The following is a 72,089-nucleotide window of genomic DNA, read 5'->3' as shown; positions in this document are numbered from 1 at the left end:
CATCAGTAACACACTACGCCGCCAGGGACTCAAATCCTGCAGTGCCAGACGTGTCCCCCTGCTTAAGCCAGTACATGTCCAGGCCCGTCTGAAGTTTGCTAGAGTGCATTTGGATGATCCAGAAGAGGATTGGGAGAATGTCATATGGTCAGATGAAACCAAAATAGAACTTTTTGGTAAAAACTCAACTCGTCGTGTTTGGAGGACAAAGAATGCTGAGTTGCATCCAAAGAACACCATACCTACTGTGAAGCATGGGGGTGGAAACATCATGCTTTGGGGCTGTTTTTCTGCAAAGGGACCAGGACGACTGATCCGTGTAAAGGAAAGAATGAATGGGGCCATGTATCGTGAGATTTTGAGTGAAAACCTCCTTCCATCAGCAAGGGCATTGAAGATGAAACGTGGCTGGGTCTTTCAGCATGACAATGATCCCAAACACACCGCCCGGGCAACGAAGGAGTGGCTTCGTAAGAAGCATTTCAAGGTCCTGGAGTGGCCTAGCCAGTCTCCAGATCTCAACCCCATAGAAAATCTTTGGAGGGAGTTGAAAGTCTGTGTTGCCCAGCGACAGCCCCAAAACATCACTGCTCTAGAGGAGATCTGCATGGAGGAATGGGCCAAAATACCAGCAACAGTGTGTGAAAACCTTGTGAAGACTTACAGAATTTTTTTTTTTCTCATTTTGTCTGTCATAGTTGACGTGTACCTATGATGAAAATTACAGGCCTCTCTCATCTTTTTAAGTGGGAGAACTTGCACAATTGGTGGCTGACTAAATACTTTTTTTCCCCACTGTACATGCCAGTGAATAGGAAACAATTACAGATATTGGTGAAATGGCAGGAGACGGAGATAACTGCATTATAAGACAATATAGAACTGGTGAAAGAAGAGTAAATTAACATAAACCATAACCAAGGTCAATGTGTTTCAATATGTTGTTTCTTTTATCATGCATATTTAATAGCACATCACCACCGTTCAACTATACATCACTGGATAATAATAAATACTGTAATGTTATTTGCAAGGCTGCAATGTCCCCCATAGGAACGGTTCAATAAAACGAAAATCTAGAGGACCACATTCATAAATGTGTTACAGTTGGCTGTCTGTACAATATCTCCATTATTGTCTATAGTCCTTGGAGTCGTATTGGGATGGTGTGTTACATGCTGGACACAGACACACACTTATGCTGGAGCAAGGCTTTCCCTTAACCACCACTTCCAGAAGAAGGGACCTGTCAGGGCAGTACTCTCCAATAATGTGAAAGCATCGATCCTTTCCCTGAACATATTCTGTTATTTTCTAAAGATGTGTAGTCAAATATGGTTGAAGGCTAATCAATGAAAAGGTAAGGACATGTATTATCCTCGGACCGCTTTTGAATTTCTGTTTCCGAGTGAATCGATGTCCATTTCCGCTCATTAAGACAGGAACAGAAGAGATCATTTTGTACATTTTCCATGAGGACTCATCTATATAGGAAAGACAAGACACTGAATGTGGTCCTTGAGCTAGGATGGGGTTTGAGTATAAATATTGACCGCTACTGCTTTTATCAAATGGAATATCAAAACTGACCAGCACAAAATTGCGGGTTATAATTCTTAGATATGCAAATTTCCTTCAGCTGAATCAATATCATGTCACAAACACTTTGTCACTCATACTTTTTTTTAGCATAAAATAAAGCATAGCAATATTTTTGTCCATACGCAGCTATTCAGAATAAACTGCTTCTTTCTTGCAATATACATGATATTGGAAACAGACAGTATCTTACAGACAATAGGCCAACAGCGAGTCAGTCTAAACAAAATGTTTGGCTCAGTGTGTCATCAGCCAATAATGTATCATCATTGATACCTCCACCACCAATGTAGCAACCTTGCTTCCCCCCTGCCGTGTCTCTGTGTGGTCAGAATCCTCCGGAGCTTCCCCTCTCTGATGTCCTCTCTCATTTCATTTGCAATATACTGTATATACAAAGCCCCCATCGCTCTACTTATTTATGTGATGGAATAGCTGATAGGTGTATTTCTTTATTGCTCTTTACAGCTGGTTTCTCTCCACGGCGGGCCATCGCAGACCTAGGAGCTAATCTCACATTATCATCACATTATTTATTTGTGGAAGGCTGAGATCCCCTGGCTTCTGGAGGATATCTCTCTCCCAAAGTAAAAACATGCAAAACGCCCCCGATGCAATGCCACGCCAGTCAGCAGGCCAATGGAATATACATGAAAGGGCTGTTTCATGTTTTCAGGCAGTGTGGGGACCATATCGTTGTAATGGAGAAGGCGGAGATCAGACGTCGATAATTCACTCCAACACCCAATATACTTTGAGGATGTCCGAACAAATGCACATTACATTGTGTGTTTCCAAGATAAGCAAGGCAATGAGCATTTGTCATGATGAATGGCATCTCGATCAACAATCCATTATGTTCAATCTATTGTGATGGGACGTGTGTGCGTGTGTGTGTACATGCGAGCATGTGTACGTATACGCGTGCATGCTTGCATGAGTGGGCATGTGAACGCTGCTGTGGACTAACCCTGTTATGATTTCAGTGAAAGAAGCCTTTTCTCTGGCTGGCTCCAGGTGATAATGTGATAATGCCAGAGTTTCAGTCTGGTATTCACCTGGTACACTGTAGACTGTGCGACATGGGCTTTTTACAAGGCTGTATTATCCCTACCATAATGTACTCTCACAATAGACTCACTCTGCCATGCTCTAACAACACTGAGGGAGAAAATTGCAGGTCATACTGTGATACAATTTAATATATTTATTCAGCTGCTTGAGTTCCACAGTTCCACACTACCTGTGAATCAAATAATGTCCCGAATAGCCTGATTCAATTGAACCCATTGTACAGTAGTACAAAGCCATTTTAAAATGTGCAGCTTTCTAAGCCTCTTATGTCAGATTTATAGTCACTTTGATTGGATTTGTGATATCTTTGTATTTGGGCTTTGTCTATCAGACTTAATAGGCATCATAGATTCAGAATCTGAAGTTAGCTACTGTAGCTATGACACTGTACAGGTGGTGTATTTCATATTAGAGGTCGCTGACTAACCAATCTGGGGTGAGTTTCCCAAAAACATATTTAAAAAATAGCTTCAAGTATTGTAACTTTAAAGTAACTGCCCAGTGAAAATCTCACTTTTAAAAGTTCATATTCTGTTAACTCATATTCAAATTATACTCGTCTTTGTGGCCAAAGCATAAATTGGAGAAAAAACACTTCAAAAACCACCTCAAACTTGCATCTCAAATAGGCCATTTCAAAAATGCTTGCTATTTCCTCATAGAACATGAAGTCATCTCCCTGATGAGGATGAGCTGTTCAATCAGCTGTCTAGAGGAGGATGAGTTGGCCAATCAGCAGTCTACTTGCATTAATATTTTTTATAACCAGTATTCGCCCACACCATTCTGTTGTTGGGGTATGCCCACACCATTCCAACACAGAAAATCTGCTTTTTAACATACTTAAATAAGATCATTTGGAAGGAAAATGATTTCGCTGAAATAAGTAATTATAGGTAATATATTAAATCGAAATCTGGAAACACTGGGAAGTTACTATAATGGTTACAGTTATTGTAAATGCTGGAGTTATTTTATATGGAATAATATACAGATATTATTTATCTGTCATTTACAATAATATTTTATTATAATTCATGTGATTGATTGAAAACTATGTACATTTTTCTGTTTTATTGGATATGCTAGTGGACTGCAAATACCAGAATGCCTTGTGGCAGGAAGCAAGAACATATTTTGATGACATCAAGTGATTACCATGTGGTGAGCTAGCTACCTTTCTTTTGTTGTTTTGCACAGTCCAAAGTGATCAAATGTAATGTGAACAATTGAATTCACTAAAATAGCTTTTCATCTCATAACCAATGTTCTGAGCCAATAATTTGAAGATAGTCATTAATCTATATTAAGATAATGGTTTGGCCACTTTCTACCAATGGTGTTAGTGCTACAGATGATCTTTATGCTTTTGGGAAACACACCCATGCTAGAAAAACAGAGATGGAAGAATGGAATCAAAGTTCTTAAACCTCAATCTTCAACCTTGAAATTCATTCAACAGACACATACTCAGTGGCGAACCTTGGCTATTGGACCCAGGACTTCAGTGGGGGAAACAAAATCTTCCAACACATTGTACCAAATAGGTAGTGGGCCGTAGCAAAGTATCTGCTTTAGTTTTCGAGATGATCGATCTCTGTCAAGAGAGGAGCTGGTTTCTACACATTGTGTATAGTGTATTTATTTATTCTGAACACATTTCCGTTTGTTGGCCATGTCAATTCTCACACATTTTTTCAAAATACTTACTTTTATGATCACTAGCTGGACAGGCAAACACCACCGTGTACTAAACTGTAAACCAATCAAAACTTGTGTACTATCCATGGTACTATCTCTGCTGATCACGTCTGCCAATCACGTTATCTGTACCTAAGGTAGTAGACAGCTGGTCACAGCTCAAGAGAGAGCTCTCCATCCGACAAACTGCTATCAGGTAAAGTATTTTTATTTATTTGTAATTTAAATATTTAATTAAATGTGATACCATCAATGCAAGATGTAAAATGACTCCCAACTTAGAACGGAGCCACCTTAGTAATGTAGCTAGCTTGCTTGTTAGCTACAGTAACATGTCATTCTGGGACAAGGAGCGTTTTAGCTATCAGTTTATTCCAAGTAATAATTTAACACTACAAAAATCTATAGGACAAGTAGTGTAAAGCTAATACAGTCATCAAGGTAGGACCCACTAATTTCATTCATACTGACAAAAAATAAATACCACATTATCCCTGTCAATAGTTGGAGTAGGATGATGTCAGGATGTTCATTTTCTCACTCACAAACTACATTCCTTTGCTGTGATTTATTTTATTTATTATTGTCTCTCACTTCTGTCTCACATGATCTATTCAGCTATCCTGTATCCTGCTCCCAGAGGTCAACCTAGTGCTATTTGAACTAGCCCTGCCGTCACTATTTAGACATTGGAACCACATATGCATTTGCCTGTTGTCTTCTCTTTGTGGATTTTTGTCTTATTTTAGAGTTCAAGAACACCCACTACAGATACACGTGCTTGTTTGAGCATCTCATGTGCTTGTTTGAGCATCTCAAAGACTAAATTCAATGTAGAATCAGTTTAACAGGTGACAGATTATTTTACTATTGTAACATGCAGTGGTGAGAATTCTATTGTCCCCGTCAGGAGTCCATGCTTTTGCCATAGATTGTAGAGTTCTTGACTCTGGACCACACAAGCATTCTGCTAAGGCACTTGTCTCTCTCTACATTGGTCAGCTACATTGGTGACCAGGGTGGGATCCTTTTGATATGCCTATGGGGCCTGGGCACACAAATGCTTGTAGAGAGAAGGGGGAATACTGAAGCATGCGTTGATGACAGTTCTACAGTCTCCTTCAGAGGCCCAGGCTTTTGGCATAGATGTTAAAGCTCTCATTTCTGGATTGCCATTGACACCTTTGTTATTTGTCTCTGTATTCAATAAATGGTAACACTATTTGTGATGGTGCTCTTTGTTCGAATGTATATGTATGAAACGTACATTATGGAAATGATGTCTCACACGCAGTCATAGTTAGTAGAATAATGAATGGATTGGCAAGATTTTTGCACCGTGAACTTTTAAAAGGTTAGTAGAAAAGTTAATAATTTAAACCACCTAAATATACTCACATTCACTGAACATTTAGTATTTGAAACTCAAACATTCATTTCCCAACTCCTTTTTCTATAATCCTACAGGCTCTTTATCATTCTCCAGACCTTATATTCCAATGCATCCAACATTATGCATGCCCACCATGGTTTTGGGCAGTTACTATTTGAGAACTCTGGTTATCTTATTGCAGAGCTCATTGTACAACTGTTTTTAGAGAAGATTGTATTGCAAGGTATGTCGGTTTTTAAACCTTTATTCTAGCATACATGACACACACACACATCTATATGCTTATATTTGGGTTTCTATGTAACCTGCAGCTAGTTACTTGAAATGAGACAATCATGCCAAAATAATATGATTCAAAATTGAATTCACTGACAGAGAGATGGCTAATGAAACATTAGCTTCCTGATCAGGCACATTGATGTTTACAGTATTAGCTGGCTACTCTAGTCAACTGTAACATTGGCTAGCTTTCAATAAATTGGCTAAATGGTCAACGGAGTTACCTCTTCACATGATCAAGAACATTCATATTGCATGCTACATATTTCAAGTGCACTCGAAAACAGATATTTATCATATTTCAGTCTTTTGGAGCTAACGTTAGTTCCCCTTAACACACTGACAGCAGATCAGAGGCTGTGTTTATATCTTAGAAGCAGGCCATTGACTGCCTTCATCACGAGGGGTATGTACGGGAGTTCTGATTGGTTCCAATTTAGCAAATTTGCCTGAGCAGACAGAGAGTTGAAATATACTTTTTCTGCAAGAATTTAAGGTGCCAACACATTTTACAGTAATCATAAGAATATTTCATTTTCATGAACAGAAATTCTACTCCTCCCTCAACGTAGATTGATCACCTTCACTGTTTTCGGCGTCGGCCCACAACCTACAACTCAAAAATCTAAAATAATAACAGAAACATTGCATCACTTAATGTGCCCAACTGAATCAAACAGGCCTGAGGCTGAGCCACACTTTGGGCTGCCACTCACACAGAGACAGCACCCTCATGGATAATGCTACTGTACCAGCAACCTCAACCACACTGCTTACACAACCTATGGTAGCCTAATGCCATCACAATCACACCATCACCAAAAGCAAGAACAGTGACACGTCAAAGGATGTGAGTGTGACAGGTTCGTGATGCTGAAAGGACAGCGCCGTAATATGTAGGAGAGCGCACTTTTTGTAAAACACATAGGGTCGATGGAAAGACAGCAGTCACACACAGCATGATGTTAAAGGATAAGCAGCCCATTCTCTCAGACATAATAAGCCAGTAGGTCCCAATCCTAAGAATACAAAAACACAACCATTAGGCTAAGTATTTCCCAATCGAAATGTACAACTATTACTTCCCATTGCATACATATTTTTCACGTTCAGCACACAAAGTAAACGGTGATCTAAAGTTTAAATGCAACAGTTATTTTCAAAGAGATAGCTAACAACAGCAAGCGAGCTGCAATAAAAAACACAGTCACACTCACCAGATGATGATAATTTGAAATTGAACTTATTGTTGCAAGTTAATCTTGAATAGGGCGAAGCTAACAAGTTAACAACAACATCCTCTTCGATAACACCTGCTGCAGCCGCTGCACACTAGCCTACAACAAAAGCTAGCTAGTTAGACTGTGGGAAAACTACTGCTCGCTATTGTGCAAGTGACCTGTCGACCTTCAAGAAGGTGAAACTTTCCATACGTTTTTGTAAAAACGGTCCCACCCGTTACAAGTCAAAATGTGATTGGTTGATTCCATTGTCACTGCAAAATTCTGCCCTTGTACAGTTGAATGGAAGATGCCTTTAATCTAGCTTCTGAGGGACTAGCCAACTGCTGACTTAGCTAGCAAGATTTATCTCCCCAGAGACCACCAAAGAAAAATCCTGATTTAAATATTTTTTTATCTTCAGTTAACCCTTTCCTTTCCAATACAAACTGAAGAGATTAAATCAGAATATAATTGAAAATAATTAGAATATCATTGAAATATTATTGAAACACAAAATTAAAATTAAAATTAAATCTATATTTTAAAAATACAACAATTATTTTTTATAAATCCTAAAGCCTTCTTTTTGAAGGGTTCCCCACTGCAAATACTGGTAAGTGGTTCCAGGTGGAAAGAGGAAAACTACACAACAAAATGATCAGAAGTTCTTGACCTCTTTTCCAAAGATGCAGTGCTGCTGTTAGTGCCAAGTTCCATAAGACAGAGAGGAGGCTGAACGGTCCTAACTCTGACTCTAGCTGCCTCATCAATCTCACAGTGGATAAAGGACGGATTCCCTAAGTAAGACAAAGTGATGTGTCTAAGACTGATCAGACTCATCAAAGAGTGTAGCGTGGGAAGACATTCTAGAGCAGGGGTGTCAAACTCATTCCTTGGAGGGCCTAGGGTCTGCTGTTTTTTTTTTCTTTCCTTTAAATGAAGACCTAGACAACCAGGTGAGGGGAGTTCTTTACGAATCAGTGACCTTAATTCATCAATCAAGTACAAGGGAGGAGCGAAACCCTATAGACACTCGGACCTCTGTGGAATGAGTTTGACACGTGTTCTATAGTATGTAACATGGGAAGACATTATAGAGTAGGCTCTAAGCTGATGGCACAAGGCAGAGATTGGTTGATTGGACTGATATGAGTGAAGAGAAGTTGAGAAGTTCCAGGTTTTTTTTTTCTTTCAGGGTCAAAGACAGTGAGCTCTGTCTTAAAAATCTGCACCTTAGCAACAAGATTTGGTTTTCCATCCATTTAATGACGGGATAAATGTTGTTATTTTCCATAACTCATATTCCTCGTAGGCGAAGCTAGTTTTTCAGAGTAGTATCCAGGACAAAAACAAACATGTCAATCAGTCCATTTGAACAACATTTAAAAACATGTCATTTTTGTCATTTTCTTATCACTGCTGCATGTTGTGTGTGTGTTGATATAATGAAGTTGCATTACCTGCATTTTTACCTCCACAATGAAAGTGAAGCCATAATTGCCATAGAGGACTGTGTTCTTTACTCACCCATGATAACAACCGCTGATGTATATTCAAGCCTGATGATCACCATTGATGATTCGCTCATTGATACACAGTGCTTTTAATTAAAAGGTTTCCTCTGAAGTGAGAGAAAATGTGATTTTCCCAGGCAATTTGATAATGTGTGAGGACATAAATGCACAAGGCGAAATGAAAGCAGCACATGAAAGGACTTTTATATTTTGAAAAAATTAAAAGTAGTGTGGTGTGAGCCGGGACCGCTTGAGGAGACATGGTATTGGATAAAAAATATTCACAGGGAGAATTCAGAGAGCCCTATCTCCAGCGCAGAGCAGGCCCACAGAAGCACAGCAGGCGCCATTAAACTTGTGTTTATATAACCCCAAATTAGATCTGAGGGGGTTATACACAAATGCGTGTGTGCAATGCGCACACACACACACAGTGAATGAGTATCTGTCTGTTGCAGAAGTCCCAGTCCCTGGGAACAGCTCTGTCAGATAAAGACAGAGCCAGGCTGAGGAATGGCTAAATGGAGAAATGGGGTCCAGCCTTCTTCTTCCCATCACTGAGCCTCTGAGCCTGCCAATCAGTTCAGTGCCCAGGACAGTGTGTCTACTGTCTAAAGGGAGTCATGGTAAACCTTATCGGGTCCTAGGTAGTGTGTGTGTGTGTGTGTGTGTGTGTGTGTGTGTGTGTGTGTGCGTGCGTGCGTGTGCGTGCGTGTTGGAGGGTTCTGGGTAAGCTTAAAGCGAGGGCCGTGAGTATGGTCTTACTGTACCCAGGATAGTGTGTTCAAGGTGAGGCTTTGGTAAGCCTAATAAGGCCCTGGGCACTGAGCACGATGGTCAGCGTAAGCCTCCCAAGGTAAAGGGGAGAACGACTGCTGTGGTCCAGTTGGGGTTACATGAGGCTTGCCGTTGAAGTGGGTTGTGATGGTTCAATACTGTAATACTCTGCGCAGTGTTTCTACAATCCCATCTCTTGCCATCCCTAGTTTGAATAGAAAAACATACCACCTATCACTGTCCTTTTCTTCTCACTTCTGCTTGTGTGGCCTTCTCAGTGAAACCAGCTCTTCTCTGACTTTTTTGAAAGTGACTTTGAGTACCTAAGCATGTAGGCTGAGTTAATGCAGGCCATGTTCAGAAAGGGCAGAGAGGGGTACTTGGCTTTTTCAATAAAGCTCTGGTAATGCGTTTTGTAATGCATTGGTTATACTTCACAGTAAAAACCCATTCCGTTCCTTGGCCATGCAGCCCTGTGCAATTCTTCCTAAATTGCCTTTTCTCCCAGCCATTCGTTATGCTTTCCACTCCAGCGCACCGCCATCATTTATTTATTCGATGAAACAACAGGTGCGCCAAAACAAAACAGCACACACAGATGCACGTACGCATGTACACGCACACACCGACACACACACACACACACACACATGAACACACACAGGCATGCACGCACGCAAGCACGTACACACACATCTCACCCACGGATTAATAGGTAGCTGGATGGATGGTGTAGGGACAGATGGATGGATAGATGAATGGACAGAAGGACAGATGGGAGAAACACTATGAACATCATTCTGAATTCAACATCCAACAAAAGTCAAATGCATTGGTTTATAAAGATGCCATGGCCTCCGAGAAAAGTGGAATAAAAGGGAAAGCGAAGAAAGAGAAAGGAAGAAGTGGACCAGAGGGTTAGTGATTCCTATAATGTGAAACTCCATTTTCTTCCTCCTGCTTCCCTTTTATACAGGCCGGCCCATTATAGAGAGGAGAATGTGTTTGTGTGGTGGCAGGGAAATGGGTCTTGCTTTGTTTAGGCTGGTGTCAGCCTTAATGAAAAAGTGCCATCGACTTGGAATGGGAAGCCCCTTGCAGCAGTCTCTGTCTCGGTCTGTCGCCACGCTCAGCAGATGATAACCATTGATCGCTCACCAGAGAGAAAGACAGGAATGGGGAAAGGAAGAGAAAGAGAGATAGACAGAGATGGCTAGTGAAAGAGAACAGGGAGTGTGACTTTGCGGTTAGATTTTGATGAACTGATTTTTCTGATAATTGTTCACTGAGAACATTTAATTGATGAGCAAAGTAGTCAATAGCACAACAAATATATATATTTTAAAAAATCAAAATCCATTGCAGAGAAAACACCGATCTCAAGACAGAACTTAAACTAAATTGAAAAGATTAACCCCAAAATCCTGCTATTCATCTTTCCCTCTGACCCCTCCATCTCTCCATTCCTCTGCCCCTTCTCCTCTCCCCTCTTCCACCCGCCCCTCCATGTCTGTACCCCTCCACCTCACCTCCCCTGTGCCCCTGATATTTCATGAGTTCATGCTGAGCTCCAAACAGCCGTCCCAAAAACCACCACTCAATATTTCATGACAAGGAGCGAAAAGGGGCCGGTGCCATTTTGAGTTCTAACTCACTGTGACTCTGCAAAATCCTTTTAGCGACACTAGCGACAGCCACGGCTCATTGGAATCGATAAAGGTGGCACTCTTTTAATGGTAATGGCTCCCTCGTGGCCTGTAATATGTCATAACTTGATTGTCTGGTCAATTGATAGGGACCTTCGGTCAACTCCTGAGTGGCGCAGTGGTCTAAGACACTGCATCGCAGTGTTAACTGTGTCACTAGAGATCCTGGTTCGAATCCAGGCTCTGTCGCAGCCGGCCGCGACCGGGAGACTCATGGGCGGCGCACAATTGGCCCAGCGTCGTCCAGGGTAGGGGAGGGAATGGCCGGCAGGGATGTTGATAGAGCATGGCGTTTGCAACGCCAGGGTTGTGGGTTCGATTCCCACGGGGGGCCAGTATAAAAAAAAAAAAATATGTATTCACTAACTGTAAGTCGCTCTGGATAAGAGCGTCTGCTAAATGACTAAAATGTAAATGTAAATGTAAATGTCAGTACACTACTGATCCGCCTTGTGCCTTCGTTTTTAACCCCATCCTTGTCTTGGGGAACGTAATGAGTGTTTGCCGACATTGATTTTCTATGCAGTCAACCCCCTCTGTGTCTGTATTGATTCTAATGTAAATACTGTGTGAGGTTCAACATGTAGTGGATGGAACATGTGGATGGATGGACACACACACACACACACACACACACACACATAATATCCCATTATGTATGCTTCTGTAGATGTACTGCCATTTGTAAAAAAATAAATAATAATAATATGCCATTTAGCAGACGCTTTTATCCAAAGCGACTTACAGTCATGTGTGCATACATTTTTTTTTTGTGTATTGGTGGTCCCGGGGATCAAACCCACTACCTTGGCGTTACAAGCGCCGTGCTCTACCAGCTGAGCTACAGAGGACCACATTCCCTGTTCTACAGAGGACCACATTGTATTCATGCAGTATCGATAACCAATCATAGCCAATCAATCTCAGGGAATCAAATCCAACTGTAATCAAATTGTTTGTTTGACGTTACAGCTAATGGCTACTCATATTATACCAGAAATATAAACGCAACATGCCAAAATTTCAAAGATTTTACTGAGTTACAGTTCATACAAGGAAATCAGTCAATTGAAATCAATGTATTAGGCCCTAATCTATGAATTTCACATGACTGGGAATACAGATATGCATCTGTTGGTCACAGATACCTTTAAAAAAAGGTTGGAGGGTGGGTAAAAAAAAACAGTATCTGGTGTAACCACCATTTGCCTCATGCAGCATGACACATCTCCTTTGCATAGACTTGATCAGGCTGTTGATTGTGGCCTGTGGAATGTTGTCCCACTCCCTTTCAATGGCTGTGCGAAGTTGCTGAATATTGGCGGGAACTGGAAAACGCTGTCGTACACATCGATCCAGAGCATCCCAAACATGCTCAATGGGTGACATTTCTGGTGAGTATGCAGGCCATGGAAGAACTGGACATTTTCAACTTCCAGGAATTGTGTACAGATCCTTGTGACATGGGGCTGTGCATTATCATGCTGAAACATGAGGTGATGGTGGCGGATGAATGGCAGGACAATAGGCCTCAGGATCTCGTCACGGTATCTCTGTGAAGTCTAATTGCCATCGATAAAATGCAATTGTGTTTGTTGTCCGTAGCTTGTGCCTGCCCATACCATAACCCCACCACCAACACAACACCATAAACGTGGTCTGCGGTTGTGAGGCCGGTTGGACCTACTGCCAAATTCTCTAAAACGACGTTGGAGTTGGCTTATGGTAGAGAAATTAACATTCAGTTCTCTGGCAACAGCTCTGGTGGACATTCCTGCATTCGGCATGCCAATTGCATGCTCCCTGAAAACATCTGGGCATTGTGTTGTGTGACAAAACTGCACATATTGGAGTGGCTTTTTATTGTCCCCAGCACATGGTGCACCTGTGTAATGATCATGCTGTTTAATCATCTTCTTGATATGCCACACCTGTCAGGTGGATAGATTATCTTGGCAAAGGAGAAATGCTCATTAACAGAGATGTAAACAAATTTGTGCACACAATTTGAGCAAAATAAGCTTTTTTGTGCGTATTGAAATTTCGGGGATCTTTTATTTCAGCTCATGAAACATGGGACCAACAATAAATATACATTGCCTTCAGAAAGTATTCACACTCCTTGACTTTTTCCACATTTTGTTGTTGTTGTGTTAGAGCCTGAATATAAAATGGATTCAATTGAGATTTTTTGTCACACAATTATGTTTTTTGTAATGTTTACAAATGAATTACAAATCAAAAGTTTAAATGTCTTGAGTCAATAAGTATTCAACCCCTTTGTTATGGCAAGCCTAAATAAGTTCAGGAGTAAAAATGTGAGTAACGAGTCACATAAGTTGCGAGGACTCACTATGTGTGCAATAATAGTTTATTAAATGACAACCTCATCTCTGTACCCCACACATACAATTATCTGTAAGGTCCCTCAGTTGAGCAGTGAATCAAACACAGATTCAATCACAAAGACCAGGGAGGTTTTCCAATGCCTAGCAAAGAAGGGCACCTATTGGTAGATGGGTAAAAAAACTGACATTGAATATCCCTTTGAGGATGGTGTATCAATATACCCAGTCACTACAAAGATACAGGTGTCCTTTCTAACTCAAATCAAATGGTTTGTTGTGCTAAACCGTGTTGTTGGAGTCCGGCATGCTAGCTGGCTGTGGCGTCTTATGACTAGGTGCCCTGGACGATTTTCACAGAAGAATACTGTACCAAGTTAGCTAGCTGAATAAACTTAGTTAGTCTATTCCTAGAAAACATTGAACCGCTGTAGTTTACAACAATTATAGTTTCTGAGGTGGAAGTTGGCAGAGTTATATTTGGGTGTTGTGGTGAGGGAGGCCCCGCTCTCTCCTTTCCCAGATGTTTAGTTCATTTCATTCCGATCTCCTTTGCATTATTGTAGCCATTTTCTACAGCCTGTCAACTATGCCTCTGTCTATCCCTGTTCTCTCCTCTCCGCACAGGCAATACAAACGCCTCACACCGCGTGGCTGCTGCCTCTCTAACCTTGTGGTCCCTGCACGCACCACCCACGTGGAGTTCCAGGTCTCAGGCAGCCTCTGGAACTGCCGTTCTGCTGCCAACAAGGCAGAGTTAATCTCAGCCTATGCTACCCTCCATTCCCTCGACTTCTTGGCGCTGACGGAAACATGGATTACCACTGAAAACATTGCTACTCCTACTGCTCTCTCCTCGTCTGACCATGTGTTCTCGCATACCCGAGAGCATCTGGTCAGCGGGGTGGTGGCACAGGTATCCTCATCTCTCCCAAGTGGACATTCTCTATTTTTCCCCTGACCCATCTGTCTATCTCCTCATTTGAATTCCATGCTGTCACAGTCACTAGCCCATTTAAGCTTAACATCCTTGTCATTTATCGCCCTCCAGGTTCCCTTGGAGAGTTCATCAATGTGCTTGACGCCTTGATAAGTTCCTTTCCTGAGGATGGCTCACCCCTCACAGTTCTGGGGGACTTCAACCTCCCTACGTCTCCCTTTGACTCATTTCTCTCTGCCTCCTTCTTTCCACTCCTCTCCTCTTTTGACCTCACCCTCTCACCGTCCCCCCTACTCACAAGGCAGGCAATACGGTTGACCTCATCTTTACTAGATGCTGTTCTTCTACTAATCTCACTGCAACTCCCCTCCATGTCTCCAACCACTACTTTGTATCCTTTTCTCTCTCGCTCTCCTCCAACACTACTCACTCTGCCCCTACTCAGATGGTAATGCACCGTCGCAACCTTCGCTCTCTCTCTCCCGCTACTCTCTCCTCTTCCATCCTATCATCTCTTCCCTCTGCTCAATCCTTCTCCCTCCAATCTCCTGATTCTGCCTCCTCAACCCTCCTCTCCTCCCTTTCTGCATGCTTTGACTCTCTATGTCCCCTATCCTCCCGGCTGGCTCGATCCTCCCCTCCAGCTCTGTGGCTTGATGACTCATTGCGAGCTCACAGAACAGGGCTCTGGGCAGCCGAGCGGAAATGGAGGAAAACTAGACTCCCTGCGGACCTGGCATCTTTTCACTCCCTCCTCTCTACATTTTCTTCATCTGTTTCTGCTGCTAAGGCCACTTTCTACCACTCTAAATTCCAAGCCTCTGCCTCTAACCCTAGGAAGCTCTTTGCCACCTTCTCCTCCCTGCTGAATCCTCCTCCCCTTCCCCCCTCCTCCCTCTCTGTGGATGACTTTGTCAACCATTTTGAAAAGAAGGTTGACGACATCCGATCCTCGTTTGTTAAGTCAAATGACACTGCTGGTCCTGCTCACACTGCCCTACCCTATGCTTTGACTTCTTTCTTCCCTCTCTCTCCATATAAAATCTTGCGACTTGTGACGGCAGGCCGCCCAACAACCTGCCCGCTTGACCCTATCCCCTCCACTCTTCTCCAGACCATCTCCGGTGACCTTCTCCCTTACCTCACCTCGCTGATCAACTCATCCTTGACCGCTGGCTATGTCCCTTCTGTCTTCAAGAGAGCGAGAGTTGCACCCCTTCTCAAAAAACCAACACTCTATCCCTCTGATGTCAACAACTACAGACCAGTATCCCTTCTTTCTTTTCTCTCCAAAACTATTGAGCGTGCCGTCTTTAGCCAACTCTCTTGCTATCTCTCTCAGAATGACCTTCTTGATCCAAACCAGTCAGGTTTCAAGACTGGTCATTCAACTGAGACTGCTCTTCTCTGTGTCACGGAGGCTCTCCGCACTGCTAAAGCTAACTCTCTCTCCTCTGCTCTTGTCCTTCTAGACCTGTCTGCTACCTTTGATACTGTGAACCATCAGATCCTCCTCTCCACCCTCTCCGAGCTGGGCATCTCCAGCGCGGCTCACTCTTGAATTGCGTCCTACCTGACCGGTCGCTCCTACCAAGTGGCGTGGCGAGAATCTGTCTCCGCACCACGTGCTCTCACCACTGGTGTCCCCCAGGGCTCAGTTCTAGGCCCTCTCCTGTTCTCGCTATACACCAAGTCACTTGGCTCTGTCATATCCTCACATGGCCTCTCATATCATTGCTACGCAGACGACACACAACTAATCTTCTCCTTCCCCCCCTTCTGATAACCAGGTGGCGAATCGCATCTCTGCATGTCTGGCAGACATATCAGAATGGTTGACGGATCACCACCTCAAGCTGAACCTTGGCAAGACGGAGCTGCTCTTCCTCCCGGGGAAGGACTGCCCGTTCCATGATCTCACCATCACGGTTGACAACTCCGTTGTGTCCTCCTCCCAGAGTGCGAAGAGCCTTGGCGTGACCCTGGACAACACCCTGTCGTTCTCCGCTAACATCAAGGCGGTGACCCGATCCTGTAGGTTCATGCTCTACAACATTCGGAGAGTACAACCATGCCTTACACAGGAAGCGGCACAGGTCCTAATCCAGGCACTTGTCATCTCCCGTCTGGATTACTGCAACTCGCTGTTGGCTGGGCTCCCTGCCTGTGCCATTAAACCCCTACAACTCATCCAGAATGCCGCAGCCCGTCTGGTGTTCAACCTTCCCAAGTTCTCTTACGTCACCCCACTCCTCCACACACTCCACTGGCTTCCAGTTGAAGCTTGCATCTGCTACAAGACCATGGTGCTTGCCTACGGAGCTGTGAGGGGAACGGCACCTCCGTACCTTCAGGCTCTGATCAGTCCCTACACCCAAACAAGGGCATTGCGTTCATCCACCTCTGGCCTGCTGGCTCCCCTACCTCTGCGGAAGCACAGTTCCCGCTCAGCCCAGTCAAAACTGTTTGCTGCTCTGGCACCCCAATGGTGGAACAAGCTCCCTCACGACGCCAGGACAGTCACGAACCACCTTCCGGAGACATTTGAAACCCCACCTCTTTAAGGAATACCTGGGATAGGATTAAGTCATACTTCTACCCCCCCCTTACCACACCCCACCCCCCCAAAAAAAAAAAAAAAAAAAAAAAAAAATAGCATTGTAAAGTGGTTATCCCACTGGCTATAAGGTGAATGCACCAATTTGTAAGTCGCTCTGGATAAAAGCGTCTGCTAAATGACGTAAATGTAAAATGTAATGTAAATCAAATCAATCTAATTTTATTTGCCACATGCGCCGAATATAACAGGTGTAGACATTACTGTGAAATGCTTACTTACAGCCCTTAACCAACAATGCATTTATTTCTTAATAGAAAAGTAAAATAAAACAACAACAACAAAAAAGTGTTGAGAAAAAAAGAGCAGAAGTAAAATAAAATAACAGTAGGGAGGGTATATACAGGGGGGTACCGGTGCAGAGTCAATGTGCGGGGGCACCGGCTAGTTGAGGTAGTTGAGGTAATACATGTGGTTAAAGTGACTATGCATAAATAATTAACAGAGTAGCAGCAGCGTAAAAAGATGGGGTGGGGGTGCAAATAGTCCGGGTAGCCAGGAGTCTTATGGCTTGGGGGTAGAAGCTGTTGAGAAGCCTTTTGGAACTAGACTTGGTGCTCCGGTACTGCTTGCCGTGCGGTAGCAGAGAGAACAGTCTATGACTAGGGTGGCTGGAGTCTTTGACAATTTTGAGGGCCTTCCTCTGACACCGCCTGGTATAGAGGTCCTGGATGGCAGGAAGCTTGGCCCCAAGCTGATGTACTGGGCCGTACGCACTAACCTCTGTAGTGCCTTGCGGTCGGAGGCCGAGCAGTTGCCATACCAGGCGGTGATGCAACCAGTCAGGATGCTCTCGATGGTGCAGCTGTAGAACTTTTTGAGGATCTGAGGACCCATGCCAAATATTTTCAGTCTCCTGAGGGGGAATAGGCTTTGTCATGCCCTCTTCACGACTGTCTTGGTGTGTTTGGACCATGATAGTTCGTTGGTGATGTGGACACCAAGGAACTTGAAGCTCTCAACCTGTTCCACTCAGTTGCCAGAGAGGAAGGAAACCACTCAGGGATTTCACCATGAGGCCAATGATGACAGTTAAATAATTTAATGGCTGTGATAGGAGAAAACTGAGGATGGATTAATAACATTGTAATTACTCCACAATACTAACCTAATTGGCAGAGTAAAAGAGAAGGATGCACGTACACAATAAAAATATTCCAAAACATGCATCCTGTTTGCAACAAGGCACTAAAGTAATACTGCACAAAATGTGTCAAAACAATTAACTTTTTATCCTGAATACAAAGTATTATGTTTGGGGCAAATCCAATACAACACATTACTGAGTACCACTCTCCATATTTTCAAGCATAGTGGTGGCTGTATTATTTAATGGGTATGCTTGTAATCGTTAAGGACTGGGGAATTTTTCAGGATAAAAAAGAAACGGAATGGAGCTAAGCACAGGCAAAATTCTAGACTAAAACCTGGTACAGTCTGCTTTCCACCAGACACCGGGAGATGAATTCACCTTTCAGCAGGACAATAAACTAAAACACAAGGCCAAATCTACACAGGAGTTGCTTACCAAGAAGACAGTACATTTTCCTGAGTTACAGTTTTGACTTAAATCTACTTGAAAATCTATGGCAAGACCTGAAAATGGTTGTCTAGCAATGATCAACAACCAATTTTTTTAATAATAATCCAGGTGTGGAAAGCTCTTAGAGACTTACTCAGAAAGACTCACAGCTGTAATCACTGCCAAAGGTGCTTCTACAAAGTGTGGAATAAGTCAAGGGGCATGAATACTTTCTGAAGGCACTGTATATTTTCATCTATTTCATTACAAAAAGACTGGTATTGTATTTAAAAAAGCATTTGCCTCAACTAAGTTAGAAGGAAAACAGTTATTCATTCCAATAAAAATCAGTTTTGTTTACACTTTCAATTAATTAATATCTATATTCAAGCTGCTGCAGATGAGCATGAGGCTGCATGTGTTTAAAAAACACTCGGAATACGCCTGGAACGTGGATGACAAATCCAACTGATTAGATGTTACAATGTATAAGAGACATCATCCGGCACCATGCATCATATTCCATATGCCATGCATTGTCAATGTGCCAGTGCTTGGTGAGACAGCCTGCTGATAGGAATCTGATAACATTTGGATAAATATAATAAAAAACTGAGTGATTTTGCACTTCTCACAATATGTATGGCTGTCAGAGAGCTTCTGGACTGGAGTAATACATATGCTGATTGTAAAGGGATCAGCTTGTTGACAGTAGAGGGGTGGATAAGCAATAGACTGGATCTGAATAAATGTTTCTATTGATCATAAAGAAGTATGTTGATTCCAGACATATCATTATTGACTAGTTATCCAAAGCAAGCAGTGCCGCCTCTGCTTATTGACAGACTTCACGCTGCGCATAGGGACCCACGGCTAATAAGGGGCCCGACCAAGTCACTTTAACTCAGATATCATACAGTGGGGAAAAAAAGTATTTAGTCAGCCACCAATTGTGCAAGTTCTCCCACTTAAAAAGATGAGAGATGCCTCTAATTTTCATCATAGGTACACGTCAACTATGACAGACAAATTGAGGGAAAAAAATCCAGAAAATCACATCGTAGGATTTTTAATGAATTTATTTGCAAATTATGGTGGAAAATAAGTATTTGGTCACCTACAAACAAGCAAGATTTCTGGCTCTCACAGACCTGTAACTTCTTCTTTAAGAGGCTCCTCTGTCCTCCACTCGTTACCTGTATTAATGGCACCTGTTTGAACTTGTTATCAGTATAAAAGACACCTGTCCACAACCTCAAACAGTCACACTCCAAACTCCACTATGGCCAAGACCAAAGAGCTGTCAAAGGACACCAGAAACAAAATTGTAGACCTGCACCAGGCTGGGAAGACTGAATCTGCAATAGGTAAGCAGCTTGGTTTGAAGAAATCAACTGTGGGAGCAATTATTAGGAAATGGAAGACATACAAGACCACTGATAATCTTCCTCGATCTGGGGCTCCACGCAAGATCTCACCCCTTGGGGTCAAAATGATCACAAGAACGGTGAGCAAAAATCCCAGAACCACACGGGGGGACCTAGTGAATGACCTGCAGAGAGCTGGGACCAAAGTAACAAAGCCTACCATCAGTAACACACTACGCCGCCAGGGACTCAAATCCTGCAGTGCAAGACGTGTCCCCCTGCTTAAGCCAGTACATGTCCAGGCCCGTCTGAAGTGCATTTGGATGATCCAGAAGAGGATTGGGAGAATGTCATATGGTCAGATGAAACCAAAATAGAACTTTTTGGTAAAAACTCAACTCGTCATGTTTGGAGGACAAAGAATGCTGAGTTGCATCCAAAGAACACCATACCTACTGTGAAGCATGGGGGTGGAAACATCATGCTTTGGGGCTGTTTTTCTGCAAAGGGACCAGGACGACTGATCCGTGTAAAGGAAAGAATGAATGGGGCCATGTATCGTGAGATTTTGAGTGAAAACCTCCTTCCATCAGCAAGGGCATTGAAGATGAAATGTGGCTGAGTCTTTCAGCATGACAATGATCCCAAACACACCGCCCGGGCAACGAAGGAGTGGCTTCGTAAGAAGCATTTCAAGGTCCTGGAGTGGCCTAGCCAGTCTCCAGATCTCAACCCCATAGAAAATCTTTGGAGGGAGTTGAAAGTCTGTGTTGCCCAGCGACAGCCTCAAAACATCACTGCTCTAGAGGAGATCTGCATGGAGGAATGGGCCAAAATACCAGAAACAGTGTGTGAAAACCTTGTGAAGACTTACAGAAAACGTTTGACCTGTGTCATTGCCAACAAAGGGTATATAACAAAGTATTGAGAAACTTTTGTTATTGACCAAATACTTATTTTCCACCATCATTTGCAAATAAATTCATTAAAAATCCTACAATGTGATTTTCTGGATTATTTTTTCTCATTTTGCCTGTCATAGTTGACGTGTACCTATGATGAAAATTACAGGCCTCTCTCATCTTTTTAAGTGGGAGAACTTGCACAATTGGTGGCTGACTAAATACTTTTTTTCCCCACTGTATATGACCGACCGGCTCGATTCGGTCTTATGTAGCAAAATTTGAAATTGTGTTTTTTACTTTGGATAAAAGTAGAGACTCAGAGCTAGAAAATGGTATATCATACACAACAGATGAGGAACAATGGGAAAGTAATTCTGCTTTGAAAGTTGATGCATAGTTCTATGCATAGTCACTTTAACTCTACCTACAGTTGAAGTCGGAAGTTTACGTACACTTAGGTTGGAGTCATTAAAACGTGTTTTTCAACCACTCCAATAATTTCTTGTTAACAAATTATAGTTTTGGCAAGTCGGTTAGGACATCTACTTTGTGCATGACACAAATATTTTTTCCAACAATTGTTTAAAGACAGATTATTTCACTTATAATTCACTGTATCACAATTCCAGTGGTTCAGAAGTTTACATACACTAAGTTGAATGTGCCTTTAAACAGCTTGGAAAATTCCAGAAAATGATGTCACGGCTTTAGAAGCTTCTGATAGGCTAATTGACATCATTTAAGTCAATTGGAGGTGTACCTGTGGATGTATTTTAAGGTCTACCTTCAAACTCATTGCCTCTTTGCTTGACATCATGGGAAAATCAAAAGAAACCAGCCAAGACCTCAGAAAACAAATTGTAGACCTCCACAAGTCTGGTTCATCCTTGGGAGTATTTTTCCAAACGCCTGAAGGTACCACGTTCATCTGTACAAACAATAGTACGCAAGTATAAACACCATGGGAGCACGCAGCCGCCATACCGCTCAGGACGGAGACGCGTTCTGTTTCCTAGAGATGAACGTACTTTGGTGCGAAAAGTGCAAATCAATCCCAGAACAACAGCAAAGGACCTTGTGAAGATGCTGGAGGAAACAGGTACAAAAGTATCTATATCCACAGTAAAATGAGTCCTATATCGACATAACCTGAAAGGCCGCTCAGCAAGGAAGAATCCATCGCTGCAAAACCGCCATAAAAAAGCCAGACTACGGTTTGCAACTGCACATGGTGACAAAGATTGTACTTTTTGGAGAAAAGTCCTATGGTCTGATTAAACAAAAATATAACTGTTTGGCCATAATGACCATTGTTATGTTCTGAGGAAAAAGGGGGTTGCTTGCAAGCCGAAGAACACCATCCCAACCGTGAAGCACGGGGGTGGCAGCATCATGCTGTGGGGGTGCTTTGCTGCAGGAGGGACTGGTGCACTTCACAAAATAGATGACATCATGAGGAAGGAAAATTATGTGGATATATTGAAGCAACATCTCAAGACATCAGTCAGGAAGTTAAAGCTTGGTCGCAAATGGGTCTTCCAAATGGACAATGACCCCAAGCATACTTCCAAAGTTGTGGCAAAATGGCTTAAGGACAACAAAGTCAAGGTATTGGAGTGGCCATCACAAAGCCCTGACCTCAAACCTATAGAAGATTTGTGGGCAGAACTGAAAAAGCGTTTGCGAGCAAGGAGACCTACAAACCTGACTCAGTTACACCAGCTCTGTCAGGAGGAATGGGCCAAAATTCACCCAACTTATTGTGGGAAGCTTGTGGAAGGCTACCTGAAACGTTTGACCCAAGTTAAAAAATGTAAAGGCAATGCTACCAAATACTAATTGAGTGTATGTAAACTTCTGAACCACTTGGAATGTGATGAAAGGAATAAAAGCTGAAATAAGTCATTCTCTCTACTATTATTCTGACATTTCACATTCTTAAAATAAAGTGGTGATCCTAACTGACCTAAGACAGGGAATTTTTACTAGGATTAAATGTCAGCAATTGTGAAAAACTGAGTTTAAATGTAGTTGGCTAAGGTGTATGTAAACTTCCGACTTCAACTCTACATGTACACTACCAGTCAAAAGTTTGGACACACCTACTCATTCAAGGGTTTTTCTTTATTTTTATTATTTTTTCCATTATAGAATAGCAGTTAAGACATTGAAACTGTTAAATAACACACATGGAATCATGCAGTAACCAAAAAAGTGTTAAACATATCAAAATATATTTTATATTTGAGATTCTTCAAATAGCCACCCTTTGCCTTGATGACAGCTTTGCACACTCTTGGCGTTCTCTCAACCAGCTTCTCTCAACCAGCTTCAGGAGTTAGTCACCTGGAATGCATTTCAATTAACAGGTGTGCCTTCTTAAAAGTTAATTTGTGGAATGTCTTTCCTTCTTAATGCGTTTGAGCCAATCAGTTGTGTTGTGACAAGGTAGATGGGGTATACAGAAGATAGCCCTATTTGGTAAAAGACCAAGTCCATATTATGGCAAGACCAGCTCAAATAAGCAAAGAGAATGACAGTCCATCATTACTTTAAGACATGAAGGTCAGTCAATACGGAAAAGTTTCTTCAAGAGCAGTTGCAAAAACCATGAAGCGCTATGATGAAACTGGCTCTCATGAGGACCGCCACAGGAATGGAAGACCCAGAGTTACCTCTGCTGCAGAGGATAAGTTCATTAGCGTTACCAACCTCAGAAATTGCAGCCCAAATATATGCTTCACAGAGTTCAAGTCACAGACACATCTCAACAGCAAATGTTCCGAGGGGACTGTGTGAATCAGGCCTTCATGGTCAAATTGCTGCAAATAAACCACTACTGAAGGACGACACCAATAAGAAGAAGAGACCTGCTTGGGCCAAGAAACATGAGCAATGGACATTAGACCGGTGGAAATTTGTCCTTTGGTCTAGACTCCAAATTTTAGATTTTTGGTTCCAACCGCTGTGTCTTTGTGAGATGCAGTGTGGGTGAACGGATGATCTCCTCATGTGTAGTTCCCACCGTAAAGCATGGAGGAGGAGGTGTTATGGTGTGGGGGTGCTTTGCTGGTGACACTGTCTGTGATTTATTTAGATTTCAAGGCACACTTAACCAGCATGGCTACCACAGCATTCTGTAGGGATACACCATCCCATCTTGTTTGGGCATGGTGGGAATAATTTGTTTTTCAAAAGGACAATGACCCAACACACCTCCAGGCTGTGTAAGGGCTATTTGACCAAGAAGGAGAGTGATGGAATGCTGCATCAGATGACCTGGCCTCTACAATCCCCCAACCTCAGCCCAATTGAGATGGTTTGGGATAAGTCGGACCACAGAGTGAAGGAAAAGCAGCCAACAAGTGCTCAGCATATGTGGGAACTCCTTCAAGACTGTTGGAAAAGCATTCCAGGTGAAGCTGGTTGAGAGAATGCCAAGAGTGTGCAAAGCTGTCATCAAGGCAAAGTGTGGCTATTTGAAGAATCTCAAATTTAATGCTGCTCTTTAATTATTTGTTATTTTTAGTTATTTAGTTATGTATTTTTTACTAAAAAACTTGTTTTTCTTAAAACTGCATTGTTGGTTGAGGACTTGTAAGTAAGCTTTTCACTGTAAGGTCTACACCTGTTGTATTCGGCGCATGTGACAAATACAAATGTGATTTTATTTGATAAACTTGTAACCTCACTTTTGAGGAAATGGCCCTTGAATGTTTTGGTACCTACTGCAGAGCTCTTCTTTGTCTACACCCATTCCGCATCATTCACACCCTCTTAAGCTTTAGCCTCACCCATCTTTTTAAGGATTCACATTTGAGGCTATGTACTAAACAACCAAAGATTTCAAGACTAAAGGCTGGTTTGTACTACAGGTGTGTTCGGAAGGTTCATCTGGAGTGCCAGAGTGTGCTCTAGGCATTCGTAAACTCAGAGCGTTGTCAGATTGTCCGTTCGTAAATTCAGAGCGTTTCGCTCTAAGAGCATTCAGAGCGCACACTGGACGCTCTGGCCGAGGAGTAGGGTTTATCCGAGCGTTCTGACCTAACAACAGCAGTCAAGCACCCAAGCTAACTGGCTAAAGTTGGCTAGCTTGCTAGCTACTTCCAGACACAAATGAGAGAACAGCTCACTGACCATTTTACTCGCCATAGCAGAGCTGGTGAGGCTGTTTTTATGTTATCCAGAGCGTTGGTGACTGCAACTGTGCTGCTGGCAACAATTTAATTACGCTTTTTTGCCAAGGTTTACTGACACCGGCCATATTCTACAGGTGTTGAGCGTTCGTAAATTCGTCAGTTATTAAACAACTTTCTGACAAAATTAGAAACGTGTCATATCTGAAAATGTAGCTAGCTAGACTATCTTACCCGTATACATGGATGGACGCTTCTCCCTCTCTGTCACGGATGCCATGGTTGCCCTTAGTTTGAAGATGTAATCCGGAGACAGGTGTTTGATACAACAGCCTTCTGTGTTCTCTTTTCGACTCCATCTGCATATTTGCAATCAAATGCCATAATTTTCTCCATCTTCTTAGATATCATACTGTAATTCCACTGATTTGAAAACTCGGTCCTCCAGAAAGTGGAGAGCAACACATACAGTTGAAGTCGGAAGTTTACATAAGCCTTAGCCAAATACATTTAAACTCAGTTTTTCACAATTCCTGACATTTAATCCTAGTAGAAATTCCCTGTCTTAGGTCAGTTAAGATCACCACTTTATTTTAAGAATGTGAAATGTCAGAATAATAGTAGAGAGAATGCTTTATTTCAGCTTTTATTTCTTTCATCACATTTCAAGTGGATCAGACGTTTACATACACTCAATTAGTATTTGGTAGCATTGCCTTTAAATTGTTTAACTTGGGTCAAATGTTTCAGGTAGCCTTCCACAAGCTTCCCACAATAAGTTGGGTGAATTTTGGCCCATTCCTCCTGACAGAGCTGGTGTAACTGATTCTTCACGATTGGGATGGTGTTCTTTGGCTTGCAAGCACCCCCCTTTTTCCTCCAAACATAATGATGGTCATTATGGCCAAACAGTTCTATTTTTGTTTCATCAGACCAGAGGACATTTCTCCAAAAAGTACAATCTTTGTCCCCATGTGCAGTTGCAAACCGTAGTCTGGCTTTTTTATGGCAGTTTTGGAGCAGTGGCTTCTTCCTTGCTGAGCGGCCTTTCAGGTTATTTCGATATAGGACTCGTTTTACTGTGGATATAGGTACTTTTGTACCTGTTTCCTCCAGCATCTTCACAAGGTCCTTTGCTGTTGTTCTGGGATTGATTTGCACTTTTCACACCAAAGTACGTTCATCTCTAGGAGACAGAACGCGTCTCCTTCCTGAGCGGTATGATGGCTGCGTGGTCCCATGGTGTTTATACTTGCATACTATTGTTTGTACAGATTAACGTGGTACCTTCAGGCATTTGGAAATTGCTCCCAAGGATGAACCAGACCTGTGGAGGTCTACAATCTTTTTTCTGAGGTCTTGGCTGATTTCTTTTGATTTTCCCATGATATCAATGAAAGAGGCACTGAGTTTGAAGGTAGGCCTTGAAATACATCCACAGGTACACCTCCAATTGACTCAAATGATGTAAATTAGCCTATCAGAAGCTTCTAAAGCCATGACATCATTTTCTGGAAATTTCCAAGCTGTTTAAATGCACAGTCAACTTAGTGTATGTAAATTGGAATTGTGATACAGTGAATTATATTATGGAGTTTTTAATGACTCCAACCTAAGAGTATTTAAACGTCCGACTTGAACTGTACGTAGTTCTACTACGTGATGTCTTTCATAAAAGCGTGTTAGAAAGGATTACCTACACATACTGACCAGCTCATGCAATACATGGCAGACCAATCCGAACTCATCTCTCGGTATGTCCAGCCCACTCATTATATTAGCCAAACATGGTAAGCTGGAAGGTTGCTGTCTTTTTCCATGGCTAAACCAACAAGGCTCCTAATTTAACAATTGTATTCGTATTTACAGATGGCATACAAGCTTGTTATTATGGCACATGAAAATGCACATTGTCCAGAAGGCATGTCTGCCAAAAAACAAATTTTGATTTAAAAAAAAGTTTACGTTCAAATGGCGCTCCTGTGAAGTAGTGACCCGCGACATACGCCTAGTTTCCTGAAACGAGTCACATATATGAACATGACATAAGTCATGGAAAAATGTAAAGAATTGCAGGAAATAATCTTTATAACTGCAACATTTTCTCTCCTCCTCATGCAAAATGTGTAGAATTGCAAGATATCAGCTTTGGGCACAGGAAAGAGGATTTCGACACCCACCATCAGATTGTTCTGAAATTGTTCTCTAGTTATAGTAGTAACAGATACGATTAGCATTCCTGAAACATTATTTTGTTGAAATCTGATTTTACGCTTATTTACTGCACCCAAATTGGTCATTTTAATTTATAGGATTCAGATGATGATATTCAATAAACATAATACCCAACATTCAATTTGACCAAAGTTGTTCTTACTAATGAGGAAGACATGAGGAATCCATTATTTTTTGGTCGAAAGCCACCCACGGACCCCCCACACCCCATTCCACCCCAACAACCAGTGTACAGTATCAGTTCTCTATGTTTGACAAGTAGTATGAAGCTGTGGCTTGGAGTGTTGCTTCTTTATACTATATAATGTATCCCCTGAGAATCTGGTGATGGTATTTTTCCCCTGCTCAAAGAAATTAGTCATTGAAGTCGCTTGCATTATTTACCATAAAGTAGTGTAAAAGTACGCGTCTTCACCACTAGACATCGTTGTTCCTGCTATACCGCCACACTCTTTTATCCATTTTGCTGCTCTCTTGTGTTTATTAAATAGATAACAACATTTCCTTTGCATCTTTGGGTAGAAAAGCAATAGATTTGTCTCATTATGAAAATAAATTATGTGGTCATCCCCACAATTCAATGCAGTCCTCCATGAAAGCAAATCTGTTTGGAGGGAGAGAAAGGGTGTGTGGAGGATTAGGGGGATACTTAGTGAGTTGTACAACTGAATGCATTCAACTGAAATGGGTCTTCCGCATTTAACCCAACCCCTCTGAATCAGAGAGAAGCGGGGGGCTGCCTGAATCGACTTCCACGTCATCTGCGCCCGGAGAGTAGTTGTTGTTGCGGGTTAACTGTAACTATGTATTTATACTATGATCCTCCCATTCTATGGAATGCCCACCGCCCTCATATGTAATGTCTGCTAAAATGTTTTACTTGGTTCTTCAATGATAGATGGAACAGATAAGGTTAACTTTGATTCTATACAAGGAAAAACCAACAAAATCAAATTTATCACATGAAATGTGCATGGGTTCCATGATGGGGCGAAAAAAAGCTTATGGTTCTCAAACCCTTAAAGAGATTGTCAGCAGATGTCGTTTTCTTGCAAGAGTTACATCCAGGAGCTGGGTTGGAGAGGCCTGTGCTGCCACCTAATGTAGTAACAGCAGAGGTGTAGGCATCCTGATAAATAAGAATACACAATTTTCCCTTGTATCCCAGCACATGGACCGAGAAGGCCGTTTTCTAATGTTGAATTGTACCTTGAAAAATACACATTGATTTCATTGTATATTCCACCAGGGGCAAATCGGGTGTTTTTAGATAGAATGCAAGCTATATTAGATCAAATCCAGACAGGAACTATTATTTTAGCTGGTGAACTAAATCATACATTTGATAAGATTGACAGCCATTGTAATAAAAAATGCAGATTTAGGGAGCCTCCAAAGATGCTGAAAAATGTCATCTCCACAAATAATTTACAGAACACCTGGAGATTACCATTCCCAACTACAAAAGACTATTCCTTTTTTTCTCAAAGTAAGAAAAGCTAGTCAAGAATTGACTAAATTTTGTTTCCAAAAATGCACTCTACAATTTACTGGATTCCAAAATTCATGATATAGTGATATCGGATCATTCTCCGGTATCATGCTTGATTACACCAATTGAAAATACACTTAACAACCAGAATTTGGAGAATGAACAGAGCGCAAATTCTGGACCCGAAATGTATTAAATACATAAACAAAAAAATAAAAACCTTTACCATTACAAATGTAGATATAGAGGACAGAGAAAAGCAGACCCCCTGTATAATTTGTGATGCCTTCAAGGCGTGCATTAGGGGAATGATAATCTCATACTCTGCAAAAGTTAAATCTGATTTAGAAATTAAAATTAAAGAAAAATACATCACTATCTTAGAAAAAGGTAATGAAGAAAATACATTCCTGAACTTGTGCAGGAATACAATATTTTACTTTTGAAGAGAGCCAACAACTACAGGTTAAACAAATAATGCATACTACTTAGTGGCATTATAAACCTGGTAAATATCTCGCAGCTCTCACAAAACGAATACATGCTAAATCAGTAATAATTTTTAAAGATCCAAAAGCGGTAACTAGAAACAACAACGTAATTAATGACAATTTAAAAAGCTTATATAAATATGTATATAAATCAGAATTAAACAACAGTTGGATGGATCCTATAGCCTTCTGAGACTCAACAACTCTGACGCCATTATCAGCAGAATGTCATGAGCCTCTCACTCCACCGGGTTACCACCTTAATTTTCTTCCACTCTGCTCACCACTCTCTCTACTCAGCCTACTAGCTCCACCTGTCCCTGCTCTGCTCTGCTCTAATTACTCTGCCAGCTGCGCTGCATTACCCACTACCTCTCCCAGTATTTAAGGCCCTGTCTTTCAGCTCTCCGGTGTCAGATCGTCTGCAAAGCTCACACCCGGAACCTGTTTGCTCGCGCTTCTGGCTCACCCTGGTTTTGTGACCCCGGACCTGCCTGATTTTTGGATTCTCTTCTGCCCCAGGAGATCCAGACCTGCTTCTGCCATAACGACTCCTGACTACTCTTCATCCCGGTAACTCTGACCAGCCTTCTGCCTTGCTACTACGTATTTTGGATTTCCCTTGAACTGTACTGCTGCCTTGTTTCATTCCGCCCTGTTGTGTCTGTGTCTCCCCCCCCCAGGACTTCTGGACCACCCACCACCGGCTTCATAGGACGCATCGCTGCCACTGGGGGGGGCACAGACCCAGCACATTGGACGGGATCCCTGTTACCCCTGGAGCCTTCATTCACTCCCTACTTCCCTTTTCCCTTAAGTTTTAATAAACTTTCTGGTGTGACGCAATTGTGGTCCTCTGGTCGTCTGTCTGAACCGTGACAGTACGATCTGACCATTATGGACTCAGCGCACACTTTCCCCGACATGGAAACCGATGAGCATGAGCAGCAGTTCCAGCAGCAGCAACAACAACTCGCCATGATCATTCAACTCCTCACCAACCTTACCCCAGCCAGTCTGCCCACCAGCCCTGCCCCCGAGTTACCTGCCCCGGTCATTGCAGCCGCTGCTCCGGAACCCAAGATTGGAAACCCCGAGCGGTTCAACGGCGATTCAACCCAGGTCCGGCCATTCCTGACTAGCTGCCGACTTCAGTTCTCCTTGCAGCCAAGGACCTTCGCCACGGAGGGGGCTAAAGTTGGGTATGCCATCACTCACCTGACGGGCCGAGCTCGACTCTGGGGAACAGCAGAGTTCGAACGTCAAAACCCCGCATGTGCAACCTTCGACCTGTTTGCTGAGGAGATGCTGAAGGTGTTTGACCTGGATTCACCAACCGCAGAGGCGTCTCGTGAACTGTTCAGTATTCGACAAGGCAGACGTACAGTCGCAGACCATTCCATCGACTTCCGAACCCTGGCTAGACGAAGTTCTTGGAACACACCATCGTTGGTGGACGCGTTCTTCCATAGTTTGGCTGACTATATCAAGGACGAGTTGGTCTCCCATGAACTGCCTTCCACTCTTGATGAAGCCATCGCACTGACTGTCAGGATCGACAGAAGGATACAGACCCGTCGTCGTGAGAGGGGGCGCCAAGGTCCACCTACTACCGGCATTCGGAGAGATCCGACTGGGCTCCTGTCATCTACTGCCACTCACCCAGGTCAGCTTGATCAGTCTGAGCCTATGGAGATTGGGCGAGCCTCTCTCACTCCTGCAGAGCGCCAGCGCCGCTTCACCTCAAACCTCTGCCTCTATTGTGGAGGTGATGGACATCGTGTGGTACCTGCCCTTTAAAGGGCCGAAGCTCACCGGGCATAGGGGGAGTCCGGTTGAGTTCAATGACCATCCAGTCCTCCGACCGCAAACCCCTGCTGCAAGTTCACCTCCGCCTCTCTGACTCAACTCACACCCTGGCTGCTCTGGTGGATTCTGGCGCCGAAGCCAACATAATGGACATCAAGCTGGCACGCCAACTGGGACTGGAGAACCTCCGTTTGACACCTCCTATTCCTGCCCGGGCACTGGACGGACACTTACTCGGATCGGTCACTCATGTCACGGCCCCGGTCTCGATGGGTCTGTCCGGAAACCATCAAGAAACTATCCAGTTTCACCTGCTCCCCTCTCCAGGCCAACCCCTCATCCTGGGTTACCCATGGCTCCGCCGGCACAACCCTCAGCTCGACTGGGTGACCGGGGTGATCAGGGAGTGGGGAGAGGACTGCCACCGAACCTGCCTGCTTGCTGCCGCACTACCCCCTCGGCCAGTACCTACTAACTCCGCTCCTGACCTCTCCAATGTCCCAGAATGCTACCATGGTCTCAGAGAGGTGTTTAACAAAGCAAGAGCCACATCTCTGCCCCCTCACCGACCGTACGACTGTGCCATCGACCTCCTCCCTGGAACAGCCCCTCCAAAGGGTCGTCTTTATTCGTTGTCTGCTCCTGAAAGAAAGTCCATGGAGGACTACATCAATGGCTCTCTGTCCGCAGGATTAATCCGTTCATCTTCATCTCCTGCTGGTGCTGGCTTCTTCTTTGTGGGGAAGAAGGATGGATCTCTTCGCCCCTGCATCGACTACAGGGGACTCAACGACATCACAGTGAAAAACCGTTACCCTCTGCCTCTGCTCACCTCTGCTTTTGAGTTGCTCCAGGGAGCCACTGTTTTTACCAAGTTGGATCTCAGAAACGCTTACCACCTAGTGCGGATCCGGGAGGGAGATGAATGGAAAACCGCATTCAATACACCAACAGGCCACTACGAGTATCTGGTTATGCCTTTTGGCCTCACCAATGCTCCTGCTGTGTTCCAGGCTCTAGTGAATGATGTACTGCGGGACATGTTAAACAAGTTTGTCTTCGTTTACCTGGATGACATCTTAATCTACTCCAGAAACCTGTCTGAACACACCCGCCATGTCCAGCAAGTCCTTCATCGTCTTCTGGAGAATTCCCTCTACGCCAAGGCAGAGAAATGTGAGTTTCACGTCAAGACAGTGGCCTTCCTGGGGTACATAGTGGCAGAGGGAAGTATCCAAATGGATCCTGCCAAAGTATCAGCAGTCACTTCATGGCCAGTTCCGGAGAACAGAAAGAAGCTGCAACAGTTTCTGGGGTTTGCTAACTTCTATAGAAAGTTTATCCGGAACTACAGTACCGTTGCTGCCCCTCTCACTGCTCTAACCAGCACCAAGCAACCCTTCACCTGGACCCCAGCAGCCGACAAAGCCTTCAGTACCCTCAAGGTGAGGTTCACCTCCGCTCCCATCCTCCAGATGCCTGATGTGGACCGGCAATTCATTGTGGAGGTGGACGCCTCGGATGTGGGAGTTGGTGCTGTGATTTCTCAGTGGGCTGCGGAGGATAGGAAGCTCCATCCCTGTGCCTTTTTCTCACGTCGGTTGTCCCCCTCTGAGTGCAATTACGACATAGGGAACCGTGAGCTGCTGGCTGTGAAGCTTGCCTTGGAGGAGTGGCGTCACTGGCTGGAGGGGTCCACCATTCCATTTCTCGTTTGGACCGATCATAAGAACTTGGAGTACATCCGCACGGCCAAACGGTTGAACTCCAGGCAGTCCCGCTGGGCCCTGTTCTTCACCAGGTTTAATTTCACTCTGTCATACCGGCCTGGATCACGCAACAACAAGCCAGACGCCCTCTCCCGTCAATTCCAGAAGGATGACACCCCCTCCAAGGACCCTGTGTCGATTCTGCCAAGTCCCTGCATCGTTGCAGCTCTGACCTGGGCTGTTGAGGAACAGGTGCTGGAGGCTCTCCGTAACCAGCCAGGTCCCAGCACTTGCCCAGCTGACCGCCTTTTTGTCCCCGAAGACCTGAGGTCCCAGGTCGTTCAGTGGGGACATGACTCCCGCCTAGCTTGTCACCCTGGCTCCACCCGCACTTACAACCTGCTCGCCCAGAGGTTCTGGTGGCCCTCTCTGAGAAAGGATGTACGGGAATTCGTCCAAGCCTGCCCCATCTGCAACCAACACAAGTCGTCCTGCCAGCCCCCAGCCGGATTGCTGCAGCCCCTGCCTGTGCCCAGACGTCCCTGGTCTCACATCGCCCTTGACTTTGTCACGGGGCTGCCCCCTTCAAGTGGCATGACCGTCATTCTCACCATAGTTGACCGTTTCAGCAAGATGGCACACTTCATTCCCCTCCCCAAGCTCCCAACCGCCAAGGAGACCGCCCAGGTGGTCCTGGAACACGTCTTCCGGATCCACGGACTGCCAAAGGATGTAGTTTCTGACCGTGGTCCACAATTCTCCTCCGCTTTTTGGAAGGAGTTCTGTCACCTGCTGGGAGCCACAGTCAGTCTGACTTCCGGATTCCATCCCCAATCCAATGGGCAGTCAGAGCGGGCTAATCAGGAGCTCGAGAAGGCACTGCGATGCATGACTTCACGCAACCCCCACTCCTGGTCGCAGCAATTGACATGGGTGGAGTACGCACACAATTCTCTGACCTGCTCTGCCATCGGTATGTCCCCTTTCCAATGTGTTTATGGATACCAGCCTCCTCTATTTGCCAGCCAGGAAGAGGAGGTTACTTGCCCATCTGCACTTGCTTTTGCCCGTCGATGTCGCCGCACCTGGTCACAAGCCCGAGCCACACTCCTCAGATCCGTTGCCAGCTACACTACCGGGGCCAACCGTCGGAGAATTCCTGCTCCCACCTACCATGTTGGTCAAAGGGTGTGGTTGTCATCGAAGAACCTGCCACTCAGGGTGGAGTCGCAGAAGCTGGCACCTCGGTTCATTGGTCCATTCCCTATCATAAGAGTGATTAGCCCAACTGCTGTCCGGCTCCAACTGCCTAATTCCCTGAGGGTGCACCCCACTTTCCATGTGTCTAAGATTAAGCCCATCCATGAGAGTCCGCTGGTCCCTGCTGCGCCTTGTCCTCCTCCTCCACGGCTCGTCGATGGTGGTCTGGTTTACACCGTCCGCCGCCTGCTTCGGTCCAGACGGAGGGGTAGGGGTCTCCAGTACCTCATTGACTGGGAGGGCTATGGACCTGAGGAAAGGACCTGGGTGCCAGCTAGTCGGATTGTGGATAGGACTCTCATCACCGCTTTCCACCAACGGCATCCTGATCAACCTGCAATCCGTAGGGGCCGCCCCAGAGGGGTCCCTAACCGTCCTGCCCGCTCGGCTTCCTGTCCTGTGCCTGATCCTGTCTCGGGACCTGTCCCATCTCCCGACCACGGCCCTCCGGCTTCCTCCGAGGATGAGGACGTTCACTCGGACCGTTCGGAGGAGTTCTAGCCCTCCTCCGGCTCCCCTCCTCCCGCCCGGCGTGGTGTTGCTCTTGGGACTTCTGGGGCCGTCCCTTGGGGGGGGGGTTCTGTCATGAGCCTCTCACTCCACCGGGTTACCACCTTAATTTTCTTCCACTCTGCTCACCACTCTCTCTACTCAGCCTACTAGCTCCACCTGTCCCTGCTCTGCTCTGCTCTAATTACTCTGCCAGCTGCGCTGCATTACCCACTACCTCTCCCAGTATTTAAGGCCCTGTCTTTCAGCTCTCCGGTGTCAGATCGTCTGCAAAGCTCACACCCGGAACCTGTTTGCTCGCGCTTCTGGCTCACCCTGGTTTTGTGACCCCGGACCTGCCTGATTTTTGGATTCTCTTCTGCCCCAGGAGATCCAGACCTGCTTCTGCCATAACGACTCCTGACTACTCTTCATCCCGGTAACTCTGACCAGCCTTCTGCCTTGCTACTACGTATTTTGGATTTCCCTTGAACTGTACTGCTGCCTTGTTTCATTCCGCCCTGTTGTGTCTGTGTCTCCCCCCCCCAGGACTTCTGGACCACCCACCACCGGCTTCATAGGACGCATCGCTGCCACTGGGGGGGGCACAGACCCAGCACATTGGACGGGATCCCTGTTACCCCTGGAGCCTTCATTCACTCCCTACTTCCCTTTTCCCTTAAGTTTTAATAAACTTTCTGGTGTGACGCAATTGTGGTCCTCTGGTCGTCTGTCTGAACCGTGACACAGAAAAAAAAAGAATAATTAAAAACAGAGATCACCCAAGAATAAATATTAGATACTGTTAAAACATTCACACACAGAAAAGCACCATAAATGGATGGCTTTCCCATAGAATTGTATTCAATTTTGGGGGGGGACAAAGTAGCCCCCCTATTTACACAAATGACAACACACTCAATTCAGTATTTCCTAGTTCCATGTATCAAACAGTTATTTAAGTTATATTAAAACCAGAAAAATCTGGTGTCCCCTGCTGAATATAGACTCATACGTTTAATAAATTGTGACAATAAAATAATAACAAAGCTTATTAGAATGGCAAAAGTCTTACCAGACTTCATACATATTAATCAAACTGGGTTTATTCAAAATAGACACGTACAAATAAATACAAGAACATGTTTAAGTTTAATACAATACGCAAATAAACAAGATATAGATTTATCGATAATGGCTGTTGATGCCAAAAAGGCTTTTGACCATCTTGAATGACTTTTTCTATTCAAAACCTTGGAAGCTTTCAACTTTCCAGCTGAAATAATATATTTAATACAAATATTGTATAAATGTCCTAAAGCAAAATTATACAGAAATAATACATTATCTGATTAAATTGTTTTAGAAAGGGGCACAAGACAAGGATGTCCACTCTCCCTCCTCCTGTTTGCACTGGCAATTGAACCGCTTGCAGAAAGAATTACACAGGACCCAAACATAATAGGAGTCAGTATTGGTAAACATGAATATAAACTAAACTTATTTGCAAATGATCTCCTGATATACAGTGCATTCGGAAAGGATTCAGACCCCTAGACTTTTTCTGCGAGACCAAACCTTTGACAACCATCAAACAGGGAAAGAGTCAATAGAGGACTGAGATCGAATCGTACTACACCGGCTCCGATGCTCGTCGGATGTGGCAGGGCTTGCAAACTATTACAGACCACAAAGGGAAGCACAGCCGCAAACTGCCCAGTGACACGAGCCTACCAGATAAGCTAAATTACTTCTATGCTAACTTCGAGGCAAGTAACACTGAAACATGCATGAGAGCATCAGCTGTTCCGGACGACTGAGTGATCACGCTCTCCGTGGCCGATGTGAGTAAGACCTTTAAACAGGTCAACATTCACAAGACGGATTACCAGGACGTGTACTCCGAGCATGCGCTGACCAACTGGCAAGTGTCTTCACTTACATTTTCAACCTCTCCCTGTCTGAGTCTGTTATACCAACATGTTTCAAGCAGACCACCATAGTCCCTATGCCCAAGAACACTAAGGTAACCTGCTCAAATGACTACCGACCCGTAGCACTCACGTCTGTAGCCATGAAGTGCTTTGAAAGGCTGGTCATGGCTCACATCAACACCATTATCCCAGAAACCCTAGACCCACTTCAATTTGTATACCGCCCCAACAGATCCACAGATGATGCAATCTCTATTACGCTCCACACTGCCCTTTCACACCTGGACAAAAGGAACACCCATGTGAGAATGCTATTCATTGACTACAGCTCAGCGTTCAACACCGTAGTGCCTTCAAAGCTCATCACCAAGCTAAGGACCCGGGGACTAAACACCTCCCTCTGCAACTGGATCCTGGACTTCCTGACGGGCCGCCCCCAGGTGGTAAGGGTAGGTTACAACACATCCTCCACGCTGATCCTCAACACGGGGGCCCCTCGGGTGTGCGTGCCCAGTCTCCTCCTGTACTCCCTGTTCACTCATGACTGCATTGCCAGGCACGATTCCAACACCATCATTAAGTTTGCAGATGACACAACTGTGGTAGGCCTGATCACCGACAACGACGAGACAGCCTATAGGGAGGTGGTCAGAGACCTGGCCGTGTGGTGCCAGGACAACAACCGCTCCCTCAACGTGATCAAGACAAAGGAGATGATTGTGGACTACAGGAAAAAGAAGAGGACCGAGCACGCCACTTTTCTCATCGACGGGGCTGTAGTGGAGCAGGTTGAGAGCTTCAAGTTCCTTGGTGTCCACAGCACTAACCAACTAACATGGTCCAAGCACACCAAGACAGTCGTGAAGAGGGCACGACAAAACCTATTCCCCCTCAGGAGACTGAAAAGATTTGGCATGAGTCCTCAGATCCTCAAAAGGTTCTACAGCTGCACCATCAAGAGCATCCTGACTGGTATGGCAACTGCTCGGCCTCCGACCACAAGGCACTACAAAGGGTAGTGCATACATCCCAGTACATCACTGGGTCCAAGCTTCCTGCCATCCAGGACCTCTATACCATGCAGTGTCAGAGGAAGGCCCTAAAAATTGTCAAAGACTCCAGCCATCCTAGTCATAGACTGTTCTCTCTGCTACCGTCTAGGTCCAAGATGCTTCTAAACAGCTTCTACCCCCAAGCCATAAGACTCCTGAACAACTAATCAAATGGCTAACCAGACAAATGGCTACCCCCCCCCCCCCCCCCCCCCCCCCCCCCCACTGCTGCTACTCTGTTTATTATCTGTGCATAGTCACTTTAATAACTCTACCTGCATGTACATATTACCTCGACTAACCGGGTGTCCCCGCACATTGACTCTGTGCCGGTACCCACTGTATATAGCCTCGCTATTGTTATCTTACTATTGTTATTTTACTGCTGCTCTCTATTTATTTGTTAGTTTTATTTTTTCTTTCTGTATTTCTTTTTTTTTTTTTTGGTTAAGGGCTTGTAAGTAACCATTTCACTGTAAGGTCTACAGCTGTTGTATTCGGTGCATGTGACAAATGCAATTTGATTTGATTTGAAGTGTTGTGACAACCAAAATAAAATGATTCATTGCATGGCAGTCTTATGTTTTTCATTAAAATGATCACGAAATAGCTCTATATGTTGATTAGTAACATTACATTTAACACAACACAACAGTAACTAATCCAGACCTTTATTTTAAGGGAGTAAACCACACACAAGGGGCCATTTCCTGGCCACTGATTAAGCTTAAAAGAAGGACAATCTGAATTGGTTTCATGTGGGACTGGCTTGAATTGTGAGGATGACCACACAATTTTTTTAATCTGAGCCAAATCCATTGGTTTTCTACCCAAAGTTGCAAAGGAAATGTTGTGATCTATTTCATTAAAACAAAAGACCAGCAAAATGGATAAGAGTGTGGCAGTAATGTTGGAACAGCGGCATCTACTGGGCAAATCCTGGTACTTTCATACTACTTTACGGTAAATATTGCATGCGACTTCAATTACCAATTTCTCCGAACACGGGGAAAACAAACATCACCAGATTCACAGGGAATACATTACATAGTATGGAGAAGCAATACTTATTCATTTGTTCGTTTGGATCCCCATTAGTTTTTGCAGAGGCAGCAGCTATTCTTCCTGAGGTCCACAAAAAACACAAAGCATGACAAGTAACACTTATACACTGATAGACAAAGACAGTCACACAAATGTAAAATACAACGATATACAAACAATACAACCAAAACATTATTATAATAATAATACAAACAATGCAACCACCACAAAAAAATTATGTGTGTGTTAGTGTGTCTGTTTGTGTGTGTGTTCCCTCACAGTCCCTGCGTTCCATGAGATGTTTAATATTTTTTTTAAAGGTAATTTTACTGTTTGCTTGAGTAATTGGAGATGGAAGGGAGTTCCATGCGATCATGGCTTTGTATAATACTGTGCGTTGCCGTGAATTCGTTTTGGACTTGGGGACTGTGAGGAGACCCCTCGTGGCATGTCTTGTGGGGTATGTATGGGTGTCTGAGCTGAATGTTATTTGATTATGCAGACTCAACCAGGAAATATTGGCATGCATGTTGTTAATGTTAGTTCTGTAGGTGTAGTTAAGGGCAAGGCATGCTGCTCTGTTTTGAATCAGCTGCAGCATTGCTAGGTTTTTGTTGCTGCACTTGACCATATTACCGGACAGTAATCAAGATGGGACAAGATCAGAGCCTGAACAACTAGTATGCAGAACTTATTTTTATAACAGACACATCCCTCCCCATCTTCACAACAACTTTGTCAAATAGGTGACTTGACCATGATAATTGACCATCCAATGTTATATCCAAGAGTTTAGCTTCCTCAACTTGCTCAATGGTCACACCCTTTATACACAACTATTTTGAACCAAATACAATGCTTATAGTTTTAGATGTATTTAAGACCAGTTTATTATTAATCACCCATTCTGATACTGACTGTAACTCCTTATTTAGAATTTCACTGAGCTCAACCATGTGATGGCAGGTGATGTAAAGCCATAGCAAGTGAGTTTCTTCAATATCATTCTATGATCAATAACATCAAAGGCTGCACTGAAATGTAACAATACAGCTCCAACTATCATCTTATTATCCATTTCTTTTAACCGATCATCAGTCATCTGAGTCAGTGCAGTACAAGTTGAGTGACGTTCTCTATATGCATGTTGAAAGTCAGTAGTTAACTTGTTCTTGATGGTTGACAACAGTTCTTCCAGCTCTCCCACACTAACTTGACTAAATTCAAAACAACAATCCTTCTCTTTCATTATTAGATCTTTTACACAATATGATGCTTCACTGTTCAATGTTGTCATTTCACTTCTGAGTTTTTCCACTTTAGTAGGCCATTTTACAAGGCCATACTCCAAGCCGCAGCTTCATACTACTTGTCAAGCTTAGAGAACTGATACTGTATACTGGTTGTTGGGGTGGGATTGGCATGGGGTGTGGGGGGTCCGTGGGTGGCTTTTGACATTTGTTTTGTTTTATTCCTCATGTCTTACTCATTGGCAGGAAGAAGTTTGGTCCAAATCAAATGTTAGGTACTATATTTATTGAATATTATCTGAATCTTATAAATTAGAATGGCCAATTTCGGTGCAATAAATTAGCTTAGTTTCTAACTACAGAAACAATTTCAGAACAATCTGAGATGGTGGGTGTCATGGCTTGCTGAATTGACAAGGAACGACTCCTTTGAAACTGCAAAATGTTCTCTTCGCTCCATGGGAAAATGAAAGAATTGCAGAAAACTTGCTTTAAAACTGCAACATTTACTTTATACCCATGGAAAAATGTGTATAATTGCTTTTGCCCACGAGGTGAGGGAGCCTCCCAACCAAATCTCACTTAGGGCCCCCAAAAGGCTAGGGGCGGCCCTGAAAGCAAGGGGAAAATAAGGCTTTGTCCATTATTGAATGTTTGATACCACCACAGTGCCCACATTAGATTTTGAATCGGCATTTGAGTTTGCAGAATTCTGTGAACTCTATATTTTCATTCTTGCCATAAATATAGTTTCCACAAATTCAGTTTGAGATTCAGCATTATTGTTGTTGGCACCAAAACTCTGTACACCTATCAATACTTCACCAGAAGCTGGTCCCCGTGTTGTTTCCCTTACTCCCTCCAGCCCCTCAAAGACCAGGTTTTTGGCCCCTTGCCCAGGGTCACGCCACCACCATGCACACCCGTCTGGTTGTATGCTGCGCGTCACATGCTTCGTTTGTAAATTATGTCTGGGTGTTGGAGGGTGACCTTGGCTATCCGTAAATAAAATAAAATTTAAAAAATGGTGCCGCTGGTTTGCTTAATATATGGAATTTGAAATGATTTATACTTTTACTTTTGATACTTAAGTATATTTAAAACCAAATACTTTTAGTTTTTTACTCAAGTCGTAATTTACTGGGTGACTTTCACTTTTAATTGAGTCATTTTCTATTAAGGTATATTTACTTTTACTCAAGTATGACAATTGGGTACTTTTTCCACCACTGTTCCTTCCTTCCTTCTCTCCCTTCCTACTTTCCTCCCTATCTCTCTCCGTCTCACTCCCTCTCTCTTTTACTCTATTCCTTTTTCCACTTCTCTCCCTCCCTCCCTCTCTCCCTTCCTCCCTCTTTTCCATCCCACCACCAGCTCCTGTCGCTGGCAGAAATCTGTTCCCCTCACCTATCTCATTGCGTGTGATGGCGGGGTGTTGTCAGAGCGTGAGGGGGACAGGCTGGTGGAAAACCTGCTCCAGGCAGCCATGTGTGACCATGTACATGTAAAACATCCTTCCCAGAGAAGGGATGCCTTGCTGGTAGACTGAGGCTGACTGTCCCCCCTCCCCTCCCTCTCGGAGCTCCAGTTTGGTGGTGAAGGAAGGAACAGGGTTGATAGGGACTAGGGCCAGGAGTAATCCCTGACCATGTGACCTGAGCAGGATAAACTCTGGGCTCTGATTTTAGCCTATACTGTAAGTATTCCCAAGTTTTTCCTGCTCAGGTACATTGGTCAGGAAAAACCTCCTGGCCATAATGGGGCCCCAGCAGGTGAAGTGACACTTGGCCCATGAGGAAGAGAAGCAGAATAGATGCTACAGGGGTAGTGATGGCTATCACTTCTTCTTTCATACATCTCATTCCAGATCTTTAATTGGTTGCTCAGAGGAAACCTGAGCCCCACGGTTACTATACAGCACCTACACATATCTAATATCCCCTGCGCCTCTGACATCATGCTGAATTTGGAAGACATTTTGAAGATGAGCTGGGATACACATAGGCCTACAGATGAACACACATACTCAAGTACACACAATTGCACACAGACACTTCACAAGAGACAATACACATATGTATCTTAGCAGCAAATCGCGACAATGCTAAATATCTAACTTTGATTGGAAAAATGGAAAGGGGATGGCAATCAGATTCCACCTGCAACTCTGAAGATCTTGGAGCCATAGTAATAACAACAACGTACACATGCGAGCACACACACAACAACATATAGATATGAGAACACACACACACACAGGTTGCCTTTGGTATTCCGACATTACTTTGAGGCTGTTTTTTGTTTGGTTTTGATAGTTAACGTGTCAGGGTCTGTTGACAGCCAAGCCAATACCAGTCAATATCTGCAAAGGGCAGTGCTTGATACGGAATAGCTAGTACAATGCACCATAACATTCATCTTCTGTCACACCCTGATCTGTTTCACCTGTCTTTGTGATTGTCTCCACCCCCTTTCCAGGTGTCACCCATCTTCCTCATTATCCCCAGGTTATTTATACCTGTGTTCTCTGTTTGTCTGTTGCCAGTTCGTCTTGTCTCGTCATGCCTACCAGCGTTTTTCCCGTACTCCTGTTTTTCTCTAGTTTCTGTTTTCTAGTTTTGACCATTCTGCCTGCCCTGACCCTGAGCCTGCCTGCCGTTCTGTACCTTTTGGACTCTGTTCTGGATTACTGACTTCTGCCTGCCTTTGACCTATCGTTTGCCTGCCCCCCTGTTTTTGTAATAAACTGTTGTTACTTCGAAACTCTCTGCATCTGGGTCTTCTCCTGAGCCGTGATACCTTCCCTCTCTCTCTTTTTTCTCTCTCTCTCTTCTCTCTCTCTCTTCTTCTCTCTCTCACTTTCTCTGTCTCTCTTCTCTTTCTTTCTCTCTCCCTCTCTCTCAACACCTATTCCCTTATAGAAGATAGATTAATATATGTGTATCCTGTTTGCAGTTTGAAATTAAATCTGTTGGGTGCAGGCAATGGTTTGGTTGGCAAACTATGTCATGCTGCCGCACACCAATAGCAGCAAGACAAAGGAGTCTGGATGAGGAGATGAAGGACAGAGAAAATGGATTGTTATAAATGTTTAAAAAGTATTGTAATTTGGACAGTAGTGGAGCCTCTTCAAACTTCACGCAAATCACCCACATTTTTGTGAGCACTATTCGAATGAGGTCACACTCATTTCCACGTTGTTTTGCTAAACAGTTATTGTTGGATCCTTGCTAAGAGTTTTTCGGTTTGAGAAAGTCAGTACATTTTAATTAGCTCAACTTCATGGAAAACAATTTATTTGCATAAACCTAATTTATTGCTGAATACTTTATCCACAGCCCCTGTTCTCCCAATTTCAAATCAAGACTAAACCTTTGGAGGATGTCAAAGACAACAATTTGAAATGTGAAAAGTTGCGTGAAAGGCACACACTTTATCACTCTCATTCACAATTTGACAAGCACTTGATAATATTCTCACCAGGCCTCGAATTTCCCGGCGGCATCCCACTTGTGTGGCCGTAATGACCCCTTAAAGAAATCCATGCCTTTTGCGGCCAAAGTGGCCGTTGTGGCCTTGGGCTGAATATAATAATTCCCTTCTCCTGGCTGCCAGTCGCCGTGCTCTGAAGCGCCTCTCACTCACATGGCTCTCTCAGATATCTAAATTCTTATTAGCCAATGCCCGTCACGTGATCATGTCCTTCTCACAGGCATCTCAGCTCCGAAGTAGGCTACAAGTGAAGACAGACACATCGGGGACACAACTGTGCACGTCGTTCATATCGAATTCCGAGGTGCATATTGAAGATTTTAGAAGAACTGTCCACATGTATTTTTTGTCAGCCAACAAGATGAGTAGGCCTAACGATCAACAAAAGCACTAGCCTATGTCAATCTACTGTCCCCCATAGTACAAAAGTTGACCTATTCTAATATTCAAAACATACTCTGGGACAGTTGTGGGATGTGATAGATTTACATTTTAGTCGACGCTCTTATCCAGAGCGACTTACAGTTAGTGAGTGCATACATTTTTCATACTGGCCGCCCGTGGGAATCGAACCCACAACCCTGCCGTTGCAAGTGCCATGCTCTACCAACTGAGCTACAGATCCCAAATTAATACAATAATTTCTTCACATAATAGGCTATTTCTTCACATTATAAGCGCAGCAATGCGCACACAGCAGTAGGCTATAAGCTCGAATGTTCCAAAATGCAATCAATTAGCGGGAAAACACCATTCTCAAAAGTGACCGCAAATGCGATTATGTATAACATGTTTATTATAAAGGTGCATTTTTATGGTGAAAATGATCTTCCCCAAATGTGAAACTCATACACCGCCTATGTATACCAGTTAGGCTCTACACCGGTCGTAAAGTGGATTAATGTGCTTAATTTTAAGAAGATATTTGGCCACTTTACGCTGGGCATCATTCACAAGTGATAATACATCATTCACAAGTGAAAGGCTAATATTGTTGCCCATCAGACTATTCTTAATTTAATCTTGTCTTTACATATACTAAATAATTTATGTGTGAAATTAGTTTTGATTTAGAATGGACCATTATCATGCACCTGTGGGAACAGGGGAGGGGAAAAAAATACATGTCAACTATGCACTTAAATAGCGAAAGGAGGACGCTTTTCCCATGGTTCATTTTCATGCCAGCCAGGTAGGCTATACTCCTGTTGTAAAGTGAAGCAATGTGCTTAATATTAGGAAAGTTGAGAAATAAATATAGTAGGCCTAGCCTATAGAATGCTGATGGGATCCTCCTTTTTAAAAGAGGCCATCAAAACTCTCTTTTCTCACGCAATTGCGTAGCCTATAGAAATGTTGAACAACATGAGCTCATGGGCTCTCATTAAGTATTTGATTTGATTTTCGATTACATTTGCACTGATGTCAGAGTGATTAAAGGGACAATAGAGTGCTGAGGACCAGGCAGTTAGCAAGTTTGGTAGGCTACTAATGACCATCAGCAGCATCAGAGCTTGGAGAAGCCTAGTTACCGTGACTAAGCGGTCACGTGGAATTTGACTGCGGTCATGACTGCTGGTGTGGCGGTAATATGGTCACCGCAGCAGCCTTAGGTATGGTTACATTAGACAGAAGGTTACTTAAGCTGTTGGTCAGGGAGGATGGGTGGGCGTATAACGTGAATGTCTAGCAACCCAAAGGTTGCGTGTTCGAATCACATCATTGACAACTTTAGCATTATAGCTACTTTGCAACTACTTTTTAGCTACTTTGCAACTCTAAGCATGCTAGCTAACCCTTCCCCTAACCTTAACCACTAAACCTAACCTTAACCTTAACCCTAACCTTAACCCCTAACCCCTAGCCAAGCTAACATTAGCCACCTAGCTAACGTTAGCCACAACAAAGTGGAATTCGTAACATATAATACGTATTGCAAATTCTTAACATACGAAATGGAATATGGACATTGACAAATTAATACATAGCATACGAAACGTAACATATCGTACTAAATGGAAGGAGTCCGATTTACGTTTATTATGTTACGTCTATCCCTGAGTCCAGGTTGGCCTGAAACTCTCTCTGACCTTCCCTCTGAACCATGGGCCATTGGACCAGCCACTGGAAATGACCAGAGCTACAAATACAGCAAAGCTCAGTCATATAAAACTGTTCACTTGAAAATTATACTTGAAAGTGACATGACCTCATTCAGATAACAATAGTCCTGAGTATGACAGTGATAAATGAGTGACTAAAACAAGCTTGGTAAAAAAAAATTACAATCCATGGCATCTATTGAAAAAGGACTGCAGTAAATTACAATAATATAACAAGGGACAGCATCACTCTTGCTCTATACTTGAGTTATCAGACCAGACCATAGTGGCATGCATTTACCCATCCATGGACAGACAAAAATAATGATAGAGAAAGGGGTGATGCCTATGACAGCCTTTTGCCATGGCCCGAGGTGGCTTCAGGGCAGTGTCGCGCCACCTCCCCTGCAGTGTCAGATCTCAGCTGAGTGTCTCCTCTACTCTCTTATCACCGTGCCATGCTGTGACGGCCCACAGAACCCTGTTTGTGCTCTTTGACAGGGTGCATAATGTGCAGTTGGAGCGCAGAGGTAGAGATAGCCCCTTGCAGACTGGTGTCCCACATATACACACACAAACACATGTGCACATACACGTGTTAATACATACACACATACACACAGATGTTCACACAGACTCACACAGACACCATATGCAGACAGCCCCATCTCATTCTGTTACACACACACACACCCTGTGCAGACAGCCAGCTCTGATTGTGCCTCTCTGAGTCCAGATAACAAATGGGAGCGAGTTGTTTGGGTAGCCCCCAGCACCTTCTGATAAGGGGCTGAATGAGGTGTTTCATGGTGAAAGAAATTGAACGAGAGAAAAGAGAAATGTACTGTATGATTTATTTATCCGGACAGAAGGTGTTGTGAAAGGAAAGGAAAGGAAATAGAGTGGGTGATGCTTTTTCATATTATATGTCCAGTATACTTTGCCAGGACTCCAATTAGCTTTTGTATACAGACAAAACAGTGGGTAGGTTTAATGGAATCATCACACATTCTACAGTAAAAATGTTTTACTTTCTGCAACCTTCACACCACCACTCCCTGTGACCAAACCTAACCTACAACCTGATTTTGCACGGAATTACCTGGAAGGCTTTCTACTACCAAGGATTACTATTCCCAAACTATACAGCAAATGCTCTGGCAAACAAACAGAAACCTGAAAACACCATCCAACCTGAAACTGAGTGAGTAATGTTTAGTATGAAGCTATTTTTCACTTTCAAAAACCAAGAAGGAAAATCCATTACAATGATATATTTTACTTTATAAGGACTAAATGCTAAGGCTACCAAGCTTGCTAGTACAAAGAGATACAATTTCAATTAGCACTGACGTGTGAAGTGAGAGGTGTCAAAGCCTTTGAGCCCAACAATGGCAGGAGAGTCGCACAGTCTACCCCAACCAAATGGAGAGGCCTTAGAAGCACCCCCCCCCCGCTGTTCATAGGTCATTAAAATAAAGTACCCTCTGAATGTAAAAAACGACAAGACACGAAAAGAGTACAAAATGAAACTTATTTTGGGGAGTCAGGAGACACTTTTTGCTGATTTTTATAAAAATGGGAACATAAGCAACCTTATCTTCCACACAGACCATCCCCTGGCATGGCACAGTGCTATACTAGCACACTACCCCTCTGTTAAGAGGTGGGGTATTAGCGATGGGTGGAAACTCAGGATACTGGACAAGGAGGACTCTGAGTCGTCTAATATTCATCTCTATAAATCTGGAACCGTTTTGGTTCAAGGCAGCACCAAACAGTTCCAGCTCTCCCTTGAGAAAGATACCCCCACCCCGAGCGGGTCAGACCAGACCTCTTCATTAAATAACCCCACAGAGCAACCCCAAGCAGAAAGTCAACTTCCCAGCACAGAGTACTACTCCCTCATTGAAATGAAGGATACATTCACCCAGCTGGAGGTAAGGCAGGTGGAGCTGGAACAGCAGGTGAACACACTCCAGCCAACACAGACCCAGACAACAGTCCAGCACAACAACACCCCCTTAACTAGACCTGGAGAGCTGGAGGTAGAGAGAGACATGTCTGCACTCTGGACTGTGGTGAGACAACATCAATAGGAGAAAGAGCAGGAGCAGGAGAAGAACAGAGCACTAGAGGAGAGGATCAGAGTGCTGGAGGAGAAGGTGAGAACGATGACGGGTGTCATAGAACAACCCATTAGAGAGCTGGCCACCCACGCAGAGAAGCCAGCAGAACAGCCCACCTCAGATCCTGTCCAAAGTCTCGACACCGCAGCAGAACAGTACACCCTAGACCCTGACCATAACCTCGACATCACAGCCAGACAAACAAATGAAGAACCCCAAGCCCTGGGGACCCCAACCCCTCTGAGCAACCCCCCTGTCAGACACCTTGATAGCCTTCATGACGACCACCCCACACCCACTGAGGACATACACAAGCCACAGATTGTACTCCTTATGGACTGAAACGGGAAATACATACAAGAAAATAAACTTTTCCCAAAACATACAGTGTCTAAACTCTGGTGTCCAAACACCCAGCGCGCCCTAGACCTTCTGTCTGAGGACCGACTAGGATCACCCAGCCACATAATAATACACACAGGCACAAACGACCTGAGAACACAGCAGGAAAGGGTGGCCACAGCACTCAAGGGAGTGGTAGCTTCTTCTACTTTCCCCAACGCACAAGTGGTTATCTCAACCCTGTTACCACGAAAATACTTCCACCCTGCTACCATACAGCGGGTAAACCCAAGTATTTCCCATGACTGTGCATCAAAACCAAATGTCTACCTGGCCCACCACTCCACCCTGGACGTGAACAGACTTTACAAGGTCCACCTATACAAGGCAGCAGTGCCCACCTTCGCCCGGACCCTAAAGGATATCGCCCTCCCCTAGGCACAACTACGACAACATAGAGACCCAGAAAACCTGAGCCAACGCCTTCACTATGGTGAATCACTAAAACAATACAGAAATACTACGGAAAAAGAAGGAACAGTATGTCAGAAATCAGCTCAATGTAATTGAAGAATCCATAGACTCTAACCACTTCTGGGAAAATTGGAAAACATTAAACAAACAACAACATGAAAGCTATCTATCCAAAACTGAGATGTATGGGTAAACCACTTCTCCAATCTTTTTGGCCCTATAACCGAGAACAAAGAGCAAAATAATATACATGATCAAATGCAAATCTTAGAATCAACTATTAAAGACTACCAGAACCCACTGGATTCTCCAATTTCATTGAATGAACTACAGGACAAAATACAAACCCTCCAACCCAAAAAGGCCTGTGGTGTTGATGGTATCCTCAATGAAATGATAAAATATACAGACCACAAATTTCAATTAGCTATATTTAAACTCTTTAACATCATCCTTATCTCTGGCATCTTCCCCAATATTTGGAACCAAGGACTGATCACCCCAATCCACAAAAGTGGAGACAAATTTGACCACAATAACTACGTGGGATATGCGTCAACAGCAACCTTGGGAAATTCCTCTGCATTATCATTAACAGCAGACTAGTTCATTTCCTCAGTGAAAACAATGTACTGAGCAAACGTCAATTGGCTTTTTACCAAATCACCGTACGACAGACCACATATTCACCCTGCACACCCTAATTGACAAACAAACAAAACAAAACAAAGGCAAAGTCTTCTCATGCTTTGTTGATTTCAAAAAAGCTTTTGACTCAATTTGGCATGAGGGTCTGTTATACAAATTGATGGAAAGTGGGGTTGGGGGAAAAACATACGACATTATAAAATCCATGTACACAAACAACAAGTGTGCGGTTAAATTTGGCAAAAAACACACACATTTCTTTCCACAGGGCCGTGGGGTGAGACGGGATGCAGTTTAAGCCCCACCCTCTTCAACATATATATCAACGAATTGGCGAGGGCACTAGAACAGTCTGCAGTACCCGGCCTCACCCTACTAGAATCTGAAGTCAAATGTCTACTGTTTGCTGATGATCTGGTGCTTCTGTCACCAACCAAGGAGGGCCTACAGCAGCACCTAGATCTTCTGCACAGATTCTGTCAGACCTGGGCCCTGACAGTAAATCTCAGTAAGACAAAAATAATGGTGTTCCAAAAAAGGTCCAGTTGCCAGGACCACAAATACAAATTCCATCTAGACACCGTTGCCCTAGAGCACACAAAAAACGATATATACCTCGGCCTAAAAATCAGCACCACAGGGAACTTCCAGAAAGCTGTGAACGATCTGAGAGACAAGGCAAGAAGGGCCTTCTATGCCATCAAAAGGAACATAAAATTTGACATACCAATTAGGATCTGGCAAAAAATACTTGAATCAGTTATAGAACCCATTGCCCTTTATGGTTGTGAGGTCTGGGGTCCGCTCACCAACCAAGAATTCACAAAATGGGACAAACACCAAATTGAGACTCATCCTCCGTGTACAACGTAAAACACCAAATAATGCATGCAGAGCAGAAGTAGGCCAATACCCGCTAATTATCAAAATCCAGAAAAGAGCCGTTAAATTCTATAACCACTTAAAAGGAAGCGATTCCCAAACCTTCCATAACAAAGCCATCACCTACAGAGAGATGAACTTGGAGAAGAGTCCCCTAAGTAAGCTGGTCCTGGGGCTCTGTTCACAAACACAAACAGACCCCACAGAGCCCCAGGACAACAACAACACAATTAGACCAAACCAAATCATGAGAAAACAAAAATACAATTACTTGACACATTGAAAAGAACAAACAAAAAAACACAGCAAACTAGAATGCTATTTGGCCCTAAACAGAGAGTACACAGTGGCAGAATACCTGACCACTGTGACTGACACAAACCTAAGGAAAGCTTTGACTATGTACAGACTCAGTGAGCATAGCCTTGCTATTGAGAAAGGCCGCCGTAGGCAGACCTGGCTCTCAAGAGAAGACAGGCTATGTGCACACTGCCCACAAAATGAGGTGGAAACTGAGCTGCACTTCCTAACCTCCTGCCAAATGTATGACCATATTAGAGACACATACAGTGGGGAGAACAAGTATTTGATACGCTGCCGATTTTGCAGGTTTTCCTACTTACAAAGCATGTAGAGGTCTGTAATTTTTATCATAGGTATACTTCAACGGTGAGAGACGGAATCTAAAACAAACATCCAGAAAATCACATTGTATGATTTTTAAGTAATTAATTTGCATTTTATTGCATGACATAAGTATTTGATACATCAGAAAAGCAGAACTTAATATTTTGTACAGAAACCTTTGTTTGCAATTACAGAGATCATACGTTTCCTGTAGGTCTTGACCAGGTTTGCACACACTGCAGCAGGGATTTTGGCCCACTCGTCCATACAGACCTTCTCCAGATCCTTCAGGTTTCGGGGCTGTCGCTGGGCAATACGGACTTTCAGCTCCCTCCAAAGATTTTCTATTGGGTTCAGGTCTGGAGACTGGCTAGGCCACTCCAGGACCTTTAGATGCTTCTTACGGAGCCACTCCTTAGTTACCCTGACTGTGTGTTTCGGGTCGTTGCCATGCTGGAAGACCCAGCCACGACCCATCTTCAATGCTCTTACTGAGGGAAGGAGGTTGTTGGCCAAGATCTCGCGATACATGGCCCCATCCATCCTCTTCTCAATACGGTGCAGTCGTCCTGTCCCCTTTGCAGAAAAGCATCCCCAAAGAATGATGTTTCCACCTCCATGCTTCACGGTTGGGATGGTGTTCTTGGGGTTGTACTCATCCTTCTTCTTCCTCCAAAACACGGCGAGTGGAGTTTAGACCAAAAAGCTCTATTTTTGTCTCATCAGACCACATAACTTTCTCCCATTCCTCCTCTGGATCATCCAGATGGTCATTGGCAAACTTCAGATGGGCCTGGACATGCGCTGGCTTGAGCAGGGGGACCTTGCGTGCGCTGCAGGATTTTAATCCATGACGGCCTAGTGTGTTACTAATGGTTTTCTTTGAGACTGTGGTCCCAGCTCTCTTCAGGTCATTGACCAGGTCCTGCCGTGTAGTTCTGGGCTGATCCCTCACCTTCATCATGATCATTGATGCCCCATGAGGTGAGATCTTGCATTGAGCCCCAGACCGAGGGTGATTGACCGTCATCTTAAACTTCTTCCATTTTCTAATAATTGCGCCAACAGTTGTTGCCTTCTCACCAAGCTGCTTGCCTATTGTCCTGTAGCCCATCCCAGCCTTGTGCAGGTCTACAATTTTATCCCTGATGTCCTTACACAGCTCTCTGGTCTTGGCCATTGTGAAGAGGTTGGAGTCTGTTTGATTGAGTGTGTGGACAGGTGTCTTTTATACAGGTAACGAGTTCAAAAAGGTGCAGTTAATACAGGTAATGAGTGGAGAACAGGAGGGCTTCTTAAAGAAAAATGAACAGGTCTGTGAGAGCCGGAATTCTTACTGGTTGGTAGGTGATCAAATACTTATGTCATGCAATAAAATGCAAATTAATTACTTACATACATGACATAACTGCGCACGTCCTTCTTATCCAATTCCGAGGCGCATATTGAAGATGTTAGAAGAACTGTCCACATGTATTTTTTGTCAGCCAACACGATGAGTAGGCCTAACGAACAGCAAAAGCTTAGGCGTTTTAACTCTCCCTTGTCACATTATTTCCTGCAGGCTTGATATAAGTATCATATGTCTCCATATTCTGAGATGGTGTTGTCGTGGAAACCACTCAAAGCTGTGTTTAATCAGCGGGAAACACACGCCAGATCTTGTTTGCTTGGGCGGGAGATAACACTCTTTTATGTGTGCATAATGAGGAAACACGAGCCTCTCTCTCACACACACCCACACACGCACACACACACGGAGATGAAGCCACCGGAGCGTGTCACATAGGACCCTTTTATCAAATCAAATTTGATTAGTCGCGTAGAAATATTTAGCAGATGTTATTGCAGGTGCAGTGAAATGCTTATGTTTATAGCTCCAACAGTGAAGTATATCTAACAATAAAAAACAATACACACAAATACAAAAATGTTGAGTACCGAGTGGTAGCCGGCTAGTAACAGTGACTAAGTTCAGGGCTGGGTACTGGGCGGAGGCCAGCTAGTGGTGACTATTTAACAGTCTGATGGCCTGGAGATAGAAGCTGTTTTTCAGTCTCTCGGTCCCGATCTTGATGTACCTGTACTGTCTCTGCCTTCTAGATGGTAGCAGGGTGAACAGGCCGTGGCTCAGGTAGCTGAGTTCCTTGATGATCTTCTTGGCCTTCCTATGACACTGGGTGCTGTAGATGTCCTGGAGGGCAGGCAGTGTGCCACTGGTGATATGTTAGGCTGACTGCACCACCCTCTGGAGAGCCCTGCTGTTGCGGACGATGCAATTGCCATACTAGGTATCACCGCCCGACAGGATGTTCTCGATGATGCATCTTTAGAAGTTTCTATAGCTTCCTGAGGTTGAAGAGGCGGTGTTGCGCCTTCTTCACCACACTGTCTGTGTGGATGGACCATTTTACGTTGTCAGTGATGTGCACGCCGAGGGAACTTAAAGCTTTTCACCCTCTGCACTGCGCCCCCGTCAATGTGGATGGGGGCGTGCTCTCTCTGCTGTCTCCTGAAGTGCACGATCAGCTCCTTCATTTGTTGACATTGGTTATTTTCCTGGCACCACTCCGCCAGGGCCCTCACCTCCTCCCTGTAGGCTGTCCCATCATTGCTGGTATTCAGGCCTACCACTGTTATGTCGTCAGCAAACTTGATTGAGTTGGAGATGTGAGTGGCCATGCAGTCATGAGTGAACAGGGAGTACAGGAGGGGGCTAAGCACGCACCTTTGTGGGGACCCTGTGTTGAGGATTAGAGTGACAGAGGTTTGTTGCCTACCTTCACCACCTGGGTTCGGCCCGTCAGGAAGTCCAGGACCCAGTTGCCCAGGGCAGGGTTCAGACTCAGGGCCTCGAGCTTAGTGATGAGCTTGGAGGGCAGTATGGTGTTGAAGGCTGAGCTGTAATCGATGAACAGCATTCTTACATAGGTATCCCACTTGTCCAGATGGGATAGGGCAGTGTGCACTGCACTGGTGATTGTGTCATCCGTGGATCTGTTGGGGCGGTATGCACATTTGTTATGGGTCTAGGATGTCGGGTAAGGTGGAGGTGATATGATCCTTAACTAGAGTCTCAAAGCACTTCATGATGACAGAAGTGAGTGGTACGGGGCAATAGTCATTTAGTTAAGTTACCTTCGCTTTCTTGGGTACAGGAACAATAGTGGACATCTTGAAGTAAGTGGAGACAATAGACTGGGAAAGGGAGTGTATGAATATCTGTAAACACTCCAGCCAGCTGGTCTGCACATGCTCTGAGGACGCGGCTTGAGATGTCGTCTGGGCCGGCCGCCTTGCAAGGGTTAACACGCTTAAATGTCTTACACACGTCACCAACAGAGAATGACAGCTCAGAGTCCTCGTGAGTGGCGGTGGCCCGCATCGCGGGTGAAGAAGGTGTTTAGCTTGTTCGGGAGCGAGGCATCGGTGTCCACGACGTGGCTGGCTTTTCCTTTATGATCCATGATTTTCGGGAGTTCAAACAAAGGATCCAACTCAGGAAAGTCTAATTTCTGGTCAAAATGCTGGTGAGTGACTGCCGATCTAATATCCAAAAGTTATTTATGGCTGTAGGTAATAATGCAAGAAACATTCTGAGCAAATAATGTAAGAAATAACACACAAAATAAATACTGCAATGTTTGCTAGGAGCTAGAAACAGGGTGACCGTGTCTGTGGGTGCCATCTTGTATTCCCCCAAAGGTTACAGGTTCCCTTTAAACCTGAGACTAAAAGCTAATTTTTGGTGCAGCAGGCATACAGAGAGAGAGAGAGAGGGAGATGGAGAGAGACAGAAAAACTGAGAAATCTAAATTACTTTCCCTGTCATTCCCAAGTAGGCCCTCTAGTCCCAGTATAGCGAACCACCACTAGGATAGAACAACCAATTGAATTACTAGAATTGGAAAAGGCCCCTTTAATGGGGATTCCAGCTCCAGTAATTCTATTTCTATGGTTGGAGATCTTTGAGTTGCTCTTTTGACTCATTAATAAAAGCAGAGGCTCTTAGTAATGAAGGATGATCTTCATTTTCGACCTTTACTATTTCATCACCAGCTCCATCAGACGAAGTGTGTCGGTGTACGATGTCACTATGCATCTAGCTCTCTGAGTTTCTCCCCCAACCCTCATCATCTCTGTTTAAGCAGGACATGGCATTTTGAGGAATGGCCCCGGGGTGGAAACAAATTCTCCTCCCTTGTTGTTGTTGACTTATTCATTTATTCGACTGTGTGGAAAATGGACACGTTCTCCGCAAATGGAAACTTCAGTACTGAATGATTAAATGTGAGAAGTCCAGGAAGGTTTTTTAGCTGCGAGGCTTTGGACTAGCTCCTCTGTCATCCACAGAATGGTGAAAATGCCAGCGAGATTTCACTTTCTGTTGGGATTTCAGTAATCATGAGAAAATTAAGTTGGAGTTTTTCGAAATTTAAAAGTATTTTGAGAGTTCACGCAAATATGATACATGTTCATGATGCACTAATAAGCAGGGACGGCTTGTTCAATAGGGCGATATGGGCGACGCACTGCCAAACGGGAAAAGGAAGGGATTTTTTTTCTAATCAATTATATCACGGCAACAGCAGTTATCAGTGTTCACGTCTGATCTGCCAGCCACTAAATGTCAAATCAGGCTAAAGTCGTGCTTCAAATGGCCCCGCCCGTTTTTTGGGCGATTTCAGTCAGGTTGAAAATCGCCCAGAAGTCTCTCATAGCCTGTCATGTAAAATCTATTTTTTTCAAATTTCAAAGCTTTCAATACATTCTCTATGGGTGTCTGTGGGCATGCACTTACGCGCTTTCGTCATACGTGACGTAACGTTGAACGTAACTAAGACAATGGCGGCTAACAGCGTCTATGTTGCGACCTGCAGTGTGGCGTTATTTTATGTTTTTAATTTGTAGACTTAGTTTACAAACATTCTGCAAACATTCTGCTTTGGACTGATCTTCGGTTTTGGACTGATCTTGTTGATCGTGTACATACCAGCTACGAACGGACTAAATAATGAAAACGCTGCTGGCAGCGGAATCCCAATACAGCTGGGAGACTTGGCTGGATGACAGAGTCCCGGACAGAGAGGTGGAGCCGGCCGGCTTCACCCTGGTCAGAGCGGACCGCGATCCTGGTAAGAGAGCGACTCTGTACCCCGACATTGAACTGCTTTCTGTGTCATTGAACCTTACTATTGTTGATAAAACAAGTTTACTGGAGAACGGAGACCAAGTAGAGACTTTTGGACAAGGTGGATAATTGTATAATATAAGGCAGTTTATTCAGAGGTAAAGATATCTGGAATCGCGTGCACGGACCCGTTCCTCAAACTCGTAGGGAGTTTATCAGAAGAGCCCCTAAACATTGTGTGCTGACATTTTATACAATAAAATGAAGTAGGTTGAATCTAGTAGTTCTGATCTTCTGATTGGTCCTGATGAGTTGGGCGAGGTCACCTCCAGGCTAGTGTCACTGTTGCATTGGCTCTGAGTCGGGTTCTCTGTCTTCAGATGTTCAGTCTAAGAGAAGAGGATTTGTGTGTGTGTGTGTGTGTGTGTGTTTGTTATCAGTGTGTGTGTGTGTGTGTGTGTGTTTGTTATCAGTGATGATGTGTGTGTGTGTGTGTGTTTATCAGTGATGATGTGTGTGTGTGTGTGTGTGTGTGGGTGTGTGTGTGTGTGTATCCTCAGGGCAAGAACTCGTGAGTTGGAAGAACTGAGAGACCTATGGCGTGGGTGTTATCCTTAGCCACCTGCTGACAAGGCTGACAAGATAGGACTCTTGTTCATTGTATTGAATACAAAGGCCCAACACAAAATGGGTCATGCACAAGATTTTAGTCAGACCAAGCTATAACATTATATATTTACTACGACAGTACATTCAACCAAAAGCTAATATAACAAAGGCATCAGAGATTATTTATAATCTGTCACAGAAACTGGAATCCATCTCCCCAGATCAGTCAATAAATGCTTCTGGTATTGACTTATATGCTGCCCCTGTCTTCATGTTGTTGCTGGACATATCTTTTTTAAAATGTGTGTAGGTCACCTAAATCATCAGAAAAATTGCCCCTCCTGAGAATTTTTTCAGGAGCCGCCACTGCTAATAAGTGGTAGCATGGAAGATACCTTGAGGAAAATGACCCCAGAATTATAAAATGAGGCACAAGACATTAATTAGCAGACAGTTACTTTCTGTATTCACGCTGCATGTGTTATATATCAGCAGCAAGACACCTCCAGGCAACACCCAGCTTGGGAGATGTACTGACAATAATGGCAGGTTGCTTATTGCCTCTGGCTGTTTCTCCATGTTCATGACTTTGCTCCCATATTTTGTTTGTGTTGTTGTTTTGGTATTGTGCTACATTTGTGTCATTGCATGTGGCTTTGGCAAGGTAAACCACACACACACACAAACACACACACATGTCAGTACACACACACGCGCAATTGCTTAAAGTGGAACGTGTTTCTGATACAGCACATAAACCCGCTGATCTGTTGGACATCAACTTGGCCAGGATACCCAGAAGGGTCTCTACAGTGGGTCCTGCCAAGCATGCTCACACAAGCGCACGCACACATGCACGCACACACACACAGACACATAGACACACAGACACAGACACAGACACAGACACGAACACACCCACACACGGAGACAAACACACACTGAGCTCTTGGCTCTGAATCTCTCCAAGAGCTCCAGGCCTGGTACAAAGGGCATGCATGGCACATGAGTGATTCCTCACAAAACCAGGGGGAAAAAATACACTGATTATGGGGATTCTTCACAAAATGTAATCCATAGAATGGTCCTTTAGGAGGAAGGATTGTTTACATATATTTGACATTTGTATCTAAAATCATAATTGAGTATAATCAAAGTTGGCATATTTATGATATTTTGGCCATACCCAGGCCTCCTTTAAGACTCAAGAATTGATGTCATATTAAGCTTTACCGCTTGCTCTGTAATAAGAGTCGTATTTTGTAGCACCTACAGATGAAACATTATGGAGTGTTAAAGGAGGCCTGGGTAAGGCCAAAATGTCATAAATATGGCAACTTGTATTAATTATTACTCAATTATGCTTTTACATACGAATGTCAAATATGTCAACAATCCTTCCTCCAAAGAACCATTCTACGGATTACATTTTGTGAAAATCCCCAAAATCATGGTATTTCTGTGTGTCAGGAGTATGCATGCACGTTTGTCTGTGCACTATGCTTCAGTGAGTCAGTCTTCTCTTGCCCTAGGTTATGTACCAAAGACTGGCACGAGGGCACAGGAGGGTGGCGGTGGTGGTCTTGGTTGGTCCTGCTCGGCTGCCACCCTCGGTGTCGTGCCCTGCGGTGTTTCCAATGCCTCACTCAGTGTAGCGAGTGGAACCAATGCTCGTTTGATTAATCTGGCTAGGGGGTAAATGAAAACCATTAACGAGGGTTTCTCTCCACCGCCTTTTAATGCAAGGCACAGAATAAGTGATTTGAATTGCATAAGTCATGCCGAGGCTTAGTCGGTGTTGGACAAACTCTCTCCCAGGCTGTTTTTCCTACATGCTGATTTCTGAGTGAGCGGTTTCATTTCGTTTTGTTTCTTTGAGTGTGAATTTGACCGAGCACTGAAAAATATTATAGTAAAAATAACATTTTCATTCATTTTTGCTGCATACAGGTAATATGTCAAATTATCAAGGCACCTTGAGTCATGTTTATGGGCTGAATCTGTGACCTAGGATAACCTGTGACAAAGTAAAGTAAAGTAATTAATTTCTCCAAGCAAATAGGATGAGAACTAAAGTTGACTATGCTAGGGAATTTATAACCCTGCAGTCTCACTGATAGGATTCATAATAACAAGAGTTATAGTCCCATACAGAATAACAGAATGAAAACCAATGGTGCCTGAAACAACTGCCTGCTACATAATCCGTCCTTGGTTTTGTCAGAGCAAGATTGGAAAGAGTTGCATGTCCTAATGTCTTTTGTCAAATGACAATAAATATTTATGAACGTTAAACTAGGAAATAGCTGTTTGGCCTTCCAACCGGGAGTAGGCACATTTCACTGTCCTCTCCGTCATGTCTGATTAAAGTTGGGTTCCACCATTTACTGAGGGAGAGAGAGAGGGAGAGAAAGAGACATTGTAACTTTTTTTTTAACTGCCCTCCTCTGACTACATTTCTGAACTTCTGTAGATCCTCAGATATCTCTTTTGTTTCTCTGTGAATGCCTTTACTGGACCCAAGCTGTAGATCCCAAATGGATTCAGAACATCTGACTTTTTGGGGGTGTTAATAACTGTCCTGATGAGCTTCTTTCACTGAGATTTCAAAGCTATTATCCAACCACAGCACGTCTACTGTATCTGCAGGTGTCACGACTTCCGCCGAGGCTGCCTACCCTCCTTGTTCGGGCAGGTTTCGGCGTTCAGCGTCACCGGCTTACTAGCTACTGCCGTTCAATTTATCATCACTCCATTTGTCTTGTCTTCAATCACACACATCTGGTCCTTATTCCCTCATTAGTCATTGTATAAGTGTTCCCTCTGCTTCCTTGTCTGTGTGGGTGATTGTTTATTGTGGAGGTTAGTGAAGCTCGGTGGAGCTCGTGTATTTTGTATCGACAGGAGTATTTCCTGTGTGCCTTGTATTTTCCAGTGCGCCTGTTTTGTGCCCTGGAGTGTGTTTGACGCATTTCTGCGTAAACCTGTATTTTGCGGATTAAAGCCTGTTATTCTGTGATTTACCCTCCTGCGCCTGACACCTTCAACACCACCTCATCACAGAATCACCCACCCGCTATGGAGTCAGCGGGAGAGACGCGCATGCCTGGAGTCGTGGAACGGGTCCAGGAGCTTTCAACTATGCTAGCCAGCTTGGGTGAAGCGATGGATCGGGTTCTTCAGGTCGTCCAACGCCTGGAGAGGAGAGAGCCCGATCCGTCGAGACCAGCTGGCCAACCAGATCCCGCCACCTACACCCCAGCACCCGGAGGGATCCAGATATCCCGACCACGGGAGTTCGACGGGACAGCGGCGCTGTGCCAAGGATTCCTTCTCCAACTGGAGCTCTACTTCTCCAGCATCCGGCCGGTCCCATCGGAGCGGGAGAAGGTGTCCGCCTTCGTCTCCTGCCTCTCGGGGAAAGCCCTGGAGTGGCCCAACGTGGTGTGGAACGAAGGAGGGGCCGCGTTAGAGAACTACGGGTGCTGACGACAGCGCCAGTGCCACACTGGTGGCGCGAAGGGACATTTCACCACATGTTTTCGTCAACGCCTTTCTGGGTTTGGAGGAGGCAGGCAGGGCACTCTCGCATCACCCCAGGTATCGAACACCGACACTCGTTCAGAGCCCTCTGCTGCGCACTGTAAAATACACATCTCCTTTCCTGAGCATATGGTAGTTCCCCAGTGTAAGGCGCTAGTCGATTCAGGCGCAGCTGAGAACTTTATGGACAGGGCATTCGCACACCTTATAGGCATTCCATTGATTACCCTATCCATTCCAAACCCCATCAGAGCACTTGATAGTCGACCATTAGGGTCCGGGTTGGTTAAGGAAGTTACTGCACCAGTCACCATGATTACCCAGGAGACTCATTGTGAGCAGGTTACTTTTTCCATTATTGAGTCTCCTGCTTTCCCTGTGGTATTAGGTATCCCTTGGCTAGCACCACAACCCCACCTTCTCATGGCCGCAGAGGGTTTTCACGGGGTGGTCGCGAGAGTGTCAGGGTAGGTGTCTAGGTGTTTCCGTTGGTGCAACCACGGTGGAAAGTCCAGACAGTACCTCCACCGTGCGCAATCCCCCTGAATACCTCGATCTGGCGCAAGCGTTCTCTAAAACGCAGGCGGCTAAATTACCACCTCATCGGGCGGGGGATTGCGTGATAAACCTCCGGGTAGACGCTGTACCTCCCAGGAGTCATATATACCCCCTGTCACAGGCTGAAATGGTGGCTATGGAGACATATGTCACCGAGTCCCTGCGCCAGGGGTATATACGTCCCTCCACTTCACCCGCCTCCTCGAGTTTCTTCTTTGTGAAGAAGAAGGACGGAGGTCTGCGCCCGTGCATTGATTATCGACCACTGAACAGGGAGATGATAAGATTTAGTTATCCTCTCCCCCTCATTCCTTCAGTGATTGAATCAATGCATGGGGTGCGCTTCTTCACCAAATTAGATCTCAGGAGTGCGTACAACCTGGTGCGTATCCGAGAGGGATATGAGTGGAAGACCGCATTCAGCACAACCACGGGGCATTATGAATACCTGGTGATGCCCTATGGTTTGATGAATGCTTCCTCAGTTTTCCTGTCCTTTGTGAACGAGGTGTTTCGGGACATGCTTGGTCGCGGTGTAGTGGTCTACATCGATGACATCCTGGTGTATTCCGCTATGGGCACTGAGCATGTGTCCCTGGTTCGCAAGGTACTGGCCCGACTGTTGGAAAATGACCTTTATGCTAAGTCAGAGAAGTGTATGTTTTTCCAGCAGTCCGTCTCCTTCCTTGGATACCGCATTTCCACCTCAGGTGTGGAGATGGAGGGAGATCGCATTTCAGCCCTGTGCGTAATTGGCCGACTCCAACCACAGTTAAGGAGGTGCAGCGCTTCCTTGGCTTTGCCAACTACGATCTGAGGTTTATCCTGGGCTTTGGCAAGGTCACAGCTCCCATTACCTCCCTGTTGAAGGGTGGGCCGTCCTGGCTCCGCTGGTCTGCTGAGGCTGACCTGGCCTTCAGCAAACTGCGGGGTCTGTTCACCTCAGCCCCAGTACTGGCCCACCCCAATTCATCACTACTGTTCGTAGTGGAGGTGGATGCGTCCGAGGTTGGGATAGGAGCTGTCCTGTCTCAAAGCTCGGGTACGCCACCCAAGCTCCGCCCCGTGCGTTCTTCTCGAAGAAGCTCAGCCCGGCGGAGCAGAACTACGGCGTTGGTGAATGGGAGCTGTTGGCTGTTGTCCAAGCCTTGACCGTGTGGAGGCATTGGCTCGAGGGGGCAAAACACCCTTTCCTCGTCTGGACGGACCACCGTAACCTGGAGTACATCCGGGCAGCGAGGAGGCTGAATCCTCGCCAGGCCAGGTAGGCCCTATTCTTCACCCGGTTTGACTTCACTCTATCACACATCCCGGGTATGAAGAACATGAAGGCAGACGCACTGTCCCGGCTGTATGACACAGAGTAGAGGCACAGCGACAACACCCCCATACTGCCAGCCTCCTGCATTGTGGCGCCGGTAGTATGGGCGATGGACGCGGATATAGAGCAGGCATTACGCACGGATCCCTCTCCACCTCAGTGTCCAGCTGGGCTACAGTACGTGCCTGCTCTTATCCGTGATCGTCTGATCTACTGGGCACACATGTCACCCTCCTCTGGTCACCCAGGTATCGGCCGTACAGTGCGCTGCCTGACCGGAAAATACTGGTGGCCTACCTTGGCTAAGGACGTGAGGGTGTATATCTCCTCCTGCTCAGTGTGCGCCCAGAGTAAGGCACCTAGGCACCTCCCAGCGGGTAAGTTACAACCTTTACCAGTTCCACAACGACCATGGTCTCACCTAAGTGTTGATTTTCGAACTGATCTTCCCCTCTCCCAAGGTAACACCACCATCCTGGTCGTAGTGGACCGCTTTTCTAAAGCCTGACGCCTCCTTCCTCTGCCCGGTCTCCCCACGGCTCTGCAAACTGCGGAGGCCCTGTTTACATACGTCTTCCGGCACTACGGGGTACCAGAGGATATAGTGTCTGACCAAGGTCCCCAGTTCACGTCCAAGGTCTGGAAGGCGTTCATGGGACGTCTGGGGTCTCGGTCAGCCTGACCTCTGGGTTCCACCCCGAGAGTAATGGGCAGGTGGAATGGGTAAATCAGGACGTGGGTAGGTTCCTGCGGTCCTATTGCCAGGACCGGCCGGGGGAGTGGTCAGTGTTCTGCCCCTTGCAATGGGCAGAATATTCCCAGAACTCTCTCCGCCACTCCTCCACTAACCTAACGCCTTTCCAGTGTGTTCTAGGTTACCAACCGGTTCTGGCACCGTGGCACCAGAGCCACACCGAGGCTCCTGAAGTGGATGACTGGTTTCGGCGTGCGGAGGAGACGTGCGATGCTGCCCAGAAGGCCAACGCTGACCACCACCGCAGTGAGGCCTCCGTCTTTGTACCGGGGGATCGGGTCTGGCTCTCGACCCGGAACCTGCCCCTCCGCCTGCCCTGCCGGAAGCTGAGCCTGCGGTTTGTGGGGCCGTTCAAAGTCCTGAGGAGAGTCAACGAGGTCACTTATAGGTTATTACTTACCCCTGATTACCGTATTAACCCCTCGTTTCATGTGTCTCTCCTCAGGCTGGTGGTAGCTGGTCTGCTCCAGGAGTCTGAGGTGCGGGAGGTCCCTCCACCTCCTCTGGACATCGAGGGGGCCCCGGCGTACTCTGTCCGTTCCATCCTGGATTCGAGGCGTCGGGTGGGGGGCCTTCAGTACCTCGTGGAGTGGGAGGGGTATGGTCCGGAGGAACGGTGCTGGGTCCCGGTGAGGGATATCCTCGATCCCTCCGTGTTACGGGATTTCCACCGTCGCCATCCGGCTCGCCCTGCTCCGCGTACTGTCACGACTTCCGCCGAGGCTGCCTCCCCTCCTTGTTCGGCGTCACCTGCTTACTAGCTACTGCCGATCCATTTATCATCGCTCCATTTGTCTTGTCTTCAATCACACACACCTGGTCCATATTCCCTCATTAGTCATTATATAAGCGTTCCCTCTGCTTCCTTGTCTGTGTGGGTGATTGTTTATTGTGGAGGTTAGTGAAGCTCGGTGGAGCTCGTGTATTTTGTATCGACAGGAGTATTTCCCGCGTGCCTTGTATTTTCCAGTGCACCTGTTTTGTGCCCTGGAGTGTGTTTGACGCATTTCTGCGTAAACCTGTAATTTGCGGATTAAAGCCTGTTATTCTGTGATTTACCCTCCTGCGCCTGACTCCTTCAACACCACCTCATCACAGCAGGGCTCAACAGTTTATTCTTAACAGCTTTGGATAAAAGACAGATACCAGAAACAGATTCCACACACACACAGTCTCTCTTTCAGTGTCAGTTGATAAAGGAGTGTGGAGCGTTGGCTATGATCAAGCTAGCTCAGTCTTCAAGCCATAACACTCTGTATCTGTATGGTCTGAATCCCTTTTAGGATGGGGAATCGTTGATAAGCCTTTAAGATGTATTCTATGATGTATATTAGTTTTACATAATTATCAGATGTTTCTTGTTGAGGCTCAGACTGCCCCTTTACATGACTAAAATACATGTTTTAAATCTGATTGACCTCTAAGAGACCTCTTACACATAAATACTAAAGTAAATGTCAAATTAATCTAGTTATTTTATAAGTGTAGTGGATTTAATCCTCCTTTTTCGATAAACAACCCATCAAAATCATGGCTAATACCCTAAAAGGGAGCAGTTCTATTGTTCCAAGAGCCCCATGTCTTGTGGAAGGCACACTTCCAAGTAGAAAATAAAAGAACAAACAAAAAATACTTTTATTGAAGTGAATAGTAAACAGAAACTTGGCCTCAGTGCAAAACAAGCTCATTGTTAGCGGGAGGAGGCAGGCACAAAGACAAAGCTTTAGTAAACAAATAAAAAATAGCAGGAAATGCTCTGTATCTGCCTCCAACTAGGTAATCCCTCTCTCCTTTGAAAAAACACGGGCTAGTTCCCCCGGTGCTAGGATACACACCTGTTCTCCCTTTAATTGTCATGAAGCAAAAACACTTTTTCGTTTACACCCAATTTCATGGCTGGGCCCTTTCTCTCTTTCTCTTTCTCTTTCTCTTTCTCTCTCTCTCTCTCTCTCTCTCTCTCTCTCTCTCTCTCTCTCTCTCTCTCTCTCTTTCTCTTTCTCTTTCTCTTTCTCTTTCTCTCTCTCTCTCTCTCTCTCTCTCTCTCTCTCTCTCTCTCTCTCTCTCTCTCTCTCTCTCTCTCTCTCTCTCTCTCTCTCTCTCTCTCTCTCTCTCTCTCTCTCTCTCTCTCTCTCTCTCTCTCTCTCTCTCTCTCTCTCTCTCTCTCTCTCTCTCTCTCTCTCTCTCTCTCTCTCTCTCTTTCTATTTCTCGCTCTGCCATGATTTATTCATGAGGGACATGCTTGTTTTACACACCACGTAGGAGCCATGTTGTGGAGCCCTGTGGGACCCTGGGCCTGCCATGCCATGCCAGCCTGTAATCTGCTTACATACAGAGAACACAGGCTCGCTCGCCTCACCAATTACGGCTCACTCTCCACTCCTGGCATCATGGCGTGGCTTGGGGTTGTGTTGGTTGGAGGTCTTTTTATAAATAGAAGAGAGTGTACGTATCTGCTGTCGGCAGGTGACTCATGGCCTGGGCGCTTGTCATGTGCATGATGTGACCAGTTGCAACTACAGTAAAAGCTCTCTGTATGGCTGTCATGATGTGTTGTGTAGCTTTGAGAATGGAAAGAATGTTGCAGCTCTAGGCAAGGTCACCAGAGCTGCCAGGTAATATCAGTGTTGTTGCTTGACCTCTTAACTGACTGGGGTGGACGGTATGTCAACTAGACAACTGTACATGGACACTTCAGGTGGAAGCGGCAATGCTAAGCATTTTACCTGTAATTTTATTGGGTATAAATCTACTGCTCCTTGCCAGCCAGTCAGACAGACACCATGAGCCCTGCTCTAGCCGACATCTCTCAGAGAAACAGGTACGGACTGTAGCAACACATCCAGAGCTATATTTCAGGCTGGCGCTAAGGAGGTGCAAGTGTCAAACACACATTAGTTCGCAATTTCATCATGTAAAAAAGGCCGCACTATCCAGCCATGATACACAGGGCCCATGGGAAGAGAGATGTGGCTTTTGTGCCGGTGACGCTCGTATTTAGAAACATAAAAAAACAATTGGTTTCCCCCCATTTCGTTTAATTTGATTAAAAAGCAAGCATAGCCTACCCTACCCTTAATCAAGGCTGATTTAGCAGCTTCACATACAGTAGGTGTCTTTTTATCCTGGCCATGCATTAAGACCCACACAGACTGTATGATTTTAGCTGTTTACGCCACGATTTTGCTATCCCAGACAAAATGTCCACATCGTGGGCAAATTCTTAGGTCGTAAACGATTGTCGGACGTCTTGGCTCGTTCAGGGTGACAGGGTCTAGATCTGCCGATTAAGTACCACTATGTGCGGTTGTAGGCTCCAACAAAGTTCTGGTTGTGTCAGAAATGTTGAGCCTTTATCTTGTAGTGTGGCTGGTGTTACGAGCCGATCCCAGTGACTGACCAATAGGAACACGTCCAGCATTGAGTATGCACACAATAACATGATTATTGTGAATAGTCAGATTAATATAATAGTTTTATTTAAACGTTTACATGCTTATGCAAGAGGAACGATTTCCCTAATAATCTTGTTTACATGATACATCTGAAATCAGGCAACCTGATGGGATTTTGATAAATGCACAAAAACACCAAATCAAAACAAACATTATACCATGTTATTTTTGGGAAGCCTATTTGATCTGAGTTTAGACATATAAAGTTTGTAAGTGAAAAATATTTGTAAGAGGCATAATTTAATTTTCCAAACTCACTTCACTTGTGCATAAGCAAATAAGGAGGCCTGCGCTGCTGATGCTGGCACATGCACAGATCAAATACACTGCTGCAGTTGACGTAGCCTTGTAAGCCAATCGCAGAATGTGATGACAAAACTGAAGCAAATCGTATGATCTCGCCAGGTTGATATCAAAATTGTAATTTGGCAACACCGCACAGTGTGATATGTAATAATTGTAAAAGACTGAATCCGACGTACAGTGTGGGAAGGCCTTTAGCCAAGTAGCCTATGAATAAAGGGGTTTTAAATGGTCTACAGAGAGTGCCTTGATGCTTTCATGATTCACAATTCACATACCTGCCTAATTCATTTCCCTTGTTCAAGTAGGCTATCCATACCCATTTTCAAAGAGCGCCCCTCGTCTGATTACCAAAGACTCTCTCCTCCAAACTATTCAGTCCTCCAATAATGCCATATCAACTGCAGATGTTTTGGAGAATTTGCCTTGCACATAGGCAACGATACACTTGACAGGAGTATAGTATTTTGTATAGACGTGTGAATGTTATGCGTAAAGACATTTAGGCCTAAGTGTGCACACAGTGCCATGGAACAAGAGATGCTTCTGACTCCATTCTATTTAGAAATATTGTTGTTGTTTTAAAAAAAAAGATTGGTTGTTTTTTGTTTCATTTGATTAAAAACTAAGCCTCCCCTCCCCTCAATTAAAGCTTTTTTTGTTGTCTTGCAGAATGCATTCGCTAAATAGCAGCCTATTGCTTTGAAATAGACTGCTTTGAAATAAATATGAATCACCAAAGCTTTATTAATATATCAAGTTTGGGAGCAGCAAAAGGGGACATCCCTTTTTATCCTAATTTTAGCCAGCTCCCGTTATTATTTTGGCTGTGCGTAAAAGCCTCCATAGTCTACCTTAATATTAAATACCCACAGAGAGCAATTATGGTGCCTGTTTTAATTATTCACTCTCTTTTTAAGCCTTATCAATAGTGAAATATTGCTTAATGACAATGTTTGACATGTTAGAGTAGGCCAAGCCCCTTTATCCTACCAGCTCTAACAGTCTCACGTCAGAATTAGACGTTCATCCATGTTTCCCAAACTTCACATTTCTTAGTGTTTAAGGTTAAGTTTAGGCATTAACTCCGAATTTGTACGGTCAGGGTTAAGTTTAGGCATTAACTACGAAATATTAAGGTTAGGCATTAACTCTGAATGGTTAAGGTAAGGGTTAAGGTTTGGGAAAGACTTAAAACAAAAATCTCAAAAATAACTTTCTATCGCTGGATTCAAACATGCAACCTTAGGCACCAGAGGCAAATGCTTAAATGCAACCTTTGGCACCGGAGGCAGATGCTGATGCCCATCCATCATCCCCGTCCACAACGCCCCAGCAAATCCGAAACCTACTTGAAGGGAACAGCGCTCACTGTTGCCCCTAGTGGCCGGTTTCCATGTCATCTCCCGACGTCCTCAGACATTAATGGACTTCGAATACTGACTTGTATCATGGGTGACCTGGCTGCTATATCACTGCAAATGCTATGTTTAACAATATACGGTGCATTCGGAAAGAATTCAGACCCCTTCCCTTTTCCCACATTTTGTTACGTTACAGCCCTATTCAAAAATTGATAAAATATTTTTTTCCCGTCATCAATCTACACACAATACGCCATAATGACAAAGCAAAAACAGGTTTGTAAAAATGTTTGCAAATTTATAAAAAATTAAAAACAGAAATACCATATTTACATAAGTATTCAGACCCTTTGCTATGGGACTCGAAATTGAGCTCAGGTGCATCCTGTTTCCATTGATCATCCTTGAGATGTTTCTACAACTTGATTGGAGTCCACATGTGGTAAATTCAATTGATTGGACATGACTTGGAAAGGAACACACCTGTCTATATAAGGTCCCACAGTTGACAACAAAAACCAAGCCATGAGGTCGAAGGAATTGTCCGCAGAACTCCGAGACAGGATTGTGTCGAGGCACAGATCTGGGGAAGGGTACTAAAATATGTCTGTAGCATTGAAGGTCCCTAAGAACACAGTGGACTCCATCATTCTTAAATTTAAGAAGTTTGGAACCACACTGGCTACACTGAGCAATCGGGGAGAAGGGCCTTGGTCAGGGAGGGGACAGAGCTCCAGAGTTCCTCTGTGGAGATGGGAGAACCTTCCAGAAGGACAACCATCTCTGCAGCACTCCACCAATCAGACCTTTATGGTAGAGTGGCCAGACGGAAGCCACTCCTCAGTAAAAGGCACATGACAGCCCGCTTGGAGTTTGCCAAAGGGACCTAAAGGACTCTCAGACCATGAGAAACAAGATTCTCTGGTCTGATGAAACCAAGATTGAACTCTTTGGCCTGAATGGCAAGCGTCACGTCTGGAGGAAACCTAGCACCATCCCTACGGTGAAGCATGGTGGTGGCAGTATCATGCTGTGAGGATGTTTTTCAGTGGCAGGGACTGGAAGACTAGTCAGGATCGAGGGAAAGATGAACAGAGCAAAGTACAGAGAGATCCTTGATGAAATCCTGCTCCAGAGCGCTCAGGACCTCAGACTGGGGCGAAGGTTCACCTTCCAACAGGACAATGACCCTAAGCACACAGCCAACATAATGCAGGAGTGGCTTTGGGACAAGCATCTGAATGTCCTTGAGTGGCCCAGCCAGAGCCCGGCCTTGAACAGGATCGAACATCTCTGGAGATACCTGAAAATAGCTGTATAGTGATGATCCCCAACTTCCCAAATACAGGTGTACCAAGCTTGTAGCGCCATACCCAATAATACTCAAGGCTGTAATCGCTGCCAAAGGTGCTTCAACAATGTACTGAGTAAAGGGTCTGAATACTTATGTAAATGTAAAATTTGGAGAAAAAAAATTGCTTTGTCATTATGGGTTACTTTGTGCAGATTGATGGGGAAAAAACGTTTTAATCAATTTTGGAATAAGGCTGTAACTTAACAAAATGTGGAAAAATTCAAAGGGTCTGAATACTTTCTGAAGGCACAGTATTTCTATATTGAAGCCATGCAATTAGGCTTCTAACAAAGTGGACTGCAACCATGTTGTCACGAATGTCAGTGAAATGCGGTGGAAGAAGTCAGGCGCAGGACACAGAACTCTCGGAAACGTACTTTACTCAGAATGCAAAGAACACGAAACAGAATACCTCCACACAGGGAGGCACTAACCCGCTCACCAACGACACACGTCACAAAGAAACAATCACACACAAAATCCAAATGAGAGACAGGGGTAAATATATGGCATACAATCAAACATAATGGGGAACAGGTGTAAACAATACAGACTAAACTAGACAAACACCGAAACATCGATCGGCAGCAGCTAGTACTCCGGGGACGACGAACGCCGAAGCCTGCCCGAGCAAGGAGGAGGAACAGCCTCGGCAGAATCCGTGACAGTACCCCCCCCCCCCCCCCCTTGACGCGCGGCTCCAGCCGTGCGCCGACCCCGGCCTCGGGGACGGCCAGGAGGACGCGGAGCAGGGCGAGTCGGATGACTCCGGTGGAAATCCCTCAACAGGGAGGGATCTAGGATGTCCCTCCTAGGGACCCAGCACCGTTGCTCCGGACCGTACCCCTCCCACTCCACGAGATACTGCAGACCCCCCATCCGACGCCTCGAATCCACGATGGAACGGACTGAGTACGCCGGAGCCCCCTCGATGTCTAGTGGGAGCGGAGGAGCCTCTCGTATCTCATTCTCCTGGAGTGGACCAGCTACCACCGGCGTGAGGAGAGACACATGGAATGAGGGGTTAATGCGGTAATTAATGGGCAGTTGTAACCTATAACATACCTCGTTCAATCTCCTCAGGACTTTAAATGGCCCCACAAACCGCCGACCCAGCTTCCGGCAGGGCAGGCGAAGGGGCAGGTTTCGGGTCGAGAGCCAGACCCGATCTCCCGGTGCATAAACCGGACCCTCACTGCGGTGGCAATCGCGAATGCGCAGCGTTCCATGTCTCCTCCGAGCACCGAAACCACTCATCCACCGCAGGAGCTTCGATCTGGCTCTGATGCCAGGGTGCCAGATCCGGCTGATAACCCAACACACACTGAAAAGGCGTAAGATTAGTGGAGGAGTGTCGGAGTGAGTTTTGGGCTATCTCTGCCCAGGGATATACCCCGACCACTCCTCCTGCCAGTCCTGGCAATAGGACTTCAGAAACCTACCCACATCCTGGTTTACTCTCTCCACCTGCCCATTACTCTCAGGGTGAAAACCCGAGGTAAGGCTAATCGAGACCCCCAAACGTTCCATAAACGCCCTCCAAACTCTAGAGGTGAACTGGGGACCCCGATCAGACACTATATCCTCAGGCACCCCGTAGTGCCGGAAAACGTGAGTAAACAGGGCGTCGGCCGTTTGTAGGGCTGTAGGCAGACCTGGCATAGTAATGAGACGGCAGGCCTTAGAAAACCGATCCACAACGACCAAGATCGTGTTATTCCCCTGGGAGGGGGGAAGGTCCGTGACAAAATCCACCGACAGGTGAGACCACGGCCGTTGTGGAACGGGTAGAGGTTGTAACTTCCCTCTGGGCAGGTGTCTAGGCGCCTTACACTGGGCGCACACCGAGCAGGAAGAAACGTAAACCCTCACGTCCCTAGCTAAGGTGGGCCACCAGTACTTCCCGCTAAGGCAGTGCACCGTCCGACCAATACCAGGATGACCAGAGGAGGGTGACGTGTGAGCCCAATATATCAGTCGATCACGTACCTCGAGCGGCACGTACCTCTGCCCCTCTGGACACTCTGGGGGAATAGGGTCGGTGCGTAACGCCCGCTCGATTTCCTCGTCGACCTCCCACACCACCGGTGCCACTAGACAAGACTACGGAAGTATGGGAGTGGGCTCAATGGACCTCTCCTCTGTGTCATATCGTAAGGACAGGGCGTCTGCCTCAACGTTCTGTGACCCTGGGATATAAGTGAGCTTAAATTCAAACCGTGCAAGAAACATGGCCCACCTAGCCTGACGAGGGTTCAGTCTCCTCGCTGCCCGGATGTACTCCAGGTTACGATGGTCAGTCAGAATGAGAAAAGGATGTTTAGCCCCCTCAAGCCAATGTCTCCACACCTTCAGGGCTTGAACCACCGCTAGCAGCTCCCTGTCCCCCACGTCATAATTACGTTCCGCCGGACTGAGCTTCTTAGAATAGAAAGCACAGGGGCGGAGTTTGGAGGCGTGCCCGAGCGCTGAGACAGTATAGCACCGATCCCCGCCTCGGACGCATCCACCTCAACTTGGAACGCCAAAGAGGGATCCGGATGTGCCAGCACCGGAACCGAGGTGAACAGGTCCTTCAAATGTCTAAACGCCCTGTCCGCCTCAGCCGACCACTGCAAACGCACCGGGCCCCCCTTTAGCAGGGAGGTGATGGGAGCTGCTACCTGTCCAAAACCCCGGATAAACCTCCGGTAGTAATTGGCAAAACCCAAAAAACACTGCACCTCCTTAACCGTAGTGGGAGTCTGCCAATTACGCACGGCTGAAACGCGGTCAATCTCCATCTCCACCCCTGACGTGGACAACCGATGTCCCAGGAAGGAGATGGACTCCTGGAAAAACAGACATTTCTCCGCCTTCACATACAGGTCATTCTCCAACAGTCTACCCAGCACCCGACGTACCAGGGACACATGCTCGGTTCGTGTAGTGAAGTATATTAGAATGTCATCAATATACACCACTACCCCCTGTCCATGCAAATCCTGGAAAATCTCATCCACAAATGATTGGAAGACTGAAGGAGCATTCATTAAACCGTATGGCATTACGAGGTACTCATAGTGACCCGAGGTGGTACTGAATGCTGTCTTCCACTCATCTCCCTCCCTAATGCGCACCAGGTTGTAAGCGCTCCTGAG

Source organism: Coregonus lavaretus (genome assembly GCF_964263955.1).
Source record: "Coregonus lavaretus genome assembly, chromosome: 23".
Lineage (NCBI taxonomy): Eukaryota > Metazoa > Chordata > Actinopteri > Salmoniformes > Salmonidae > Coregonus > Coregonus lavaretus.
Note: the sequence above shows the minus strand (reverse complement) of the source record.